This window comes from Xenopus tropicalis, chromosome 6 (genome assembly GCF_000004195.4).
Source record: "Xenopus tropicalis strain Nigerian chromosome 6, UCB_Xtro_10.0, whole genome shotgun sequence".
Taxonomy (NCBI): domain Eukaryota; kingdom Metazoa; phylum Chordata; class Amphibia; order Anura; family Pipidae; genus Xenopus; species Xenopus tropicalis.
Window position 1 is genome coordinate 54,486,969 of NC_030682.2, and position 61,105 is coordinate 54,548,073.

The window sequence follows — 61,105 nt, forward strand, 5'->3', positions numbered from 1 at the left end:
TTTTCATTCCAGTAGGCCTTTCCATCCCCAAGGATAAAGCTTGCTTTTCCACATTTTCAGCATTTAACAGATGGGATAAAGAGGGTAAACATACAAAATCAACTGTCATAAATGATAAATGACCAAGTAGCCAGAGAGAGTTGCAGAGAGGAAGTCTGCAGTGGATCCTAACAGCAAACTACATTCAGCATCCAAAGAAATAGTAAGCAGCATCCACTGAGGCAACTTGGCTAAAACACATATAAAATTATCTAGAATCTAGATTTCTTGTATGAAACTTTAACAGCATCCATATGCCTTGAGAAATATGGATGAAATGTTTAAATCTTTTGTATATATACAGATTAATGGCCCTTGTTACCTTATGGATTTGATATCTTATCAGTTTTGTATACCCCCATTTATAGTACAGCACTGTGCAATATATTGGTGCTTTATAAATACATATTAAATCTAATTCCCATCTGTTTACCCCAAAATCCCAGATGGATTAGATGCTATCTAAACAAATAGGATTGCACTCTGTGATTGCATCTCAGAGTATTAAAAAAACTACTCATCAACACATATACTTGGAGGTTTTCCAGGGTGCAAAGCTTAGTTCTATGGTTAGGGCCGCCATCAGGGGGGCACAGGGGGGGCAGTAGTCCCGGACGATATTGTTACTTTAAAGGGACCCCGGCCGTGATACAGCTTTTTTAGCTCGGGCCCCCTTTAAAGAACTACGGGCCCTGTCATTGGTGGCCAGCGGGAAACTTGATTGGTTGCGCCCGGTGCGTACGCATGGGGCGCAACAATATAAAATGTGCAGATGTAGCGGGAGCCGGGCACAGATCTAGAGGACGCAGCCGGAGGAAGTCGCTGGTGGGGAAGCTGGAGCATGCCGGAAGAAGCCGCAGGGGAGCCGAGGAAATCGCTGGGGGGGGGAGCTGAGGGGAGCCGGAGGAAGCCGCAGGGGAGCCATAGGAAGTTGCTGGGGGGGGGCTGGAGCCGGAGGATGCTGGGGGGAGCTGGAGGAAGTCCCTGGGGGGGCCTGGAGGAAGTCGATGGGGGGGAGCTGGAGCCAGAAGTCGATGGGGGGCCGGAGCCAGAGGATGCTGAGGGGAGCCGCAGGAGGACACTGGGGGGAGCTGTGCAGATGCAGGGGGGAGCCGGGGTACATTGCAAGAGGGGGGGAGCCGCAGGAAGTCACTGGGGGGAGCTGGAGGATGCTGGTGGGAGCAGGGGGGGAGTTAGATGATGCTTGGGGGGTGGGAGCTGGAGGATAGTGGGAAGGACGCTGGGAGGTGGAGGGGGGCCCGGAAAATTTTGTTGTAAGGGGCCCGGTGATTTCTGAAAAGCGCAACAAAAAAAGCGCAACAAAATCGTACTGTTGCGCCGAGTACGAACGCTTTGGATTCATTGAAACTTCGGTATCGTGACTTTCCTTGGGCAAAGTTGGAACAGCAGAGTGCCATTGAGCCCTATGGGAGACTTTCCTTGGGCCAGGTTGGAGCTGCAGAGAGCCATTGAGTCCTATGGGAGACTTTCCCTGGGCCAGGTTGGAGCTGCAGAGTGCCATTGAGCCCTATGGGAGACTTACCTTGGGCAAAGTTGGAGCTGCAGAGTGCCATTGAGCCCTATGGGAGACTTTCCTTGGGCCAGGTTGGAGCTGCAGAGAGCCATTGAGTCCTATGGGAGACTTTCCTTGGGCCAGGTTGGAGCTGCAGAGTGCCATTGAGCCCTATGGGAGACTTTCCTTGGGCCGGGTTGGAGCTGCAGAGTGCCATTGAGTCCTATGGGAGACTTTCCTTGGGTCGGGTTGGAGCTGCAGAGTGCCATTGAGCCCTATGGGAGACTTTCCTTGGGCCAGGTTGGAGCTGCAGAGTGCCATTGAGCCCTATGGGAGACTTTCCTTGGGCCAGGTTGGAGCTGCAGAGTGCCATTGATTCCTATGGGAGGCTTCCAAAATCATGCACAGAAGGATCAAAGTCAGCAAGTTTTTCCTGCATTTTACGATCGTTCAGATACAAAAAAAATTGTACTTTTCGGCCATTATACGGTCAGATACGATTTTTTCAAATACGATTTGATTGATACGATTTTTTTCTATTGTGCTTTTTAAACTTAAGAAAATCGTACTTTGATAAATCTTCCCCTAACTGAAGAAAAAAAAAAAGATATATATATATATATTCTTTTCTCGAGAAAGGTCCTTAATTGTGACCAAAACGTAAATTTTGCATATTAAAGAATATTTTGTTTTTTCACCTAGACCCGCGAGTGCTGAGTCCTCTGTTCTCTCTCTCTCTATATATCTATGTATATATAAGAGTCTGGCATTCTTTGTGATATTCTGAATAATTATTCTTCCCAACTATAGCTTTCTTTTTTTAATTCTGGAATTCTCCAAAGTGTTCTGTAACAAGTACAGCTTTAATCCAGCTCAGCCTGATTTTCACCCATTACCCTTAAGCTGTGGTATGCCCAGAAACCATGTCCTTTCAAGATAACTTCTTATGTCTCTACATTTTGTTCTGCTAAGATAAAAGCTCAATACCCACAAATAGATATAATCCTATATATATATATATATATATAACACGTATATCCTTTAAAACTTGCATGGATCTCTGTTTAGAATACTTAACTACAGTGACATCTTGTGGTATTAAACCCTCACTGCCTTTTGCAATGAAATGTAATTATGATATAAGCAGAGAACTATTATTCTGTACCTATATTCAATTGTTTTAAATCTGCATCAACTCTCTTTCTATCCAAGTAAACTAAGTAATCCAGGTAACATGGTTCCACAGAGTCACTTGGTTTTAATATTGAGAGATTTGGAGGTATGTTATATTGCTATAAAAACGCCCATTGTATGAACAGTTCTTTGTTGATTTTTTTTTTGACTGTACACCAATATTTTTTTTGCAATTACACTAATTACCAGTAATTTGAAAGTGTTATCAAACAAGGGTTCAGAAAAAAAATCACATATGGTTTTCAGAGCTTGAAACCTTATTTTGATAAAAAAAAATGTCCATGTAGAAATTTAAATTATGATTTTTTAACACAAAGGCATGTATTTTCCCAAGCCATAGGTTTACCTCATATGAGATAACTGGCAGAGTTAAGCTCCTCTGGACTTTACATTGTGAATAATAAGAGCCGTATAAAATCCAATCAAATCTCAGACTTAGCTCTGACAGGAAAGATTGTGTCTTCAAGCACCTTTTGCATAATAAGATAATCCAAGAGTAAGAAAAATGCATCAATTAGATTCTCTCCTTCTGGTTACATTACATTATCCATGTTTGTAATAGAAAAATACACAGGAGAAAATGGTTTCTAAAAAGACTAGAATGTATAAGATTATTTAAGTGCGCTGAAAGGAATAAAACATTTAACCCAACTCCTGATGTGTTTAAAAAATCAGAAAAGGTTAAAGGTTTTATTTTATTTTAGTAATTTCAAAATTATAGGATTGCAGGTAATATTTGAAAATAAAATATTATTACAGGTATGGGACCCATTATCCAGAATGCTCAGGACCTGGGGTTTTCTGGATAAGGGATCTTTCCGTAATTCAGATCTCCTACCTAAAGTTTGCGAAAAACATTATTTAAATAGTAATTAAACCCAATAGGATTGTTTTGCCTCCAATAACGATTCATTATATCTTAGTTGGGATCAAGTACAAGGTACTGTTTTATTATTACAGAGAAAAGGGAAATTGTTTTTAAAAATGTGAATTATTTGATTAAAATGGAGTCAATGGGAGATGGCCTTTCCGTAATTCGGAACTTTCTGAATAATGGGTTTCCGGATAAGGGGTCCGATACCTGTGTTGGTATTGTTATTATTGTTATCATATAATCAACATAAGTTCCCTTATGACTTTCCTGGAATAAAGTAATGACATTAATGGGCGTATTTATCAATTTTCAAATTTGTGGAATTGGAGACTTTTTTTTATATTTTTAATAAACTCACATTTTAAAAAAACTCGAATGCTTGCTTATTAATTAATATGGAAAACTTCTTTAAATAAAAAAACTTGAACACCTCGAATCTGTGAGTTTACCAACTCAAAAAAAACCTTGAAAATCTCAAATTGAAAATACAGCTTGACTTTGCCTAGGCCCTAGGACAACTGCCATTGACTTCACATAAAGTCGCAAGCTTTTAGATGCCGAGGTTTAACATTCAAGTTTTTGGGGGTTTTTCACTTAATAAATATTGGACATTCGAGTTCTTGAACTATCATTTAAATTCTTGGAGTTTTAGTGCAAAAAAACTTGAATCATGAAAAAAAATTGAATTCAAACATTTATAAATAACCCCCTAAATCATGTCTAAAATATAAAAAGCTTGTTTGTATGGAAATAAAACACCAAAAATGAAAGTATTCTATATGCATTCAAATATAATGTGACATCAGTCCGTACTGGTAAATATTATGTGTTTGCTTCAGAAAGTCAGCTATTGTTTATAAAAATCATACATAGCCATGGGGGAAGGCATTCAAGTTCAATAGGGCACAAAAAGCACATTAAGGGGCCCATTTACTTACTCACGAACGGGCCGAATGCGTCCGATTGCGTTTTTTTCGTAATGATCGGTATTTTGCGATTTTTTCGGAAAATTACCGCAACTTTTTCGTTACCAATACGATTTTTGCGGAAAAACGCGAGTTTTTCGTAGCCATTCCGAAAGTTGCGATTTTTTTGTAGCGTTAAAACTTGCGCAAAAAGTTGAGATTTTTTCGTAGTGTTAAAACTTGCGCAAAACGTCGCGCCTTTTAAGTTTTAACGCTACGAGAAAATCGCAACTTTTCGCGCAAGTTTTAACGCTACGAAAAAAACGCAACTTTCGGAATGGCTACGAAAAACTCGTGTTTTTTCGCGCAAATCGTATTGGTAACGAAAAAGTCGCGATAATTTCCGAAAAGTCGTAAAGGCGCCGAAAAAATCGCAAAAAATACGAAAAAGTCGCAAAATGTTCGTTTTCCAATCGGAATTTTTCCAATTCGGATTCGAATTCGTGGGTTAGTAAATCAGCCCCTTAGGGTACTGACAAGAGAGGAGATTTGTTGCTCGCGGCAAACACATTACACATTTGCATAACTGGTGTAAAAATGAGCCCCATGATGAGCCCATTGTGTGAGGCTTAGGTCAGAAATATTTGTTGCAATGCGGGATGAGGGCCAATAAGATATTTGAGTAAAAAAGGGTGCAAGTTAAGGTGTTTACTATTTGTACCCATTTTTACAAATGTAGTTCTCAAATCAGGCTGTAGCTTGGCTTGTTTTTTTTGCAATGTAAATAACTCAGTTTATTAGGGTACCCCATATGGGCATTTGATGAAAGTCTAAGCTGTAACCTTGATTTTTATTAGTTTAAATGTATCTTTTGCTCAAAGTCTGTAGATCTTTTACGAAGTATGGGCAAAAATAAAGGGAACCAATCATAAGTAATGAGAGATGTCCTCCATGCAGGCTTGCAAAGTAGATTTATTAAAGTAGCAAAGACAGAGGTAGCCTTACGTGTTTTGGGTTCTCGTAACACTTAGGGCTAAACTCCACAGTTGATTTTATAGGATGGTGTCATAATGCATTCTAAAAGTCAGAGGAAGCTGCATGACTTAAATTAAAATTGAACTAATTCAAAAACCTGATGTGTAAACCAAATGAAAACATTTGCCATTTGACATGATAAAAACTGATGGCGCCTGGCAGACATTTGTTTCTCACTGAAATAGTCAATACTATTCAGATGCTGGAACAAAATATGCTTTGTTACCACATTCTTTCTGATGATTCCTATAGTCCAATAAAAAGGGCAAATGTTTGGAAGTTTTGTTTTAATGTTGGGAAAGCACGTTATAGATAAAACATTGTCATTATGAAACAACACTGGAATTCCAAATCAGATAAAACTGACCTTCACAAATAATTTTTTTTACATAAAGATAAACAGGAGGTGTTGCAGTGGATGCCAACTCAGTTCACTATATAGTTGGCTTTATAAGGCATTAAGTTTAAGAGAGAAAGTCTCTAGCTTTAGTGTTGTGCATCTTACAAACTAAGGGGCTCAGAAACCTTTAAGAAGACCCTCTGGCCTACTATCCCAGCATGTAAGGGTCCCATAATAAAATATAATCAATACAAAGATTTTGATGTTTTTCTTTTTTGATAAAGCAGTCTCTACATCATGTTCCTCGCCTTATTCCTTTCTGTCCTTAGCTGTTTAAGGTATTACATATGCTATAGAATTAGAATAACTCTCTTAAAGCCTCAAGCATCTAATACTCAAAACACTTATCTAATTATATGCTACGCTTCTGAGGCTTGGATGATGCAAAAGTCTGTTCTTCCCTCCCAAAACATACATAATTATTATACACCTTTCAGTACTGTCAGGCTTTACCTGTAAATGCTGGGCTCTGACTTTATTTATTTATGGTTGCAGTTATTGGTTTAACTCTTCAATGTACTTCACGCTATTGTGGCCCAACATCTGAAACTTTGATGGTGATGGAAAGGTTTGACTTTCCAAGGGACTGGAGGAAGTGGCAGACTAGTTTATTTGCTAGCTTATTTTTTTAAAAGGTGAAATAGTTATGTCCTTGTCAATGCACTGTTTTGATTCCCCTTTGTTTTTTTAATTGGTTGGTAAGCTTACTTAGATTGTAAGCTCTACAGGGCAGGGACCTCCTTCCTACTGTGTCTCATACCACATGGCACTTATATATATATATAGATATTTATTGTATTTATTTATTATATCACTTGTCCTCCCTGTGTGTAATTTTGTATTCTGTAAGATTGTACAGCGCTGTGTACCCTTGTGGCGCTTTATAAATAAAGTTATACATACATACATACATACATACATACATAGAAGTCACTGCAGCAATACTATGTTACTATTACAGCACTCTCTGTTTACAATTCTGGTGAGGTTTCTTATTTGAAAAGCTTTATACCAAGTCTGATGTTCAAGAGGTAAGTTACATCTTATACCATTCACTCAGATGACTGTCAGGCTTAAACCATCTGCTGCTATGGTTTGTAGTTGGGAAAAAAAGCTACCGGTATATTAGGTATAGGTATAAATTTTCCTTTTTATCATGATCATCATCATCCAACTATTTTGGACTTAAAGGAGAAGGAAAGGCTACTTGGGGGCGCCAAAATGTTAGGCACCCCCAAGTGACTTTAATTGCTTTCCTTTTACCCTGGGCTGGTGCCCCTGTTAGGAGAAAACCGCACCAGCCCGGGGTACCTGCAGCGAGCGCTTCCTTCTTCCGGCAAAATCTCTGGGCCGGCGCATGCACAGTAAAGTGAAAAGCTGACTTTTTTTTTAAAGTTCCACTATTCACTCTACTGCACATGCGCAAGCACGCAAACCAGGAAGAGGAGACGCTCGCAGCTACCCCGGGCTGGTGCTGTTTTCTCCTAACAGGGGCACCAGCCCGGGGTAAAAGGAAAGCAATTAAAGTCACTTGGGGGTGCCTAACATTTTGGCGCCCCAAGTGACTTAGCCTTTCCTTCTCCTTTAAGTGTCCTAATGATCACAGGTAAAGGGGAACCAAAATTTGTTTAAGACCCCAACACAACATAGAAACCCATAATATTCCTATTACTGTAATATATTCCTTCAAAAAGTATGAATAAATACAATTTTTATATGCTGAAATTCAGTGGCAAAACAGTTCTTCCCTTTCTGCATCATTTGCAATTGATGTTACAAATAATAACTCCACCGTTTACAGACAGCATGGTCTGCAGGGGACTGTGGGATTAGCTTAGGTAACTGTTCTAAACTATAATATTATATTAAAAATCATGTAAAGGCTGCAAATTTTGTATTGATGTATATTGCAAACTTGCTTGAAATGATGTTTATTTTTCAGAAAGCTTAAGTTGTGTAGGTGGAGTTCCCCTTTAAAGGTTATTTAAAGAGTACTTTGCCAAAATGTAAAAATAGAAATACATTTGTTTAGTGTACACTGAAATTAACTAATTTACCTAACAGAGGGTTTGCATTGCTTATACTTTTAGGTTAATTCATTCTGATTGCACTTTAGTTCAGAAGATTTTAAATGGGATGAACACTACACTATAAAAATATATTGCATAAACAAGCTCATATGTAAAACCCTGCTTCATCTAAATAAACCAGTTTCATAAAAATATACTTTTTATTATTATGCGCTATTGGTAATCTTAAATAGAAAATTACCATTTTAAGAATTAAGGGCCGCCTCCTGGAACAAACAAGCCAAGGCGCACATACATGGTCAAGTGGTCTCTGAGGGAGCACACAGCCCATCAAAAAATGGTGGCTCAAGGGAAAGGATGTAAAAGGCAACATTTACTGATATATATATATATATATTATAGTTTGGTGCCAAAATGTTAGGCAGCTCCCAATGATTGTAATCACTTACCTGATACCCTCAGTGCTCCTGCATCAGCCTGGGGTATCTGCAAGGGGGTGATCCTCTTCCTTCTTGTGTCCTTGCGCCACTTGTGCACTCACAGTAGAGTGAAAAGCCAAACCTTGACAAGAAAGTGGGCTTTTTTACTGTACTGCGCATGCGTGAGGCCCTGGGATCCTGAAGAAAAAAGACAGGAGGAAGAGGGTCGGTGCACGCAGGTACCCCGAGCCAGTTTAGTTTTCTGCCGACAGGGGCACTGGCCCACAGTATCAGTTAAGTAATTACAATCACTGGGGGGTGCCTAACATTTTGGCACCCCCCCTGATTATACCTTTCCTTCTCCTTTAATTAAAGAAACTATCATTCTAAGCAACTTTCACAAGTTATTTGTGGTATTGGTCTGTCTATTCTGTAATACTTCTCATACTATTTGACCTTTATGCCAGACACTGAATCCACTGCATTGGCCTGACCTGAAGAGAGCAAAAACAAGTGTACTTAGAGGAACATTTTGATGATCTTATTCTTAAAACATAATGGTTTCCAATAAACGGATTATACAATGCCTATGAAACACTTCCAGTTTGCTCCCAAATCTCTAAACTAAATATATACAGAGAAAGTAGAATTCTCATTACATAGGTCATTAGGTCCTGGATCCTTGTGTAGTGCATAAAATGTTAACCTTGGAGAGTAGGGAAATATTTCAATCCTACCTGGTGATGTTGGAATGCAGCTCATAATATGTTAAGATATTATGGCATTTATAGTTCAGGATTATGCTGAGCAATTATATAAAAGACACATTCAGGCCCATTTTTTTTTCTTTTGTCATTCTCTTAATAAAGTACAAGTGCAAAAATAATCCATGGTGCCTGAAATTACTGTAATTGTGTGATCCTACCAGACTACTTCGACATAGCAGCGGTCTTTGTGTTGCAATGTAATGATATGATAGGAAGATGACTTTCCTTCTCCTTTAAATGTTTCCAATAATCCATACATATTTATGTCATCATTCATTTTCCTTCCCATTGTTGTAATAATTGAAACACCTGCTTTGACAGGTTAATGGATACCGTTGCTTATAAACGTAAAGACTTTTTAATGCTTGTTTAGAATTAAAAAGGTTTTTTTGTTGGTACATGATTAAAACTAGTAATTAATGTGCTTTAAAGCTATACTTTAAAGAAATTACTGCTTACATTATAATCAGAAAACATATTATTTTTGCAAGAAATTGTCTGCTGGAAAACTCCCAGAACTACACTACCAAATTTCCAAAGCACTACTGCTCCAGAAAGCTACAGGTATTTTTGCCTGTCAAATCAGTTTCTGAAAAAAAGAGCCCAGTGACTGTGTATTATGTTTTGTAAGACACCCTAATTATACAGAGACCCTCAGAAGAAAAAAAAACATATTTTTTGAAAGTACACATTTTCACAAATCCAGTATGGGTAAAGACGGATTTCTATACCAAGGTACCAATCAGAAAAGCTTTCCAAAATTTGACGGTTTTCATGACTTTCCTGAAAATCGCCTACAAATGTAGCAACTTGTTGCATTTATCTCACAGAAGTTCTATGAAATGGCATATCATCCTAAATATGAACACCAGAGGCCTACTGAACAGTTTGATGCCCAATATGCACAGATTTAACAATGTATGTGATATATATGAACTCCAAATACCCTGCTTGCGAATTATGTATCACAAGACCCTCTAACTTTACAGAGACCCCCAGAAAACTATATATTTTTGGAAAGCACACATTCTGACAAATCCAACATGGGTAAATACACATTTCTGTACGAAATTACCAAACTGCAAAGCTTGTACAGTTGTATATACAAAGGCAAATCAACCTACAATATGAATGCCAGAGGTCTGCTTAACAGTTTAATGCCTAATATGCATAGATATACAGTGGTGTGAAAAACTATTTGCCCCCTTCCTGATTTCTTATTCTTTTGCATGTTTGTCACACTTAAATGTTTCTGCTCATCAAAAACCGTTAACTATTAGTCAAAGATAACATAATTGAACAAAAAAAGCAGTTTTTAAATGAAGGTTTACGTTATTAAAGTGAACCTGTCACCCAGACATAAAAAGCTGTATAATAAAAGCCCTTTTCAAATTAAACATCAAAATCAGAATCATTTTTTTATTAACACATCCATACCTATTATAAAAGCATTTAAAAATCCCAGCTGTCAATCATATATTGCCTGCTCCACCTCTATGCCTTAGTCATAGAGGTGGGGCAGACAGTTACTTTCACTTTCAATTTAGAACTTCTTAGATGTTGCTGCACTGCTCACATTCCCCCTCCCTTCTCACCATGTAATTTTGTAACCAGTGCATGGACATGGGCATCAGGTCCCCCCATACTGGCACAGAAACAAGATTTTAGCAGAATGCATTGCCTGCTTTGATAACAGTGTCCACAAAATGGCACTGTCACGATCTCCCTGAGGAGACGCTGTGGAGTACCAGGAAGGTGGGAGCCTGAAGACTGGGTAACCCGGAGTGTAACCATAAGTCACAGAACTGGTGTCAGAGGCCATGTTGAAAGTGAAGAACTTTAATAAACTTAGTGATGTAACCGAACACACAATGAAAATACAAACTATGTAGAACGGCAGGCAGAGGCAGAATCCAAAAACAGGCAAAAGGTCAGGGCAAGCGGCAGTCAAGCGAAGTCAAGGACAGGCCAAGGTCAAAACCGGGAAATCAAGGCAGGACTAGAAAGGACTCAGGAACAAGGCAGAAGGCAGGATCAGGACACGGAACTGGAGCTTGGAACCAGCGAGAACAAGGACACAGACACAGGAACAGGGAACACGAAGGCAGGGTCACGAGAGACAATTAATGACCAAGCAAGGGGCAATGGTCAGGGAAAGGCTTATAAAGGGTGAAGATTAGGAGATGGGAAACACATGAGGTTAATGAGGTGGGCGGAGGAAAGAGAGCAGACAGAAAGTAGGAGACAAGAGAAGAAACAGACAGACCGAAATGCCTCCAGTGGCTACAGAGGCAAATACATGCCGCCAGGAACACCACAAGTGGTGTTCGAAACCTGGCTGATCCTGACAGGCACCTGCCTACTTGCTACAATTGTGAATTCCAAGGCTGAAGAAAATAAGATTCAAATAATTTATATAGTGTAAGTAAAGTTTATTTTGCTTGACAAACATAATAGAAAACAATTTGGAATTATTTCATAAGGTGACGGGTCCCCGTTAAGGAAGAAAAAAAACTCCAAATCTACATGGCCCTGTGTGAAAAAGTGATTGCCCCCCTTGTTAAAAAATAACTTAACTGTGGTTTATCACACCTGAGTTCAATTTCTGTAGTCACCCCCAGGCCTGATTACTGCCACACCTGTTTCAATCAAGAAATCACTTAAATAGGAGCTACCTGACACAGAGAAGTAGACCAAAAGCACCTCAAAAGCTTAGACATCATGCCAAGATCCAAAGAAATTCAGGAACAAATGAGAACAAAAGTAATTGAGATCTATCAGTCTGGTAAAGGTTATAAAGCCATTTCTAAAGCTGTGGGACTCCAGCGAACCACAGTGAGAGCCATTATCCACAAATGGCAAAAACATGGAACAGTGGTGAACCTTCCCAGGAGTGGCCGGCCGACCAAAATTACCCCAAGAGCGCAGAGACAACTCATCCGAGAGGCCACAAAAGACCCCAGGACAACATCTAAAGAACTGCAGGCCTCACTTGCCTCAATTAAGGTCAGTGTTCACGACTCCACCATAAGAAAGAGACTGGGCAAAAACGGCCTGCATGGCAGATTTCCAAGGCGCAAACCACTTTTAAGCAAAAAGAACATTATGGCTCATCTCAATTTTGCTAAAAAACATCTCAATGATTGCCAAGACTTTTGGGAAAATACCTTGTGGACAGACGAGACAAAAGTTGAACTTTTTGGAAGGTGCGTGTCCCGTTACATCTGGCGTAAAAGTAACACAGCATTTCAGAAAAAGAACATCATACCAACAGTAAAATATGGTGGCGGTAGTGTGATGGTCTGGGGTTGTTTTGCTGCTTCAGGACCTGGAAGGCTTGCTGTGATAGATGGAACCATGAATTCTACTGTCTACCAAAAAATCCTGAAGGAGAATGTCCGGCCATCTGTTCGTCAACTCAAGCTTTTTAATAAAATACTAGTTAACAGACTAGTCACCATAGCCCCAACTTTAATCCATGCTGATCAAGTAGGCTTTATTAGAAAGGCAAGCAGGGGATAACACCAGGGGGGTCATCACCTTAAAGCAATACTGACAAAAAAAACCCAACTCTTCATAATATGAATGTACTTAAAAAGTTACCTATAGGTTACATTGCATGTGTTAAACAGAAAGAAAATGTATATAAAGTAATGATGTTATGGTATTTGATAGCAACAAAGCTAAACAAAATATTCCCTGCGGTCCCTGTTGGAGAGGATGCCCTGATCGTGGCTTCTTATATCAGCTTTTTTGGACTTGCCTCCAAATGACCCCTTTTTGGGACAAAGTTCATAATAATAATTTTGAAGGTTACATGCCTTGATGCCTAAAGATCCACTGACTTTCCTGATAGTGTAATAGCTAGGGGAACTTTCAGCTCCTTCACAAAAATTGGTCCACCATATCTCAACCACAGCATGTATAACAATTGCTACAAAATGAAAAACAATTGAAACCCCACTCAGAGGTCCATAAAAGACTTATAAATAACAGGTCTTTCGATCTCCATCACATATATCACATATCCAAAATAAAGTTGACAGATTCCCAGCTATTTGTACCCCTTATTAGCTTTTAGCAAAACCCCCTTTTCTGATCTCTAACACTAATTGTATCTGGTTTCACACAATATTATACAAATCAATTAAAGCAATATTTACTACAATTAATGGACGTGTCAGAAGGAATATGCTGCCATCTACTGCTTAAAGCCTTTCTCATCGCATTGGTGACATTTTATTATCTAACTAGACTAATACTTGGTAGAAATGTTAAGTTTGCTCTTCCATATTCTTGCTACTTTTGTATTTATTAGTTTCTTTACTTTTTTAAATCTATTTTAGCCATTTTGGGTATGAAAAGCCCTAAACCAGTGATCCTCAATCAGTGGCTCAGGGCAAAATGTTCCTCACCAACCCCTTGAATGTTGCTCTTAGTGACCCCAAACCAGGTAGTTATTTTTGAATTCCTGACTTGGTTGAAAAAAAAAAACAAGATTTCTTACCAAACAAAAAGCCTCCTGTAAGCCGATAGTGTGCATATAGGCTACCTCATAGCCAATCTTAGGCCTTATTTGGCTCCTCCATGAACTTTTATGATGTTTGTGTTGCTCTCCAAGTCTTTTTACATTTGACTGTGGCTCAAGAGTAAAGGTCCCCATACACGGGCCGATAGAAGCTGCCGATATCGGTTCCTTGGACCGATTCGGCAGCTAATCGGCCCGTGTATGGGCAGAAACGAGCGGCCTGGCCAACCGATATCTGGCCTGAAATTGGCCAGATATCGATCGGCCAGGTTAGAAAATCCAGTCGGATCGGGGACCGCATCAACGAGCTGATGCGAACAGACTGCCCCATGGCCGCAACTGTAATCCAATCGTTTGGCCCCAGGGCCAAACGATCGGATTTTTTTTTTTTAAAGCAACTTGCTACCCGATATCGCCCACCCGTAGGTGGGGATAGCGGGTAAAGATCCGCTCGCTTGTCGATGATCTTATAGCGTATGGGGACCTTAAGAAAGGCCCTACACTATCTCATTAATCGCACCAGAAGCCTTCTCATGATCACTATGAGTTTATCTTTTTATTGTGTCTTGAATGTGTGCAATGTAAGCATTTTTTTCCTTGTAATTTTAAAACAAATTTATAAAAATCTAAGTTACAAAAAAAGAATAACTGATTCAATATTCACACTGTGAAATAAATAGTTTTTAGAAGAAACAAGAGAGAAAGTGATAAAGAAATAATGCATGTGTGTACACATAGGGGCCCAAAGTACGATTGCCTCCGAAAAAAACGTATTTTTTTAAAAAATTTTACCTTGCATATTTTCGCCAATTTTTTCACTAATCTGCACAAATTTTTCGTATTGTGCGTCAAAAATTATGCGCCGAGTACGAAAGATTCAGATTCTTTCAAGCATTGGTATCTTGACTTTCCTTTGGCCAGGTTGGAGCTGCAGAGTGCCATTGAGTCCTTTTTATGATCGTTCGGAAACGAATATTTCGTGACTTTCGGATCGCCAATAAGATATTATCGTGACTAATACGATATTTTCAGAAGCATTTTTGTGATATTTGCAATCATCAGACATTATCGTATCTAATCCGAATTTTACCCATTGCGGGACTCGAACTCATACTTTGATAAATCACCCCCTTAGAAAACGTGTGTGAATATCAGTATGTAAGTGTGCAGTTGGGTCGTAGGACCAATTTGCCGGCCCCCTTTGATCCTGCACTGGGAGCAAAAGCCACCAGTGTAGAGAGAAAGCCTTTACTGTGAAGCCTTTTCCTGCAGGAACATAGTACCTATGTGCTTGGCAGGTAAAGGGTTAATGGTCCTATAAAATTGGGAAAGAAATAGGGGCATATTTATTATGCTGTGTAAAAACGGCGAGAAAATTCGCCAGGCTTCGCCGTGTAAAAACGGCGAGAAAATTCGCCAGGCTTCGCCGTGTAAAAATGGCGTAATTGTTTTACGTGTTTTTTCTTCCACCGGAACTTATGGAAAATAACGGCGTAATATACGGCGTTCAGATGGCGATCTTTTCCATTTATTTTACACAGCTTTTTACTCAAGTTTTTTCGGCAAATTAGTTTTACACAGCATAATAAATACGCCCCATAGTGTTTTGTTATGTCTATCGATCTAGGTTTTGGTGCAAACTAGCTTCTCTTTATGTGTGGGTTCTTTCTTCCAATATTCTTTCACATCATATCATTTATCCAATAACCCCATGGTAATTATTTGAGATACATCTATAAAATGACTCAACAGTAAATAGTTAATTCAGGTTGAAAAAGACATGATGTTCCACCCCAACAAATAAGCCCCATATAAACTCTATATAGCAATACCAACTGTCGATCTTAAGATAACAATAGCCTTTGGATATTATGCTTGTTCAAGAATTTATCCAAACTCAAAAGTTATCAATAGACTCTACCATCACCCAGCAGTGTAAAATGGACCCTAGCAACCATATAGCTGCAATCACTATCTGGAAAGCTGTTAAACAAAAAGCTAAATTGAAAAAAAAAAAAAGCCACAACACTAAAAATTAAGTCCCATTGCAAATTCACTATGTACATTATGCTGAAAGTTAATTCAAAGGTTAACAATCCCTTTTAAGGAGTAGGGCCAAAAATATACTGCATTTTCAAGGTGAGACCTTCCCAGGGACAAAGACAAAAGAGACAAAACTATATTTCCTTAACTCATGTTACTGCCCTTTTTATGAAAGACAGTAATTTATTTTCTTTAGTAGCCACTTACTGCCTTCCTAGAGTTATACATATTGTTATCCACAAAAATTCCCATATGCGTCTTAAAGGAACATGGTCATTTTTTTTTTTTCAAAAGCATCTCGATAGAGCTTATTCAGCAGAAATCCATTTTTCAAAGGCACAAACAGATTTTTCTTTAATTTTGAAATTTCATATGGGACTAGCTTTATTCATTTCCCAGGGTGCCACAGCCATGTGATCTGTGTTCGGATAAACTTTAGTTTCACTTTTTGCAGAGCTGCAAGTTGGAGTGATATCACCCCCCTCCCAGCAGCCAATTAGCAGAACAATGGGAAGGTAGCAAGTTAGCAGCTGCCAGTAGATATCAGAATTTCACTCAATAGTAAGAAATCCAAGGCCAGCTTGGGACTCCTTCTGAAAGCTCAGAGATGCACTGAGATGGCTGCCTACACACCAATATTACAACTAAAAAAAAAAACACATGTTGGTTCAAGAATAAAATTTAAAATGGTAAAGTAATTCGCTATGTAAACAGCGTAATTCAGAAATTAAAAGTACACCATAAAAACCATGACAGTATCCCTTTAACTAAGGATGCCTCCAACACTACCATTTAGGGGCTCATATATCAAAGTAAGATCGCTTCTCAACACAAAAACATTTTTTTACTGTGCGTATTTTTTGCAGCTTTTTTGTTAATTTGCACAACTTTTTCATACTGTGTGACAAAAAGAGAGAAAAAAAGTTTTGGATTCATTCAAGCTTCGGTATCGTGACTTTCCTATGGCCAGGTTGGAGCTGCAAAGTGACATGGAGTCCTATAGATGACTTCCAAAAACATGCACAGGAGGATTCAAGTCAGAAAGGATCTCCAGCCGTTTACAATTGTTTGGAAACGAAAATCTTGTGACTTTCAGATCGCCAATCCGATATTACCGTGATACGATTTTTTTGTAAGCATTTTCATATTTGCGGTCATCAGAAATTATCGTATCTAATCCAAATTTTACCCGTTTTGTGATTTAAACTCGCACTTTGATGAATCAGCCCCTTAGCATTTAGAACACATGTATGGTTTTCCCAAAGTGCATAACTTTGCCAGATTGATTCCCAGGTTTCCAATTCAGTCAAATGTCACACAGAAAGTTCAAAACCATTTACAGAGACCTTTATAACTACTACTAAGCAACCATTTCCACCCTTTACCACACACACCATCTCCTAGCAGACACAGATCTTCGCATGTACAAGGTGAATTGTGGCAAAATATGCATCTGTTTTGCACTCTTGCTAAAGCTCAGAGTGTTTAACATATAGGTATTCATCCATTTTTTTTAGTGCAGTTTAAGTGATAATTAGGTTTGCCATTGCTAACAAGATAGTGCCTTTTTCAGAACTCGAATTATGCTGATATAAAGCATGTGCTAACACTATACTTAGAAATGTTTAAAACCCATTTTACTGGAGTGTGGTTCCTTGTGCTGCAATAGCACTGCATTCTGGGGAAAAAAAGGCCCTTTCACAGAATGCAAGGGAAAGCAGCATAGTAATTAATGCCACTTGATTACTGAATATTTTGTAGGAATGAACCAAATCCATGACTCCGAAGCAAGGCTTTTTAGCAGGATTCAGCCGTATCTGTGCCTCTGGCTGAGTTTGTAACAGAAAACATGTAATTTCCCCTTAATCTGTTCTCTTCAGTTTGGCCAAACCTTTTGCAAAGGATTTGGGGTTTTCCTGGCTCCTAAAATAGTGCATCTTCAATATTTTGACAATTTTTACTAAAATCAACTACAAGGACTAAATTTCAAAATGGAAGGAAGGACTGTGCAACACCAATCACAACTATATGGAACTGCCGATAAGCACAGCGTGTAAGCATTGCATGTTTAAATTCTCAGGAATCAGCCTGCCTTTTCTTGTCCTTCAAGAAACGCAGAGTGTGAATCAGCCCCTATGCCAGCATCAGCCTCCTACCTGACCTACACCCAGAACAAAGTTTCAGCCCAGGTGCAAGCAAGGTAGTAGGCAGATGCCAGTGGTATTTCCAGTTTGTTTTTGTCCAAGTGTCAACAGCCTAAGATTCGAGAATTCTAAGGCTTCATCTGCACAGATAAATTATTTTAGTAGTTCATTACACAAAGCCGAGATCTACCAAAAATGCCTGCTTTGTATTTTCAGGCCAATCTCCTCTTCTGCTATGTGTAAGTGGATGGAAGCTGCGATAGTCAATGCAGCTTTACAGAGGCAGAAGGGAACAAATCCACCTTTTAGCCTGCAAAAACCACCTGAGAGCAGTGTGCAATGCTCCCTGTGCCCTAAGCTCTTAGTAACATCAAAAAGTGAATTTTACATTCACCAATATTACAAGCCTTGCCACAGCGATTCTCTGCAATCCAGAAAATGCAGCATTGATTGATAAGACCAAACCAGTTTAGTGGAGAAAAAAAAAAAAAAAAAAAAGGCTCAAATAGGCAGCAACATATGGTTTTAATACAACAAAGACATTAAATCAAGTCAAGGGGAGGGAAGGGAGAAAAAAAAAAAACAAAAAAATGACACCAGCACTAAAACATTTCCATTGGAAATGTGGTAAAACACACTGTTCTTTTACCATCTTACAGCTATTTTTTTATGTGTTACTAGCCTAATCATTACACTTTTCCGGTAGTCATGCAAAAAAGGACCTAGTTTTGAATGCTCAGACATGTTAAAAGTCCTTCTACTGCAAATATGCATGGTTCACAAAATAGCCAAGATTGGCAAGTCGCAAGAATCTTATGTAATCCACATCTCAGAAACCATGAACCTTTAATTGTTCTTCCTTGACAATGCCAATCTGAAAGAAAACAGAAAACGTCTTAATATAGTTCTTAGGTTAAAAAAAATTAAGAGCTCTAAGCGCCATAAAAACAAGAGCTACCTCCATAAGAAACTGGCAGATATTTTTTCGTTGATCCCCCTGAAGCTGAATGACTTCTCCGTACTCAGGATGTTCAATCACAGTACCATTACAAGCAAATTTCTGCAAGAAACAATAAGTAAAAATATTTAAACCATTGAAAATCAATATTTCAGAGCTAAACAAAATTCAAACCGTCCTACTTCTGAGGCTGGTATACCCTGCCAACTCATTATGTTCCTCTCCATTCAAGAATTGGAAAAAAAAAAAATGTCAACAGTATATAAACCTTGACACCAATGTCTAATTAGATTAAATGCTGCCCTCCCCCACCCTTTATGTAAAGAGATCAGAAAGAAAAAACAAATAACCACTATTTTGGCCTTTATCTTATAAGATTTGAATGACATGTTCTAGAAAGAAACCAAGCCTACCCGCCAACACATCCTTATACTGAAGTTGCTGATTAAACACATTATCCTCCCAGATACCCCTCTAAGGGCTAATAATTCCTTCACAGGATGCAACAAAAAGCAAGGGCCTCAAGTAGGACAGCCCTGATTTAGTAAATAAAGCACCTATTACACTGAATCAGCAAGATTACCTTCTTGAAAGCTTTTACAAGCTTCTTTTTGTCGTAATCATCTGCAATTCCCTGGACAGTTGTTAATGTCTTCCTGCCGTTACGTTGCTGGATTCTTATATGGATATAATCCTCAGTCCCTGCCGGGAGTAAGTCGTCACCCTTAGTTGCATCAGCAAAGGGGTCTGTAATAAAAGTAAACGAGCGTCATTTACAAGGTTAGGTTTTTCTACATCATGTTACCACTGCTTAAGAGCTTATGCCCAATAGCTTTTTATGCCACTTTTCAGGTTTATAAAAGCAAGTAGTATAAACTGGGAGCCTAGTCGCAAAATGTGTGGCACCTTGGCTGGATTGTAGCAGTTCAGTATGGGGCTTTACTTTTCTTAGAAAAATACTTCTTTACCTCTTCTGGGCTTGTTTAGCCTGCAGCACCAGTGGGGGGATCACTTTAGGCCAGTGACCCCAAACAAAGCCATGAGCAACATGCTGCTCAGCACCCCGTTGGGGATTTGGAATTTTTACTTCAAGTAGAGCCTTCTACAGGCTAGATGTCCACTAAAATCCAGACAAACCTGTTCACTTGACCAGGCCAGGAAATAAAAGCTCTCGCAAGCAGGCCCCCTGCGAGGGACAGTATCAACACCTCCTTATGACATTACCATCCACAATGCACCCTTACCAATGATGTAACCACCAAAAAACACAAAGGTCACAACCTTGACAAGAGGTTGAAGACCAAGCGTGGATTTTTCAGAACTTCGGGCTAGGACATTTCCCAACCTAATCTATCACTAAGTGTGGCAATGAGCTGTGCAGACCTGTTATCTATAACTGGTCTAACAGAAGCATGTCAGCCTATAAATGGGCACCTTAAAGGAAACATAGCATAATTAAAAATCTCCCTAGCCTTGTAGGCATGAACTTGTCATTACAATCTGGGCTAAAGTCATCTAAACAGCTTATTGGAGCTCCCAATATATCTTATCTGGTCTTTGTCAGTGTTTTAAATGAGGGATGGGTGCGTCTTTGTCCCTGCCAGAAGCACAGTAGAAGGGGGAATGCGACTCACATCCCTCCATCCACATAAGCAAATAGAGGCTTCCGTTCCCCCATCAGGTCTGCCAAGTTGCCAACTGGCTCCTGTCCTAAAGTCCAACTGATGAGTGCCACAGGCTCCCCTGGACAGCTTGGGAAAGAAGCTGAAAATAGCAGTGAACAGATAGGTGGGACATGGTTTTTTGAAGAAATTTGTAATAAAAACCATAACTTCTCATAGCATTCCTTCTATATTTACAGATATGATGCATTTGCACATTGTTATTACCCAATATGCCCCCTTTAAGACCGTAAGAGACTAGAACTGGTACCCAGCAATATAGTACCCATTGATTCTACCTTTCCATATACTTTATAAAATAAAATTGAGAGGGAAATGTAATAAAAGGTAAACAGAAATATGTAATAAATTAGTTCCGCAATATAATTAGTATTACAGTTACTGCTTAAAAGGCAACTAAAGGTGGTAACACATGGGCAGATTTCAGATGCTGGTTCAGGTCCTTCAGACCAATTCAGCAGCTTATCTGCCTATGTATGAGCACCCACGACAGGCCTACCCAACTGATATCTGGCCTAAAATGGACCAGGCATGTTTGATTTCCACTCCAACTCATACCTGCCGTTTTGATTTGTTCATTTGGCCCTAGGGTCAAACAAGCAGCTGGCACTGTGTGTGGCCACCTTAACTCTGCTATAATGACTCAATAATGAGATTTATTAGACACTATAAAGAAGGCAATCTTAACTGGAAGATGGGGGTTTCTAAATACTCTGATAAACAGACTATTACTAGCACAAGGGATTTAATGATTATTAAGCTATTCTTTTCCTCATTAAATGTCTTAAATACATAACCCACCTACAATAGGAAGCTATATATTATTTACAAATGTTAAAACACTACCCCCTCATTTGTCCAATAACAATGTGGAAACCATAAGGCTGTTCAACCAACTCAAAATTAGGTTAACGCAGAGTTCCCAGCCTTTAACTGTAAGCCATATTCTAATGTAAAAAGGGTCAGGGAGAAAAAAAAATAAGCTATTGCTTTGAGCCCACTGGGAGCAACATCCAAGGGGTTGATGAGCAATATGTTACTGGGCCACTTGGTTGTATGCCCAGCTTAACAATATAATTACATATAACAAGTGTGTACATATATATTTTTAGTAGGATAAATAGTAGATAAGTAGGAGTGAAAACAAACTGCTAATTCTGACTATGCTAGATAATAAAAAGTCTATGTGTTACAGTATTAAGTGTCAGCTTTGTACAGCAAAACAGAGCAAAGCATTCAGGCAAATTCTCTAGCGCTCTAGAAGGCACGGGAAATGTAGTTGGAATTGCTCACGGCAGGCTCACAAGTTACACTGAATCACAATTGTATTGTATATCTTTATATTGTGCCTGCATGAATACTCACTACAAATAAGACAACGCTTACTATTCGGCCTCATCCTTACAGTAAATACCTACCCCCCCCCCCTTCAACTAAGAGCGCCGCCATTTTGTAATGGCGGAAACAAAAGATGGAGGATGCAGCACAGTCATATACAAAACACAAGCCGGGTATTAGTTGCCTACGCACGCTCATATACACAAAGCGCCCTGAATATGTACACCCCAACTAAAGCAATGTAAGGGTGCACTACCCTGGGCCCAGGACAGGCCAATACAGCCTTTGACAGCAGCTTTATCACCAGTACTCACAACAAGGGAACCGGCATTTGAGGAAAAGGCCCGATTAGGTACATACTAATACTAAAGAAGACAGAATGTCGATTTAGCACAACGGCAGAAAGGGCAGCAATCTTACCGAAAGAGTTGAGGTTCTGGATAGAGGACATGCGATATTATTACGAGCACGGTGTGCAGAGGAAAAGGCTGGCGCTGGCCCGGAGCAGAAGACAGTAAAGCTGTGGGACTCTACGGCGATGTTCGTCAGGCGCTGGTTTCTAGGCAAGGAGGCAAAGCTGCTCTATCGCGCTGTCTCACAATGGACTACAAGGCAGCTAATGTGTGCTGGTTTAGTGATAGAACAGCCCCACAAGCTTAAGCACAGCTTAGGCGTCACTTGCTCTTCCAGAGTCACCAACAAAATGGCCGAGCTACGCCTTTTAGAGGCTCCCTGAATAGCAGAGTCATGTGACGCAACTGCGCTCGGGTTATGCTGGCCAATGTAGTTCTCCCCACCCTACTTTATTGCGTGTGTGTTGCCTTGGACGAAGTGGGGAGTGGAAGCGAACTGCAATTCCCAGAGTGCAAAGCGAAGGGCGGAGTTAAGTGTTTCCCGGCGGCGTAAGATGCGGGTGTGTGTTACGTGTTGGGAAGCGCTTTTGTTTGTTAGCGGTGGGAGTTTCTGGTTTGGGCAATAAGTAAGGGGTTTTTGTTTTTAAGAGCAAGCGCCGTCTTTAAGAGATCGTATTGTTTAATCCAGTTGATTAACTTATTTTTTTATAAATAATGAAAAGCGATGTGATTTTAAACTGAGTTCTTAAAAGTTGTTGGCGCCTAATTTATACTATACTGTATCACGTTAATGACTTTGCCATCGTGGCAGTACTTTTATAGGAGTAGATCTTAATGGGGTAGTATTAGTAAGGCTAAAGACAAATGTTTTAGTAGCGGCAGTGTTGGGCTAGCTCTAGTTCTTGTCTGGCAGATAACAGTGGCGGTCCAACACTTAACCCTAGCTAGGCCACAGTACGCAAACTAGGGGGCACATTTACTAATCCATGAACGTCCGAAAAGCGTCCGAATACATTTTTTTCATAATCAGTATTTTGCGACTTTTTCGTAAATTGTCGCAACTTTTTCGTAGCGTTACGACTTAAGCAAATTGTCGCGACTTTTTCGTAGCCGTCGCACCGAGTACGAAAGTTTCGGATTCATTCAAGCTTCAGTATAGTGACTTTCCTTGGGCCAGGTTGGAGCTGCAGAGTGCCATTGAGCCCTATGGGAGACTTTCCTTGGGTCGGGTTGGAGCTGCAGAGTGCCATTGAGCCCTATGGGAGACTTTCCTTGGGCCAGGTTGGAGCTACAGAGTGCCATTGAGCCCTATGGGAGACTTTCCTTGGGCCAGGTTGGAGCTGCAGAGTGCCATTGAGCCCTATGGGAGACTTTCCTTGGGCCAGGTTGGAGCTGCAGAGTGCCATTGAGCCCTATGGGAGACTTTCCTTGGGCCGGGTTGGAGCTGCAGAGTGCCATTGAGCCCTATGGGAGACTTTCCTTGGGCCGGGTTGGAGCTGCAGAGTGCCATTGAGCCCTATGGGAGACTTTTCTTGGGCCAGGTTGGAGCTGCAGAGTACCATTGAGCCCTATGGGAGACTTTCCTTGGGCCGGGTTGGAGCTGCAGAGTGCCATTGAGCCCTATGGGAGACTTTCCTTGGGCCAGGTTGGAGCTGCAGAGTGCCATTGAGTCCTATGGAAGGCTTCCAAAATCATGCAAAGTCTGAAAGGTTTGCCCGCCGTTTACGAGCGCTCAATACGAAAAAGTCGCGACAATATACGAGCAAATCGTAACGGCTACGAAAACGTAGCGACAATTCGCGCAAGTCATAACAGCTATGAAAAAGTCATAACGGCGACGAAAAAATCGCAAAAATACGGAAAAGTCGCAAAATGTTCGTTTACAATCCAAATTTTTCCCATTCGGATTCGTGAATTAGTAAATGTGCCCCTAGGGGTTCCATACATTAAAGCACGATTGACCACAAATGAGAAAAATTTGTTTCAAATTTTTAGAACTTTTTGTATTGACCACGATAATATCACAATAAAATTGTACAACTTTTTTGTGGTTTTCGCTAAATTCCATAAAAAGGTTGTATTTTCCGAAATGGTCTTAGTCTTTGCGAAATTCATTTAAGCTTTGGTATTGTGACTTTCTTTTGGCCGGGTTGGAGCTGGAGTGTGCCATTGAGTCCTATGGAAGGCTTCCAAAAATCATGCATTGAGGTTTCAAAGCAACAAGGGTTTTCACGTCGCTTATGATTGTTCGGATACGAAAATTTTGTGACTTTCGCAACCACAATATTTTCGTATGACCAAGAAAAGAATTTTCACGTGATTTTCGTACATCAGAAATTATCGTGGTTACTTCAGATTTTTTCCAATTGTGCTTTTAATTGGCGAAAATTTGTGTTTTAATGAATGGGGCCCTACATGTAAGTGACAAGCAGTTGTGCATCACTGAACCAGGCATAGATTTATGGCAAGGCCTCAAAATCTACAGTAAAGGCCTGTAGTGCTGTGCAGAATGTATTGAAATTAGTTTGTTGACAGGCAACTATGTGGTAAATTTTTGATATTTTGCTCCCAGAGTGTGAGAATATGAGGGAAGTCTAGAAACTTTAAAAATTGATCTGTTTTATAGTATTTTATTTAGTTCTTTTGTTTTTGTAACCAACTGGAATCAGCAGGGTGAGTTATGGAGAGCTATTTAGTTACTGTCATTGCTAATGCTGCACATTGCTTTTCAGCTGCCTTATTTCATCTGGCAAAAGAGCACCCATGACTGTATCCTGTGGCTCCCATTGCTCTTTATGTAAAATGAGCTGAAGTGCAGGTGTGGGTGCTGTTCAGAGGCATCATGCTCTAAAAGTGTTTACATGGGCACTTTTGTGTGTTCCCATTAAAGCTAATTGATGCTAAGGGAGGGTGTCACAGGTGCTTTTCAGCTGGCCTAATGTGTTCTATGAATAAAAGATAAGCATATAAAGCACATATGTTCCTCAAGTACATTTTAGGCAGTCAAATAATCACTTTACCTAAGGGTAAAGAAATGGCTGATCATAGCCTGTCATTAACTTAAAGGAACAGTAACACCAAAAAATGAAAGAGCTTTAAAGTAATAAAAATATAATGCACTGTTGCCCTGCACTGGTAAAACTGGTGTGTTTGCTACAGTAACACTACTATAATTTATATAATAAGCTGCTGTGTAGCCACGGGGGCAGCCATTTAAGCTGGAAAAAAGGAGAAAAGGCACAGGTTACATAGCAGATAACAGATAAGTTCTGTAGAATACAATAGTGTTTTATGTGTTATCTGCTATGTGCCTGTGCCTTTTCTCCTTTGAATGGCTGCCCCCATGGCTACATAGCAGCTTATTTATATAAATTATAGTAGACTTTCTGAAGTAAACACACAACTTTTACCAGTGCAGGGCAGCAGTACATTATATTTTAGTTACTTTTATACACTTTCATTTTTTGGTGTTACTGTTCCTTTAAATGTATGAAGGTGAGCCCCGAGAAGCCATCTTTACAAATCATGATTGGGTGTTAGTATTGGTTGCTCAGAGAGTGCATGCATTGTTTTCTATATGTTAGTCCTGTTGACACAGATGATCGCTCTACATAGCATTTATCTACTTAACAGCTGCTCCCTCATTATTATTGCTTCTCATTGTGCACCAGGCATCTGTCTCAATTGTGTTTGACTTTTCCAGCACCCAGCTGACTGCATGGAAGTATTTGTTAAAATACATTATATTATAACCTAATCCTAAAAGGGAATTTTTTTTTTTTTTTGCCACCCCTGTTCTAGTGTGTGGTGCTGCACATCTCCAAAAAATTGTACCATATAGTGGGTGCTCACTGCAGGGGTTCCCTAAAAGATCCCAAAAAAATCAACAGTATAAAGGAGAAGCAGGGCGCATCCAAATAATATAACAAAAAACTTTATTTTACGTATCAAAAACAATATTTTGATATTTTAGATATCAGTTTTCGTCAGGGGCACAATATGTAATGATGCAGAAAAAACAATTTTGTGTGAAAACATAATTTTGTACTGCACACACCAGTTTTTTAAAAGTGTGCACAAGGTTTTAAAAAGCGCAAACAAAATACATTTTTTGCGCACACCACCAAGAAGAAATTTAACATTGTACTTTTACCGCCTAAAAAGTTCCGTCCCTCCAAACAAACTCCAGTGCACACATATACACACACTCATCCCGACCTACCTATACTCATACATATATATAAAGTATAAATACTCGTTTCATCTGGTTCCGGACCCTGCTATTACATTCTGACTATTCTGATTGCCGCCAGTCCTAATCTTTGCCTGAATTTAACTTGCTTAACCCCTCATTTTGTACCTCATTTTGAACTAATTGTGTCTGTTGAAACTCCGGTCAGACCTCAACTCTAGTAAGAGCCATTGGGCCCGATTCACTAAAGTCCAAAATAAGGAGTGCTATTTATAGCATGCGTTAAAAATCTTATCACTTCTTATTTTTCGCTCGATTCACTAAAAGGACACTTGTCATAATTAAGAAGCGATGTTCTTGGCGTTATTTATCTTGCGACGACATATTTTCAAGCAATATATTACGCAGCGCACAACATATTACGCGGCACGTTGCTTGAAAATATGTAGTCGCAAGATAAATAACGCCAAGAACATCGCTTCTTAATTATGACAAGTGTCCTTTTAGTGAATCGAGCGATAAATAAGAAGTGATAAGATTTTTAACGCATGCTATAAATAGCACTCCTTATTTCGGACTTTAGTGAATCGGGCCCATTGTGTCTTGACAGTTTTTCAGCCTGTGTATAACCACACGTAATGGATTTTGGCACCAAAACACATGCATATGCATTTTTGTGCTAAAAATCACCACTCTGTAAAGGTAAAAATGAAAGGCTTGTAAACTGTGGCTTATTAAGCCCAAGTACAACAGAGTGGCTTAAAATATGTGATTGAAGCAACTCTATATTAGACTGAAGTCTTTGTCTAACCTGTTTCTTAAACTTAAACGGGTAATCTTTACAGCTGACTTTGATTTTGTCTAAACAGAGCGGCAGAAGATCAACTCTATTGATTTACATTTAAAATTTTCATCCAAAATCAATTTCAAAAATAGGCAAGTGATTGCACCTGTTCTTTTGAATCACAAGCAAAAATGGAAGACAATCTTATTGAATCAACTCCAGTAAGTTGAAATTTTCGCTGAAGAAGTGTGATAAATTAACACCAATTTATCAAGAAGCTTTAAAGGATATCTGCATCCTAAAGTTCAAATATCTTATTAATTCTGTTGGGTTCTTGGCAAGGATGGGTTGCAAAATCAATAGATTTGTTGACGCAATCTGTGTACAATTGATAGAGTAGTTTAACATTGTAGTTTCTGTTATTGTCTTTAGACAATTGGAAGTGAAGTGTCAGTTTGTTGTGCTGATAAAGCACCCCATTCATACAAGCACTAATAGATAAATACCTGGGGTCTGAAAGTTGCAAGATCTTTAAAGGAGCTTTGCCCACATTTATTGTTCTTTGACTTTAATGAGGACAGAATGATGCTTCCTGTACATTGTATTACATACATCTGTTGTAAGTCCAATGCAGTTTTTTTTCTAATCTAAAAAATGAATTGCTACAAGATATTGCTGTAGTATCTAGTAACAATACAAAGTTCTTTCCCTGTTAAAATATCAGTACTGTTACCTATTACTAAAGAATATGTCTCAGACCCTATATCCTCTATAAGTTCCTGGTGTACAACTGAGCCAGATACTGGTTTTAATAATGCTTTACATTTGTTTCTGTGTAAATTAATTGACTTTATCCAAAGAAGACCCTTTTTTTGTCTGCCCATTTTATGTTTTTCCCACATTTTATGTAATTTGTTTTCCCCCCCCAAACTGAAACAATACAGTTGAAAAAAATTGATGGTAGCGAGTAGAAGCTCTGTTCCGGTGCATGTCCGCTGCATTCCCTTAATGAGAGAGCTTCCAAGCTCCCTCATTATGAACATGCATGTGATGGCACACACATATGCATAATGCATAAGCTGCGGGCTGAATCAGCAGAAGGAGGTAGAAATCCTATTGTTTCTACCTCCATATCTGATGATTCAGCCCTGAACGTCAGTGGAGGGTTGGAACGATCTTTCGTGCTAGCCACGTGTGTGGCCAGCTTTATACTTGTACAAGCACAAGAGAGACCTCTTCCGCACACCCTAGCACTCCAGAATACTTTTTGCCTCACCGCAATAAACTTTTTAAGGGTTTATTCCCTTTTTGCAGCTCTGAGTGCCATTTGCTGTTTCTTTCAGCTTTATACTTGTGGCATATTAATCAAGTAATACCTGGGGATAAGAAAAAAACAGTGCATTGTAGGGATAAAACATGGCGATTGTGCTGAAATTGCACTTTGCTTACTGGGCTGACAGATGTAAATGAGCCCTCTTAAGTAGATACTGGTTTTAATAATGCTTTACATTTGTTTCTGTGTAAATTAATTGACTTTTCAGATATTTCTGTAAACAAGCTACCCAATTGATCTGTTTTGGTGCTAGAATGGCACGTGCTACCACTTTTAATTGCTTGTTTTTACTGTGTTGTCACATTTGACCATTTTTATGCCAGTGGCAAAAAGTGTGCTGCTATTTAAAAATGGAGACATAATTTTTAGATGCTTTCAGTTTTGCTGTGAGTCAACAGGTGATTATGATGTACCAGAATTTCTGTTTTACAATATCTACAATAAGCTTTACTGTCATCATTTGGAAATTCTTTATCCAAATAAGACCCTTTTCTTTTACCCAACCTTTGCATTACTTCCTACCCTCTTTCCCCTATTGGCCTATATGTGACATTTCAGCAATCTTTTTGCCAATGCTACACTATAAATTTGTTTGAATATGTAACCAAGTAGTGCTGGACTTAGATGGGAAAGTGCAGCTGTTAAATGGCACTAAATGGCAAACCGGCACAGCGTCCGATAAGTCTCCGTAACTGACTTGTACTGTTCCTTCTCCCTAAATTTGTTACAATTAACCAGATTCTGTTTTTATCTATCTGATGGAGCAGCTTGTTCAAGGCAGACTGTATGGGTGACTGGTCCTGCAACCTATATACGAAAACTTGAATGCAGGCGTTTTCAGGCAACTATATCAGCTCTGTAATTGGCTGTTGGTAAAAAACATCTAACTATTAATCAATGAGTGCCCACTGTGAAGCTGTTTGGAGCACCATAAAAAAGAGACGGAAAACAAGTCAAAACAATAACTGTGGACCAAACAAGGCCCAGTATTTGCACCCTTGGGCAGTAGAAAACTACAGGCATGGACAATACTGCAGTGGAAGGAGGGAGAAGCCATTACAGAGTTCCCAGAATCCCATGCTAAGCTTACACTGTCAGAGTAAACCTTATGAGATCATCATTAAACTTGGAACTAGCCCTGCAAAAAAAATCAGATGTGTTTCATTCAAATGTTTCACTGTTGTAGTCTCTTTTCCAGAAATTTTGTTCAATAAAGAATTAAACATCTTTTACTTCCCCTTGAGTATTTCTTTCTTTTTTGGGGGAGAAAGAGAGAATGAATTGCTACCCTCTGATCTGGATGTTGTGAAAAGTCTTTATCCACTTTATTTCTTTGTCCCTGCAAGGTGTCCTCTCCTGGGGTTCCTTGCAAATTTCTGGATTTGCTATAAAAGATACAAAATGGTGGGGTAGTTACACAATTTACAAAATACATGTATATGGAAAAACATTTTCACATACTTATTTAGAAACAGATTATTGGTGACTCCCCCCCTGGGCCCCATTAACCCCCTCCCCATCCCAGTGTAGTTGGAGTATCTCTTCCCTCTATAATTACACCCCTGTTAACTGTATATACTGCAATAACCAGAGTTCATTCTACACCAATGGTCTTTATAGATCTGGGTGTTGTAAAATACAGGAATAAAAGGAATAAGTACAGCTTAAATATGGTTTTAGACACTAGCTAGCTAGCAAATAGAGATTACGCTTACAGGGTATCAAGAAGGTCAGCATGTCTGCATAAATATATTTTTTTCTTTTTTGGATAAGCACTAATGTGGCTTTCATTCCTCTGGGCTGTCACCTCCCTTCAGTAGCAATCTTGTATGTGCTACCCTCAAAGCTCTAACTGAAATGGAGCAAAGAAAACATAATATATAAAATAATACTGTTTATGCATTGCCATATTGTCAGTAAAGTCTGGTAAAAATTATTTCAACATTACAAAAAAATCTAATAGGATTTTGACAGCAATATAGATTAATGCAACTTAGTTCCTATCAGGTACACAATACTGGTTTTATTTTTTGTAAACAAAAAGGAAATATGTGAAAACTAAAATTATTTGCTCAAGGGCGATTTTTTTAAAAAACAGCTGCATCGTCTAATTGTAACTGCTAAAGTACCGTTGACTTATACCGCAGTAGCAAAATTTGCACATGGCAATTTGTATTTTGAACAGAGGTAGAGTTGCAGTGATTAGTCGCTGCGACTGGACTTTTTTTAAGAATTGCAAAAACGAATCACCCCATCTGTGTTCACCCTTAAATTTCTGTAGGAGTTTGCCTTCCTTTCCTGCAATTCATACAGTGGTGTGAAAAACTATTTGCCCCCTTCCTGATTTCTTATTCTTTTGCGTGTTTGTCACACTTAAATGTTTCTGCTCATCAAAAACCGTTAACTATTAGTCAAAGATAACATAATTGAACACAAAATGCAGTTTTTAAATGAAGGTTTACGTTTTTTTTTGGGAAAATACCTTGTGGACAGACGAGACAAAAGTTGAACTTTTTGGAAGGTGCGTGTCCTGTTACATCTGGAGTAAAAGTAACACAGCATTTCAGAAAAAGAACATCATACCAACAGTAAAATGTGGTGGTAGTGTGATGGTCTGGGGTTGTTTTGCTGCTTCAGGACCTGGAAGGCTTGCTGTGATAGATGGAACCATGAATTCTACTGTCTACCAAAAAATCCTGAAGGAGAATGTCCGGCCATCTGTTCGTCAACTCAAGCTGAAGCGATCTTGGGTGCTGCAGCAGGACAATGACCCAAAACACACCAGCAAATCCACCTCTGAATGGCTGAAGAAAAACAAAATGAAGACTTTGGAGTGGCCTAGTCAAAGTCCTGACCTGAATCCTATTGAGATGTTGTGGCATGACCTTAAAAAGGCGGTTCATGCTAGAAAACCCTCAAATAAAGCTGAATTACAACAATTCTGCAAAGATGAGTGGGCCAAAATTCCTCCAGAGCGCTGTAAAAGACTCGTTGCAAGTTATCGCAAACGCTTGATTGCAGTTATTGCTGCTAAGGGTGGCCCAACCAGTTATTAGGTTCAGGGGGCAATTACTTTTTCACACAGAGCCATGTAGGTTTGGATTTTTTTTCTCCCTAAATAATAAAAACCCTCATTTAAAAACTGCATTTTGTGTTTACTTGTGTTATCTTTGACTAATAGTTAAATGTGTTTGATAATCAGAAACATTTTGTGTGACAAACATGCAAAAGAATAAGAAATCAGGAAGGGTAGTTTTTCACACCACTGTATGTTTTATATAAGGGTTTCTGGATAAGGAACCTTATGCCTGTACAAGCATATACATGGATAAGCAACCTCATACTATACTTATACAAGCAAATTAGTTTTCAGTTTTTTTAAAAAATACCCCACAGGCACATAATATTGTTCTTACCTTTTTTATTCTTCAGACAGATTTTCCTGTCAGATTTGTTTCTACCTTGTTACCATATACTTGCATTGTTCTACCTACATATCAAATTGCTGATTATGTGTTGTGAATAGTTTTACATTATGATACACAGAGGCCTTTTTATAAAAACCTCAAATTTGTGAATTGAAATAAACCCTAAAAACATTTAAAAAACTACAATGTAAAAATACTTTCTTGAATTAAATGATGAAAAAAGTCTTTGAATGCATCAAATTCGTATTCTCATCGTTTTCAGTGGGTCGGGAAACTCCGGAAAATTTGAAAAACTCGAAAATATTGCTTACATTTTTTTCTAGGACAACTCTGATTGACGTCTATGTAACTCACAAGCTTTTAAATGTTTACGTTTTACATTCAAGTATTTTGTGCTTAACAAATATTCATATAAATATTGAATTGATTAAATGATATACCTAGCCAGAGGGTGCCCAGACAAATTTCATAAACTATGGCAAACTTGGATTGAAACTGAAGGAGATCTATTACTAAGACTTCAAAATGCTTAATTAATGACCTCAGTAAGGCAAATAAGATGAGAACCTCTTCCCTATTTCCTTTTTTCTACTACTTTATATACTTCTCTATTTTCTTGAAAATGATAAATGAAAGCAGTTTAAAATAATCAGGCAAGCATGGATTCTTGTTTTGGTGAAAAAACTTGTTTGGTAATTGTAACCTATGTACAATATACACATATCTTTATCGTACTATAGTGCTAAACCACATGAACCAACAACACTTGAGCAGCTGCATTGCCATTCAGTTGTAGCAGCTGCTCCTGCTTCCATTTAGCCTCTGTATGTGGCTACAATACTGTCACAGTTTGGTGGGCTGTCCTTATCAACACTTCTAAAGAGACATTTGACGCTTGACTCAAAATTTTAGAAAAAGGAATACATAACAGCTGAAGGCAGACCCAAGCATTTTATAATTGCCACAACATGGCTCAAGAATCCACAATGATGCATAAACTTGGGGTCAAATAAAAATTTAATATTGAGTCCCGCATTTTTCAAATGTTCTTAATATTACCTAGAAAATATATCACCCAGTGACAGAGAACAGAGAACAGAAACATTGGAATACAGACCATATCAAAGGTTGTTTGCCTCTTCTACTTATGGGGGAGGGAGTATTTACAAACTACTGTGACATTTATTTTTTAATATTCTCAGCCGCGGGCGACTAATCTCCCCGTGTGCCAGAGCCCTAAGGCTTATGGCCCACAGGAGATTGCAATAATGTAAATTGCCGGTGGGAAGGCATATGCATCACTTCACAAGGAATGTTTGGGCTACTTAGCAATGTGCATGCCTTACCACTGGCAATTCACATTTTTGCCAGTGGGAGGGCATTTCAGGGAGATAAGTTGCCTGTGGTAGCAAAGTAATTTACTAACAAAAACAACACCATAAAAATCATGACATATGTAATGTGGCTGTTAATGTATTTTGCCTGATCCCTGGCAAACCCCCTTTAATCTGAAGGGATTCTGACACCAGTGGCCTAAACGCTAGAGTATAATTCATCAGCTCAAGCATTTTTTAAATGAAATGCATAAACCTCCTTGATTATACTGGTGTCAGTGGCAAGTTTAATCGGCTGATAGATTTATCAAGCCAGAGTTCTCTTAGCCTGCACTTAAGGAAGTAACGAGAAGCCACAGAGTCTTTACACTGGAGCAGGGTCTGAAAAGTGGATTTCAATACGAGATTCTGCTGCAGGAGAACTATTAACTGATGCGTTTTAAAAATATGTTTTTCTTTAATAAAATACCATTGAGAGTAGGTGCCTCCTGGATAAGTATGGGCATATCACTTTGTAGGCAGTAATTACCCTTTAATCACATCACCTACACCAGGAAGTTGTAACAATCAACACTTTATTTCTTTCTTCACAAAAGTTCACACCAATAGAGCACTTCAACCACAGGCACAGAGAGCTACTCCCACTCACTCCTTGGTGAAGCTGCCCATTCTCACTAACCTGGGCTTCCTCATATGCCTACAGTGTGCTAAAACACAAGCTAGGCCCTCTCTAGCTAGTTTGCCTACCTCTTTCTGTTTCAGTCCCTTCTGTCGGTCAGATGACTTCCTGCATGTGCCTATTTCTTGCTCTGCCACTCCCCTCCTTTTATACCCTTTTTTAACGCCTCCCTCTGGGACTCTCCCTCTCACTAACTCCCTCTAGTTCCTTCTAGAAGCCCCTATATTGTAATTACAACTAGAACCTTTTTACATGATCCATCTTGTGGCCACAGCTAGAAATTACCCTAAAATTAAACTAACACCCTTTTCCACCCCCTTACTACTTCAATTAAGGAATTAAATTAAATGAAAGTGAGTGTAGAATTAGCTGGACCAGGGATGACAGTGATATAGGTAGCCAGTTTAACTATATTGTAAAATTTGCTCTACCCCCCACACACTGGCATAGCATACATCATGGTATCTCCCATGGCCAAGGGCAGTTCTGCCCTTGATGGTAAAACAATCTCTTTTTTTATTTAAAAGGGGGTATTTTTAGGAGCTTTATGGATAAACTATATCAGCAAGAATCTCTTGTTTCTGTTTGTTTGAATTTTGTAGTCACAGCCCCACTGCAACCCCACCTAATAAATAAAAATAGTGTTGTGCACAACTGTCCTTTTGCTTCATTCACCCTAAACCTTTGGCAGTCAGAATTTCCTTCCCAGTCACAAGGGAAACTCTTTAATTATTTGGTATTCTTAGTTTTTGCCACAAGATGGTGTGAATGAGCTTACCAACCATGCTACATTCTAATTTCAAAGGATTTATCTCTTTCTTTCTGTGTTGATTGTAGTATACAAAATAACATGCTAAAAAATGCAACTCTAGCATTCCTGTTGTGTCAGGCAATTTCTAAGACAATCCTGCATTTACCACTATTTTCAAGCTAAGAGAATTTCCCTGCCCTCCACACGCTTGCTTTTCTGAATAGTAATGCAGCAGTTCAACATTTTATTTTCTCTGTCAATAAGTGATTCAGAGACACATTGTCACGAAAAATGTGTAAATTCAACCTTTGAGTTTTTTTTTTTTTACCAAACAGACACTTAGGGGCTGATTTACTAACCCACGAATCCGACCCGAATTGGAAAAGTTCCGACTTGAAAACGAACATTTTGCGACTTTTTCGTATGTTTTTCGGATTCTGTACGAATTTTTCGTTACCAATACGATTTTTGCGTAAAAACGCGAGTTTTTCGTATCCATTACGAAAGTTGCGTAAAAAGTTGCGCATTTTTCGTAGCGTTAAAACTTACGCGAAAAATGCGCAACTTTTCGCGTAAGTTTTAACGCTACGCAAAATGCGCAACTTTTTACGCAACTTTCGTAATGGATAGGAAAACTCGCGTTTTTACGCAAAAATCGTATTGGTAACGAAAAATTCGTACAGAATCCGAAAAAATCGCAAAACATACGAAAAAATCGCAAAGTACCGATCATTACGAAAAAAACGCAATCGGACTCCATTCGACCCGTTCGTGGGTAAGTAAATCAGCCCCTAACAGTGGCTTGCAAAAGTATTCGGCCCCATTGAACTTTTCCACATTTTGCCACATTAAAGCCACAAACATGAATCAATTTTATTGGAATTCCACGTGAAAGACCAATACAAAGTGGTGTACACGTGAGAAGTGGAACAAAAATCATCCATGATTCCAAACATTTTTTACAAATAAATAACTGCAAAGTGGGGTGTGCGTAATTATTCAGCCCCCTGAGTCAATACTTTGTAGAACCACCTTTCGCTGCAATTACAGCTGCCAGTCTTTTAGGGTATGTCTCTACCAGCTTTGCACATCTAGAGACTGAAATCCTTGCCCATTCTTCTTTGCAAAACAGCTCTAGCTCAGTCAGATTAGATGGACAGCGTTTGTGAACAGCAGTTTTCAGATCTTGCCACAGATTCTCGATTGGATTTAGATCTAGACTTTGACTGGGCCATTCTAATTCATGGATATGTTTTGTTTTAAGAGGTTTTCTTCCAAGATTGCCCTGTATTTGGCTCCATCCATCTTCCCATCAACTCTGACCAGCTTCCCTGTCCCTGCTGAAGAGAAACACCCCCAGAGCATGATGCTGCCACCACCATATTTGACAGTGGGGATGGTGTGTTCAGAGTGATGTGCAGTGTTAGTTTTCCGCCACACATACATACAAACGAGACTTCTTATGGTTTTCTGTTAACAATGGCTTTCTTCTTGCCACTCTTCCATAAAGGCCAACTTTGTGCAGTGCACGACTAATAGTTGTCCTATGGACAGATTCCCCCACCTGAGCTGTAGATCTCTGCAGCTCATCCAGAGTCACCATGGGCCTCTTGGCTGCATTTCTGATCAGCGCTCTCCTTGTTCGGCCTGTGAGTTTAGGGGGACGGCCTTGTCTTGGTAGGTTTACAGTTGTGCCATACTCCTTCCATTTCTGAATGATCGCTTGAACAGTGCTCCGTGGGATGTTCAAGGCTTTGGAAATCTTTTTGTAGCCTAAGCCTACTTTAAATTTCTCAATAACTTTATCCCTGACCTGTCTGGTGTGTTCTTTGGACTTCATGGTGTTGTTGCTCCCAATATTCTCTTAGACAACCTCTGAGGCTGTCACAGAGCAGCTGTATTTGTACTGACATTAGATTACACACAGGTGCACTCTATTTAGTCATTAGCACTCATCGGGCAATGTCTATGGGCAACTGACTGCACTCAGACCAAAGGGGGCTGAATAATTACGCACAACCCACTTTGCAGTTATTTATTTGTTAAATATGTTTGGAATCATGTATGATTTTCGTTCCACTTCTCACGTGTACACCACTTTGGTCTTTCACGTGGAATTCCAATAAAATTGATTCATGTTTGTGACTGTAATGTGACAAAATGTGGAAAAGTTCAATGGGGCCGAATACTTTTGCAAGCCACTGTATATGTCCCTGTATTGGTGAATCCAGTGCAATTTACAATTCAGAGACACATTGTCATAAGAAATGTGTAAATTCAACTTGCACATTTTTTACCAGATACTTATATGTGCCTGTATTGGTAAATCATGTACACACCCACCAACTATTTTAGGTAAAAAATCATAAAGGATCGTTTGCAAATTCACTGCAGTGTGCAAAGTGCAATTCAGATCGGCAATATTTTTTTATCCACAGTGCAGCAATTTATTCCCAGAATCCCAGCATAATTGTGGGTGCGTGGGGTGCCCATTGCAAATCCGTCAAAACTATTGAGCAAAATTTTCGCTGGTAATGGATTCGCCTACGTCCTTTTTTGCAGCCCACTATTGTTGTGGTTATAAATGAGCCCTAAATCACAGAGGCAGATTTATAAAAATGTGAGATTTTAGCTCACCACAGAAAAATTCACCGACTTTTTACTCATTCCTATGTTCAGTAGTCCTTAACGGCAGACAGAAAATTGCACTAGTGGGTTGTTTAATTGAGCAAAAATTTTAAATTAAAAAAAAAAGTAATAAATAAAAAAAACACTTTTGAAGAACATGCCTGCATTCCTTGATCAGATGAACGCTGGATTTTTTGTATAAAAAAAGTATGTTTTGGGCTAAATAAATACAGAAAATTGTTTTGGCCCATTAAAAATACATAATAATGAAGAGCACAACCTAACATACATTTGTGGAAGTGTTGGGTGCAGAATAAATATAGTGTTCTAGGTGGCACTAATGTGGCAAATCTATTGGCAGTAAAATGCCAAAATGACTTTACTTCTCCATTAAATTTGCTTCTTTGAGAATGATAAAAAGCAAAATAAAAAAAGAATAAAATGGGAAAAATATATACCTTTTGCTTATTGCAGTTTTTTTATAAAGAGGAAAAAAGGGACTGTAAGATTAAAAAAATTTTAAAAAATAATTTACCATTTGATATATACTGTATATGCTTGTAAAAATCCCATATGAATAAATAGAAAGTGGGTGAATCTTTCTGTTGCAAGCTCAATTTTTATAAAACTGACCTTTAGAGGCAGATTTACTAACTCCAACTTTTCTTATTTTTTTCTTTTTAAAAATTCAAATGAATTAATTTCCACAAATGTCTGACATTTACTAAAAAGTCTGAAGTGCAAAAATCGTCAAAAATCTGAAAACCTTGGAAGTTTCGAAGCAAAGAAGGATCCTCTATGGAAGGGAAATCTGCCATTGACTTCTACATTATCTCAACAAGTTTTAGCTGGCCAATAGTCAGATTCAGATTTTTAACCTTTTTGTCCCACAGTTTTCCCACAGTTTGTTTTCTTCAGCGACTTAATGCTAAAAAACCTGAATAAGAAAAAAAAAAATCCGACCTTTAGTAAATGGCTCCCTTAATGTATAGCTATGATAAATTTAAATTTATTTTGACTATGTATAATGTCAGTTAGCATTATAACAAATAAACTCTTTGCTGCAATGAAGGCTGCTGTGCAGATACTGTAAGGCAGAGCTGTCAAGCTGGTAGTCTCAGAGAAATCCTCCCCCCTGTCTCCTCATACGTATAAATTCCTCACAAATGCTTGTGCGGTGAGCATTCCGTGACGTCACACACACTGTGCACATGTAGCATGACGTCACATAACACATGCCCACACCGTATCAGTGGCGTGCTGTAACAGTACCCCAGCAGATAGTCCCCCGGGGTTGACAGCCCAGTGTAGGGCCCAGTTTGAATGACAAATAACATACATTTTCATAAGAGAAGAACACAGCAGTAAACAATTTACATAAATCAAGCTCACCAAACAAGAATACAGACATATAGTTATACATGTGGGCATGAGATTTAATGTATAAAAGTATTACAAAGGCATGATGTTGCCTCTTTAAGGACCCTGATGTGATGTCATCATGAGTATGCAATCAGTTTTTAGTAGACTCTATAGAACACATATTAAAAACTATGGAAACCTTTTCTCAAATGGACTCCTTCACAACCCCTTATTTTTCTAAAGTAGGCAACTCAAAATTAATACAGTGGGTCGCCCAGTGAAAATTCTACTAGCACTGCAGTAGTAATCTGGATGTTATATAACATATTGAGATTATAGTGCAATGTTTGATTGTCATTATTACACTGTAATCACTGGCAGAATTTAATAGGGACAATATTGGTAGATGCTCAGTTCCCATGGTGGCCTAAAGCTGCCCAATCACTTCCTTTGTACTATGTTCTATATAACTTGTAGGAGAAGGTTAAAAAGTGATTAGATTTTTTTCAGGGATAGGGTAGAGTTTTCATGGGTGCCAGATCCCATTGCCTTTCAATATACAGTATGTCAATTTTAGAGTGCCAGGCAGTACAACAATTATTAAATATGAAGCAAGGTGCAAAGTAAAAAAGGATAGGTAGAAAGCAAGTTGCAACTTGCCCTGCTTGTTTGTGTATTGTTTTGAGATAGGATTACGAAATCTCCAGGTGTCTATTAACCTTAGTGATTGTAAGGTTTTTGTGGGGAGTCTTAGCTTGGGGGGTGAGAGTATAGTATGACCTTTGGAGGTGTCTTTTTGAGGGTCTAGAGGGAGGTTTAGATCCCCTCCTATAATTAGCAGTCCTTTAATAAATTCAGCTATTTTATTTGCTAGTTTATTCAGAAAAAGGGGTTGATTAGTATTAAGCAGATATATACATCCTATGGTACAGGGTGTGTGATAAAGAAGCCCTTTAATGAATAAATATCTTCTGTTTGGGTCACACAGGGTGCTTTTCAATTTAAAATCTAGGTTTTTACATAATGCTACCCCTTTCATTTTTGTTCTGGGTTGTTACTATAATACCATTGGGAATAGGTTCCTATCTTATGCATTGGTTGTGGGTTGCCTTTAAAGTGGGTTTCTTGCAGTAAAATTATGTCCCCTTTATCTTTTCTCATTATGATTACTATTTGGTTTCTCTTTTCAGGGACATTAACATTCAGGGAGATCACTTTTAGTTTGCTACCCATCGTTAGTTATTGGTAAGTATAGGTGTTTTTTTACTTTTACATTTTACTCACAACAGCTTATATGAAATGTCATATGTTATAGACCAGAGTTAAGAAAGCAATATACATAGTCAAAGTAATCATTTGTAAAACATTCAACTTTGAACTTATTACCTAACAAAAACCAAATCATCATTAAGAAGTATTACATTTATTATCATGTTTTCTAATAGGCTCATTGCTCTCAGGCAAATTTTTCCAGACAAATTGTTTGTCTTGCCCATGAGTGTGGGGGGGGGGGTGTGTGTTGTACCAAATTTCCGTGTTAGCTCCGAAAATTTTAGACATCAGGTTAGTTTTGCTTGTGAGGATATTTTCTATTTATATCAAATGATGTGGGGTGGTTCTGTCTCATCCATTTTCCTTAGCTCGTTCTTGGGGTGTGGGTTTTTCAGGTGTTAGTTTCACCTTTCTCCGTTTTGTCTTAAGTGTTGAGATCTCGGCCCACGTCTCTTTGTATTGCAGTGGGGTAGGTTTGGGTAGTTTGACAAATTTAACCCATTCCGTAAGGTCTATTTTTTCCGCCTTGCAGGCCTGTAGAAATAGTTGGATGTCGTCTGGCGTTGTTTGTGTATGGGATTTCCCTTCTGTTTTGGCTTGTATAGAAAATGGGAGTCCCCAGCGGAACTGTATTCTTTTATCCTTAAGCATATCTGTTAGTGGTTTTAGTAATCTCCTTTGTTGAAGAGTACACCAAGATAGGTCCTGCAAAATGGCAATCTCTGTATTTTCATGTTTTTGTTAGTATTTCTTCCTTTTTTACAAAGCTTAATAGACAGCAAATAAGATCTCTCGGTTGCTCTATGTACCCTTTCAATTTGTATTTCACTTGTATGTGGTTGGCCTAATATCTCTTTAAACACAGTTTGTACCGTCTGTTTCAGGATCGGCTGGTCAATGGACTCTGGAAGGCCCCTTATTCTGAGGTTGCATTGTCTGCCTCGATTATCAAGGTCTTCGATTCTACGGGTAAGTAGTTGTATTGCTCTACTTTCCGTTTCCGTTACCATCAGTAATGAGCCAGTTGTTTCCACTGACTCCAACCTGTTTTCAATGTCTGGCCTAATATCTCTTTAAACACAGTTTGTACCGTCTGTTTCAGGATCGGCTGGTCAATGGACTCTGGAAGGCCCCTTATACTGAGGTTGCCTCGTCTGCCTCGATTATCAAGGTCTTTAATTCTACGGGTAAGTAGTTGTATTGCTCTACTTTCCGTTTCCGTTACCATCAGTAATGAGCCAGTTGTTTCCACTGACTCCGACCTGTTTTCAATGTCTGGCCTAATATCTCTTTAAACACAGTTTGTACCGTCTGTTTCAGGATCGGCTGGTCAATGGACTCTGGAAGGTCCCTTATTCTGAGGTTGCATCGTCTGCCTCGATTATCAAGGTCTTCGATTCTACGGGTAAGTAGTTGTATTGCTCTACTTTCCGTTTCCGTTACCATCAGTAATGAGCCAGTTGTTTCCACTGACTCCGACCTGTTTTCAATGTCTGGCCTAATATCTCTTTAAACACAGTTTGTACCGTCTGTTTCAGGATCGGCTGGTCAATGGACTCTGGAAGGCCCCTTATTCTGAGGTTGCATCGTCTGCCTTGATTATCAAGGTCTTCGATTCTACGGGTTAGTAGTTGTATTGCTCTACTTTCTGTTTCCGTTACCATCAGTAATGAGCCAGTTGTTTCCACTGACTCCGACCTGTTTTCAATGTCTGGCCAATATTAGGCCAACCACGGCGGCGCGATTTCGCGCAAATCGCCGAAAAAGACTCGCGAGTCTTTTTCGGCAATTTCCTGAAATCGCGCCGCCGTGTCTGCCATCCCGCCGGCGACTTACATGTTCGCCGGTGGGATGGCAGGGGTAGGCAACTCGGGGAGATTAGTCGCCCGCGAACAGGGAGTTTGCGTTGCATTAATCTGCGTGGATAAGTCTAGGAAGTCTTTCTTTGTAGATAATGATTTAAGATAAGTAAGAGTACCTTGTTCCATGTTTACAGAGTCGCACTCGGATTCCGCATCTCTTCCTTCGGGCCTACCCGTCTCAGAGCCAGCCTTGTGCGCATCACTGTCCTGCTCCGCTGTCATCAGAAATTTCTTTAAAAACTTTTGCGATTCAGTAAGTTTGTTCCCCTTGGTTTCCTCTCTCTGGGGCTCTCTATTTTTGCCCTGCTTCCCCATTTTTGAAGGAGTTATCCTCACTTGTGCATTGAGCTATATTGCAGCTTCTAAGCTAAGCGTCCATCTTGGTAGACAGTTGGCCACGTCCCCTCTTGTCCTGCTTGTTGTACTAAGAGGTGAATTTTATTGAACTCCTAGAATGTACAAAGAATTTTGATTCCTTGTATATAGGTTATTGACTGTGTTTGGAAACACTGCATTTAACCAGACAAAGTTGACTCCTACACCTCTCCCAAAAATGTTAATCTTTTGAAATTTACAAAAGGCAGAATGCCCAGGCCAATGCCACTTACGCAAGTTCTTCCTGCAATTAGCGCAAAATTGATACAAGGGCCCAAGCCATTGGTAAATAGGCCATAGTGCTTCTAAATATATGCCGTTTCATTTATACCACATTTAAACCATTTTTTAGCAATATTTTATGCTCCTTTATAATTATACCTCACAGAGTAGCAATAGCAAGACTAGCCCTAGATATTACAGCATTTAAACTGAAGTTATATAGTTACAATATACAATTCCAAATCAAAGCTGCATATGTATATAAAGCATACACTACAATAAAGTCTAGTATTTATAAATCTAAGAAAACATACATACGAAAGTCCATGCAATATAGAATGAAATTTGCTTATACTGTATATTGCATAATTCTCTCAATCTGTCTTATATTTCTTTTTCTAGTTAATTGTGTGGGAATCCCATGGACCATCTTATTTACGTTTAAACACAAATTGTATTTTATTTGGAGTGCAATAATGCTTGCATTTTCCTTATTAATGGCATGTTATAGATTAGGATGAGCGCAAAAGAATGGTGACGTGGGCAATAACTCAAAGGCTTGTTTCTGCACACATGCAATAAACATCAATCTAACACTGGTTAATGTGAGTAGTAATCCCCAGTAAGAAGTGGTAAGATAATGGTCATGTTTTCGCTAAGCAACATATGCAAGCTTTGAGAAGAACTAATGGTAACAAAAAAATGTTCTGCTTTAAAATTTCATGAACTTCACCTTATCTGCTTAGTGCAGAATTTTTAAGTGCATTGTCATTGAGTTTTTGGTAAAATTTTTTTAGTCCAGTTGCTAAATATTTGAGTAAACAGGATTTCCCAATCATTTTTCTTGAAAAAGATAACTGCACGTTTACATATATAGGTTATGTTTGTTAAATATTTTATTTGGTAAATGGTATTCCCTGCAGACTTAGTCAACTTGGAGACTTAGTTGCTTGTTGAATGTGGGAACTTCTATTCATCCACAAATTGTGTTGGCTGGAATAATGAACTGAAGCGTTGATCAGAATTAAGCCAGGGGGCTGCATGGGCCTCTATACAAACCCTATTGTTGGTTGGCTGAAGGTCTGACAAATAGAATAGCATCGCACCTCATTTTTGACAGGGCAATGAGTTTCCTGTAGTTACAAAAAAATACAAAAATACTTTTGGTTTGGTTTACAATTGCAACTTGCAAGTTTAATGCTTATGTATTTTGCTTAATGGGGTCTTAAGCAGACAAGAATGAGTAAAAACAGCTATATTCAGAATATTTATATATGTGACCACCTGCACCACTCCACTTTTTTTAGGGAATTTGGTGTGCCACATACACAGGGGTCCCCAACCTTTTTTTTTTTTTTGTAACTTACAAATTTTTATTGCGAAGTTTCCATAATAAAGAACAATACAGGTATATGCATTCAGTAGCAAGATACAGTCATTTGTACTTGTAGAGGTGTCTATGAAGATTCTCATTCATCCAGGTCATGATATACAGTATCTAGTAGAATTAAGTCTAAAACAACTGGACTTTTCTGAGTTTTTCTTGAAAACGTTTCACAGACATCCAATCACAATGGTTCCATTGAACTTGTTCAGTTAGGTGTTAGCTGAAACTGACAGGTGTAAGAAGGTATGATCCAATCACAATGGTACCAAGATTCTCATTGATGAAGGTGTTAATCCTTCAAAGTACATGACTGGAAGTGTGAACTGTTGTGAAACTGCCAAATCAAAGACCAACAGAAAGACCAGACCTACAAACAGAAGGGAGGAACACAGCAGGCAAAACAACATAGTCATCCCATATGTTGCTGGAACATCGGAAAAACTTAGGCGAATTTTCAACAAACATCGCATTCCTGTGTTTTTCAAACCCAGCAACACCCTGAGACAAAAGCTGGTGCACCCGAAAGACCCAACACCCAAGCACATGAAAAGTAATGTGGTCTATGCTGTCCAGTGTAGTGAAGAGTGCTCAGACTTATACATTGGGGAGACAAAACAACCTCTCTGTAAGAGAATGGCCCAACATAGGCGGGCAAACTCCTCAGGACAAGACTCAGCGGTCTCACAACAGTTCACACTTCCAGTCATGTACTTTGAAGGATTAACACCTTCATCAATGAGAATCTTGGTACCATTGTGATTGGATCATACCTTCTTACACCTGTCAGTTTCAGCTAACACCTAACTGAACAAGTTCAATGGAACCATTGTGATTGGATGTCTGTGACTCTACTACCATCAAGAGTTTAAATACCGGGGAATTCCCTACCAGTCATTTGAACTGAAGAAGCCACTCGGATGAGTGGTGAAACGTCTTCAAGAAAAACTCCAGTCCAGTTGTTTTAGACTTAATTCTACTAGATACTTGTAGAGGTATATACAGTTAGTGCAAATAAGTCCAGTTTTTTGTTTGACCAACACACACACACACACACACACATATATAGCTGTATTTGCATTACCCTTGCTACAGGGATTTAAGGATTTTGCTCTGGGTATGGGGGTTTTAATCTGTCTTTGCTTTGGGAGTTCAGAGAGTGGGTTAGAGGTTTCCATTGCTTGTGCTTGTAGTTTCTGTGTGGGTTACTTCTGCAGAGTCTGTAGTATTTGTTTAAAAAATGAGTTTCCCAAGGGGACCATATTTTAAGGAATAGATTTTCTTTGTTTGTTATGTGGGCTGTCATCTGTTAAAAGCGTTTATTGCTTTCCACTTTAGCAATGACTTTTGTTATTGTGGGGATCATTTGAGATTTCCATTTGGATGTGATTGGTAAACAAACATTTGTGGTTATGTGATTGACCAGTTTCTGGAAAGAGTGTTTTAATTGTGGTATAGGTAGTCCCAATAGTAGATGTGGTGGTTTAATATCATTTGAGAGTGCTAGGCCTGTTTTTATAATCTCACAAACCTCTTTCCATATTGTTGTCAATTTAGGCAGGTCCAAGGGTATGTGATAGGGTTCCAATTCCTAGGCAGCCTCTCCAACATAGTGGGGATGCTTGCGGGATAAATTTTGCTATCCTATTAGCCTCTTGGAGTCTGCAAAAGACTTGAGACTGGGGCGGAGGTTCACCTTCCAGCAGGACAACGACCCTAAACATAAAGCCAGGGCAACAATGGAATGGTTTAAAACAAAACATATCCATGTGTTAGAATGGCCCAGTCAAAGTCCAGATCTAAATCCAATCGAGAATCTGTGGCAAGATCTGAAAACTGCTGTTCACAAACGCTGTCCATCTAATCTGACTGAGCTGGAGCTGTTTTGCAAAGAAGAATGGGCAAGGATTTCAATCTGTAGATGTGCAAAGCTGGTAGAGACATACCCTAAAAGACTGGCAGCTGCAATTGCAGCAAAAGGGGGTTCTACAAAGTATTGACTCAGGGGGCTGAATAATTACGCACACCCCACTTTGCAGTTATTTATTTGTAAAAAATGTTTGGAATCATGTATGATTTTTGTTCCACTTCTCACGTGTACACCACTTTGTATTGGTCTTTCACGTGGAATTCCAATAAAACTGATTCATGTTTGTGGCTGTAATGTGACAAAATGTGGAAAAGTTCAAGGGGGCCGAATACTTTTGCAAGCCACTATATAAATACCTAGTTCAGGCGATCAAAAGCCTTTTCGGCATCTAGGCTGAGGGCTATTGCGGGTATTTACTTGCTGTGTATTACATCTAATATATCAGTTACTCTCCGGGTATTATCCCCTGCTTGGCATCCTTTAATGAACCCTACTTGGTCTAGATTTATTAAATGTGCAAGTAATCTTGCTAATCTGTTAGCTAATATTTTTTTAAAATGTTTAAGTCGCAGTTCAGTAATGTTACTGGTCTGTAATTAGAGCACAAAGTTACATCTTTTCCTTCTTTTGGGAGTATTGTTATATATGAAGAGAGCATAGTCTCAGAGATTTCCTCCTTACCTCCTAGGAATTCATTAAATAGGTCAGCCAAGATAGGGCTAAAGTATTCTTTATAAATTTTGTAGTATGAGTTGGGAAACCCATCTGGCCCTGGTGATTTCTGTAGGGGGTAATGCTTGTATGGTTTGGAGTACTTCTTCTGTTGTTATTGCCATGTTAAGGTATCCTAATTCATCTTTTGATAGTGTTAGTTGCAATCTTTAGGCATCTCCTTGATTTTGACCATTCTTTGGTAAATTATATAGAGAGTCATAGTAATCATAGAATGTTTTGCCAATATTTCTGGGATTGTGGGTCAAGGTGCCCGTTTCTGATTGGATGGCCAGAATTTGGGATTGTGTATTCTGTTGTTTTAGCTGTTTTGCCAGTAAGGTGTGGGCTTTATTTCCGGTAATATTTGTGTTAAGAGCCAATTGTTTTAGGTTAGCACATGTTGCCTGGATTTCTTGTAAAATGGTCGGGGTTGGGTGGGTGCTATAAGTCTTTTAAGTCTTTTCTAGGTTGTAGAGATGAGTTTCTAGCTTATGTAGTTCTGTCTTCCTAATAGAGTGTTTAGCTGTAGTTGTTGCTATAAGTTGGCCTCTGATAGTAGCAATATGGGCTTCCCAGGTTAATGCTTTAGACTGTATGGATCCTTTGTTTATAGTAAAGAATTCCTTTATGTAATTAAGGGTTGTAGTCTGTATCTCTTTATTATGTAAACTTGTTTCATTGAGCAGCCAGTGCAGTTTTTTAATAAGTTTCTAAAGCGATAGAAAGTGTGGGAGCATGGTCTGACCATGTAATAGGCTGAATAGAGGTTGTAATATTATATTTTAAACATTCCGGGGAGGTCAAGCCTAGTTGAGCTTTTATGTGAAGGGGAATAATAAGTATATCTCCTTTCTTTTGGCTGGTTGATCCTCTATATATCTAGGAGGGCATGTGCCTTCAATAGTGCCTGAAAGTGGGTCCCCAATGTTTTTTTACCAGTCAGCACGCTTAAATATAAAAAAAAAGTTGGGGAGCAAACCAAGCATTAAAAAGTTCCTATGGGGTGACCTATAATCCTAAGGCAGTAATCACAAACAGCAAATCAGAGAGGCAGACTACTAAAACTCCAATACATGGAAATTCATGCACATCTGTATCTGCAGGCTGGTACAGTTAATATATACATAAGGGAAAACAAGTTTAACATTAAAATATCTCAAATTAGTAGTTTGAATAAATTATTTTATTAAGTACTCAGCTATCTTGTTTACCTTTCTGTTTGTCATTTATCCTGTGTATTTTCCTATCATTTATTTTTTATTGCATTTGTCAACACAAGATCAATTTCATTTATTCTAGTCACACAGTGCTGGTGTATTGACTGAAAGAACATTATTTTCTCTGTCATGTTTAACGTTTTTTTGATCAGCTGATTATTTCTCAGCAAGGCTCAGTATCATGAAAACAACAAAAAGCTATGGTGGGGGAAACGGTTGCTTTAATCCCTTATCCAAATCCAGCATTTAGCACATTCATAGTTGATTACAGTAAAAACTGTTTTGTGTGGTTAAAAAACATATTAAAACAAAACAGTACCTTAGGGTACAGCTTCCTCATCTATTTCAAACTGAATGCCCCGGGGAGGTCCATAATGTCATACCTTTCTCTCCTTTGGTGGGGTGACTTGTATAACTTTAATGTGTCTTGATTTGTATTTAGTTCTACTTTTTCCAGAACTAAAACAAGCTTTTCTGAAACATTTATAGTGGTACAGATACTAGATACAGTAATTTACAAATAACTCCCATAATTTCAAATTGCACTGTGCTGAAAACAAAGCACAGCCAATTTTGTTCTAGTAAACAGAACAAAATATGTAATAACTACCGTAATCAGTTTTTAATATACCTTATTATCATTATACCTTTTTTGATTTATTTTGCAACATTATAGATAAGCTTTTAACAGCTCTATGCTTTAATTTAAGGCTAATTTAAAATTCTACGGCTAAATTAAAGTGGCCCAATGGCCCATATGAATTTATGCATAGGGATCTATTAATAAAGTGTTGGAAAAAAAAAAACATTTTTTTTCACATTAATTGAAGCTGCTCCATGTTTGGTTCTTGCAAGTTGGATAATTAGTGCACATAATGGAATTCTGATTACAAAACAGTCTCAACAAATTGAGGAGGTTGTATACTGGTAATCTAATTATCTACATCACAAGAACCAAACATGGAATGGCTGCAATGTGCCCTGTTAAACCCAAAAAGTAACAGCAACATCAATTGTTTTATAACTGAAACAATAGTCAAGATGTATGTTCAAGCCAAGCCCTGAAAATACAATAGTGCTTAAATAAATAAATAAATGAATAATGCTTTTATTTGTAAAATATTCAATGTCTGATTGCAAGATAGAATCAACCACTTGTCTTGTGCTGCTTGATTTCCTAACACTGCCCCCAGCCTGAGCCAAAGGCACCTGTTATCCAGAAAGTTCAGAATTACGTAAAGGCCATCTCCTATAGACTGCATTATAAGCAAATAATTAAAATTTTTTAAAAGGATTTCCTTTTTCTCTTTAATTATAAAACAGTACCTTGTACTTGATCCAAACTAAGATATAATTAATTCTTATGGGAGGCAAAACAAGCCTCTACTGGGTTTATTTAACGTTTAAATGAATTTTAGCAGACTTAGGTTATGGAGATCCAAATTACGGAAAGATCCCTTATCTGGTAAACTCCAGGTCCCGAGCATTCTGGATAATAGGTCTCATACAGTACCTGTAATAGAAAAAAAAAACAAGTTGTCCTATTGCTCTATAAGGTTTTATCTAAAGCTGGTGTTGAGCCATGTTACATTTTATTACTATTGCTGATATAGGATAGAGTTAATTATCTTAGTTAGACATATTTTTGTAATAAAAACTGCTGTTACCCCTTGAGCAAACAAATACAACTGATTACAACCAGTTTATAATTAAATTAAAGTCATATCTTATGACTTATGGCAATATTGGTTATGTAATATACCAATATTTATTTCCCCAGTTTTCAGTTTACTTTGCTTTTGTGAATTTTCCTATGGTTAGTAAATGGGGCCCTAGTGACTCAGAATGATGATTGTTAAAGGAATACAATAAATGCTGGTGAAGGTGCAATCAAATAGGTAACACTTTCCACCTGTGGTGGGAATGCCCGGGTATATATACTGTAGGTTCTGGACAGAGGTAGTTAATGGAATCTTGGTGGACATTACAGAGGGCATGTATCAAATTAGTGCTGCACTAGCTTTACTGGGGATTATGGATGATGGGGGAGGGAATAAATGGGCTACAGTGGTTCATCAGATAACTTTTGCAGCCCGCGCCAGCAGCAAAACTGGAAACGGTCCCGACTTCCAGATTTAAACCAATTGATAGAAGAGATCCACTCAAATGATGATTATGAGTGGATGGCGGCTAGATTAAATAATGTGGAATACAAATTTATTCACCGATGGGTTTCTTGGAAAGAATGGTGTAGGAGGGTGAAAAGTCTGGGTGAAGTGGTAAGACTGAATTATGGAAAAGAGGAATATCAATAGGCGGCTACCCCATAACCTGTATATGTTCTATATGTGATATAACTTTACATCTGTTCAATATATGTTATACAATTCTAGTATATTGGATGGGATTTATGTTTTTGTATACTGCATATGTATGTTATATATGGTGCTTTAAAACTGTTTCTACTTTTTTTTTTCTTTTTGCTGAAAACTGAATAAATAAATATTAAAAAAAAAAAAAAAAAAAGAATGATGATTGTTATAAGCAGAGGACACAAAGCTGTTGTAAGCACTAGATAGTTAGATATTTGTTGGTTACCTGGTGATCTCATTTGTAACATTTTTTATTCCTGAGGAAGGACTGTTAGCCTAAAACATTGTGTACACATTTTACCTCACTAATTTCAGAGCATCCGTGTCTTAAAGGAGCACTATTTACCAGTGTGTTTAAAAGCTGGGAAAAAAACACAGCACAACTATTTTTACAACAACAGCTTATATTTGTTTATTTAAGTTTCCAGGTTTCTGGCATTATAGAAATTAAATTAACATGCAGTGGGATTTTCTGACCATAAGCTTTTTTACTACCATACTGTTTTTCTATCGCTGTATAATTTTGTCTGTGCTCTTTTCTGCTTATGATATTGCTTCCCTGCAAAGCCTGGCAAACAACCAGAAACACTTACTAAGGCTCATTATTATTTACCTCTGAATAAGAAAATACTGTATAGCCCCTTCTGCAACACTCTTGCGAATGGCCAGGGGTTTGGCCATAGTGATTGCAGAGTAGTAGAATATCCTAAATTTTGCAGTGCCACAAAAAACACATTGAGAACCTAAACATTTTGCAAGAGATCTAACTAGTAAAAACAGAAATCTACACATAGGTAAGAAGGATGTCAAAAGGTTAACTCCTGTTCTGAATAACACCTTGGCTTTTAAATGAGTTTCCATGTCAACACCAGTATGTTACTCTAAGGACTGTGGCTTATGAGACATTCAGACTGTCATGCCTGGTGTACTGCAGGTCTTAGAGCAATACTGGATCTGCTATTCTAAGTGAAAAAAAACACATACAGAACTAAACACTAAACTTGAACACTACAGCCAAATGTATAATGTGTGCTTCAACAGCAGCATTGATTAGAAAGGCCATATTTTTAAATAAGTTCTATACAACAAATGTCAGAATCTAAAGGCTTAGGATCAGTGAGAGAGGTGCAGTTTGAACATTTTGGAACATTTCAGTAAGTGACATCTGTTTCATGTGTTTTGGCCTTTCACGTAAGAGTTGTTCTTTAATTTTATAGACTGACGTTATTTGTTGCTCTGTGATAAAGCTCTTCTGTTCCATGCCACAAATTAGTTCTTCAGAAAGTTTTATCATTCTTTTAATAGAAATGTTTGGTTTCACAATGACATCCTGCTCATCATTGTCACTTTCTTCATCTGAATTGTCATTAAGAACCATGTTGCATATTCCACAGCAACTGGGTTTCTGGACAAGACAGGCTCTTTGCATAGTTAATCAACTCTGTGACAAGTTGGATTTCATTTGAATCTGAAAAACCCAGAAACTCTTCCTCTGAGTCATCATCATCATCATCATCAAAGAAAAATGAGGCAGGCCACAAGTGATGCCATCCATGAATTAATGTTTCTTTATCAACTTTATCCTATTCTCTAGCAGCACTCCAAATTGCATCTTTTATGTTAAAGGAGACATTTTATATAAAGTTCATATTCAGTTATAATATTTATCCTCCCTCAAAATGTGAAATGATGCAGAAAGAAAGTTGTTTTGAAAGCATTTTACCTCCTAAAACTGCCATTATATGAGAGCTGCATACATAAGCTCTCCAGTCTGAAGCCAGAGCCAAATGAGACATGGGAGTGTCGCTTCAGTCTCCCACAGGAACTGGTCACAGCACTGACTGACAGGCTTTACTCAGCAGCAGCAGGGAAAACCCCTCCCTCCTTCTGTGTCTCTGCTTGTGCTGCTGCCGGGGGGAGGAGCCAGTAGAGCAGGAATGGACTGTCTGTGACATTGCTAAGCCCTGCCCACTCTATGAATATTCACTTCACTTTAAGTAGGTGAGGTTGTGTCATTGAAGTCTATGAGGGCCGGCGGCCCAGAGCCATATACTGAAGAGTCTAAACCGGAAGCTGGCATAAGGTCTGGGTAGAGCACAGTTTTCAAGCAGTTATGGACATATTTGAACCCAAAGGTATTAAAATAAAAGCACCTTCTATTTTACAGTATTTTACATGGTTTAGTGCAGTGCTGCCCAACTTCTGTTGTACCGAGGGCCGGAATTTTTCCAACCTACGTGGTGGAGGGCCGATAATGGAAGCCAGTTTTGACCACTCCCCTTTTTGAAACCGCACCCACTTGAAACCACACCCATGTTATCACATGACCATACCCATATTAATGGTTGTAGTACAGCAAAAACCTGCCATACTCTGCCTGCCCTACCCTGCCTGTGTGCCATACTCTGCCTGCCCTACCCTGCCTTTGTGTGTGCCATACTCTGCCTTCCCTACCCTGCCTGTGTGTGCCATACTCTGCCTGCCCTACCCTGCCTGCGTGCCATACTTTCACTGTGTGTGCCATTCTTGGCTGGTTTGTGCCATACTTGGCCTGTGTGTGCCATACTCTGCCTGCCCTACCCTGCCTGTGTGTGCCATACTCTGCCTTCCCTACCCTGCCTGTGTGTGCCATACTCTGCCTTCCCTACCCTGCCTGTGTGTGCCATACTCTGCCTTCCCTACCCTGCCTGCGTGCCATACTTTCACTGTGTGTGCCATTCTTGGCTGGTTTGTGCCAAACTTGGCCTGTGTGTGCTATACTCTGCCTGCCCTACTCTGCCTGTGTGTGCCATACTCTGCCTTCCCTACCCTGCCTGTGTGTGCCATACTCTGCTTGCCATATGCTGCCTGTGTGTATGGCACACACAGGCAGCCTACAGTGACACAATGCTGGCACTGCTCCAACAGTCTGCACAATAACTATATATTTAAAAACTTTTTAATTGCAGTACCACCTCAGTATATGTTCTTTTTGTAGTATGCAGGGATTATTTGTGGGTTTCTACTGCTCCTGAGGTGTGAACAGGGGAACAATGGGGGTGATTACAGCCTGAGCCTGAGGTGTGAACACTGCAGGGGGTGAACAATGCAGAGATTAAAAGGTGTGAACAGTACAGGGGATTACATATTTAAACAATACAGCCTGAATCTGAGGTGAGAACCATACAGGGGGGGGCAGTTAATCACAATACTGATACCATTTAAAGCTTACACAAGAGTAAGCCATCAAAGCAGCCAGACAGGTGGGGGGCCACACAGAGGGGGGTCGCGGGCTGTATGTGGCCCGCGGGCCGCCAGTTGGACAGCACTGGTTTAGTGCATTGTGAAAATTTATGGTATAGATCCCCTTTAAAGTTACGCTGGAATTCTTTTACACCAATACCTTTATTACATTTACTTAGCATTTTATGTAGGAAATCATTCTTGTAATGTGACTTGAATGAGCACAGAATTCCTTGGCCAAGAGGCTGAATTAAGGATGTACAGTTAGGAGGCAAGTAGGCAACAAAAACATTATCTTTGATAAGAAGCTCTGCATCTGGGTGTGCGCATCTAAGTCCTGCTCATGTACAGTGTGCTCTAGCCTCAGGAACAAAATGATTCTCAAACTAGTCCTTGAAAATATCTCTTGTAATCCATGCTCGCTTATTAGCAGTATATGTGGCAGGAAAAACTTTAATACCAATAAGCAGCTTTGTTTTGTGTGTTCCTGCTGCATACAAGCAAGCACAGTTAACCTTTCTTTATTGTCTTTAAACCCACTTGGTGCAGGCTCTTGAGCTGTAACAACTGTTTTCCAAAAAAAACGAGGTTTCATCTGCATTGTATACCTGCTCTGCTGACAGATGCTCATTTTGAACTAATTTGTTAGTTAATGCCACATATGCTTCAGCAGCATCATAATCAGGTGATGATTCCGTTTCTTAAATTTTCCATACCATCCTGATGACTACACCTAAGGTGTTGGAATGTTTAACTGGTCATGAAATTCTCTTGCCTGGGTCATAAGAAGAGTACGAGAAATTAGGAACCTTTCACTGCGATGCTGTCAAATTTATTCCATTAATACTTTGTCCACAGAGGTGTTCTTTGCATGGTGCAGTGTTTTTCTACCTGCCATTAATTTGAGGGCATCACTATCACCATAGAACTTAAGCAATTTTTGTTTTTGTTTCTTAAGTTCATAGAGAGTAGACGAACCAATACCAAATTTGTCACACAGGGACTTTGCTGAGGCACCACTGTCTAGCTGCTTTAATACAGCTACTTTGCCTTTTATACTAAGGGAGACACGCTTCCGCTTCCTGTTTACCATTTCTAGAGAACTTTTTGACATATTGTATTGGGAAGGAGAAGGAAAATTCTGGAAAACTTTGTTTAGTATAGAGAGTAGTGGATGTCAAATTTAACATGTAGATGTCAGAGACAGATGTTAGTTTCTTAAATAAGTCCTGCAGCATCAAGTTTTGATTGGCAACTGTTGGTCTGTATAGTAAGGCAGAAACTCGTGTTGGTTTACTGTGCAACTGATGTACAGACATGTATAAAAAAAATCTATTAACTCCTTCAGCTACATTTCATTTACAGCTTCCCTTACTTCAACCAATTTCTCCAGCACATGTAACATAAGAATAATTAACAGTCATGGATGGTACTACTGTCATTTCTGCACCAATATAAATAGGTATGTTTAATAACAGAGAAAAATATTTGTCAGGCTGAGGAGTTGGGATCAATGTGAGGCAACAATTAAACATGGTAAGTGGGGGTGTTTTCAGTTTTCAGTGCATAACCAGGGTCATTTACACCTACATGCCTTCATCCCTGCAAGCCCTTAGCTTGATTAAAAAGGTACCGGTTTTCAGCTATGTTGTGTAAGGGCCGTAACAGACGGGAAGATCAATCTGCCTTGTCACAGGCAACTAATCTCCCCGAAATGTCATCCCACCGGCTAGACTGCAAATCGCTGGTGGGATGGCATACGCGCCCAACCGAAGTTGCCTTGAGAGGAAACTTCAGCGATTTTGGCGCCGCATATGCCTCCCAGTGGAATGGCATTTCGGGGAGATTAGTAGCCCGCGACAAGGGAGATTTGTATGATTTAACTCTTGAGCTATTTCGTGGAGTATTGTAAAGGCTGTAGTTCAGCCTCATATGTTACTCCAGGTTGAGCACACCACCATGGGTACCAGTGCAGATACTTGTTTTTACATAAAATGCTATATTTGTAAGTGTTTCTAATGAAAACACTGGAATAGTCATCCCTAGTAAACATAGTACTTCTTATTCATCAAAGGGACACAGTGCAAAAAGCTGATTTGTAACTGCCTAAGGCCGTACAGGATTTCTTGCATTTGATGCTCCAAAGCACTATGCATTCCTGCCCCACAGTGTATATAGGTGCATAAACTTCAATGCGTGGTGTCAGAATGGGTGTATTACTAGGATTACCACTGTGCGTGCTTTTAACACATGACCCCTAGTATATCTTGTAATAGCAGTCAATGGTGCTCATTATGAAATGGCAAGGGATTTGCCTAATCAATGACTTAAAAGATGATGTTGACGCAGGATCCACCTCCAAGACTCCTACTGGTTCTTTATAAGTGGGTCTGGTTATTAGTAAGTTAAAGACCCACTTGGTTATTAATGCTGCAGAGCTGTCAGTTCTACCTGACAAAGTGTACAGAGACGTGCTCTGGAGGCAGCTCTATTTTTTGTCATTGATAAGTGTATTTTTCCCCTATCTCTAATTATATTTAGGATATTTTGTGGATACACTTACGCATCTCCTGACGTCCCTTTCATTCACTCATCAGCCAGATCAATTAACTATATAAGAATTATTCCTCCTAAACACAAGATATAGTGGAATACATTGGTTCTTGTTGCAGCCTACTGAAAAGAAAAATCAAAGGCAAAAGGTGAGTTTGGTAGCAATAACAATTTTCTATTAACTGTTTAATTTGAAAATGGTCATTTTGTTTCATTATCATGCTTATATTTTTCTGTAAAAAAACATAATTTCTTAGCACAGCTTTTTGTTCATTTTTGACCAACATGTTATGCATTTGTTAAGATAGTGTGTCTTAACATACTTAAAAGCTGGATTACTACATTTGTTTTTAACTATGATCATTTATACAGCACAGTAGAATCACATGCAATTCAATATACTGTAATACACATGCATAGTTTTATTTTATAACTTATTTTTAAAAAGTTATATTAAAAACTGTGCATAAGAAATAAACTGTTTAAAAAATTAGCTGATTTTATGAAATATAATTCATTTGTGATTACATCCAATAAGTAGCCTTTGCATTGACTGTTACTTGACAGAAACTGTGACTCTGTGCACACAAAAAGTCCAAGTATAATCAATAAAGGAACACAGAAAGCAGTAAAGAGGACTCTTTACACTCCAAATTACACTAAGCCTTTATCTATTACTTCCATTTAAAATGGGATAAGAGGAGCTTTTTCTTTATAGGTGTATATGAGATGGCTTTCCAGTTCATTAAGAACTAATGAGATGAAAATTCAACTGCTACTGCACCTTTTAAACTATATTTAATGGTAACATGTGGCTATTATCTGCTACCGATTCTCTTGAAGATCTTATTGATTTGATGTTTTAGCTGCTCAGACATATTTTTTCCATTTAAAAATCAGAAAAATAATAAAAGTCTTTTAATGGCACATTATACATTTCTTTTTTAATGAGAATGTGACGCTAACACATATACTAGAAAAAATATTTCATTTTTTATTACATATTTTTTTAAAAGACAATTTTTTATGAGCTTGATGTTGTCAATTTTGTGAATCTAAATGAAGGGGCAAAGTGTTAAACTCATTTCACTGGCACTCATAGCTACATATTGCTTGCTGGCTGGCCCAGAATAGGATCAGAGAGTTAAATTAACTCGATTTCTTGGGTTTAATCAGTTTATATGGTTTAATATAGTACATGGCAGTCTCTTTTATATAACAAGTATGTTCATATAAACGTCCACCATCTAAATTAACCTCTATTAATCCAACAAAGAACATCTATCCAGAATATCCTGAAAAATAATTTCAGCTACACAACACTTGGAAAATTTGTCCCAAGAAAATAATTCTTTACTAAGTTTCCAGAAATGTCTGTTGTTAAACATAATTCTGTACGGCATACCCTACATTTTTGCTTCTTTTTAAAATGTATAAAAAAGTTCCGAATTACGGGAAGGTCATCTCCCATAGACTCCGTTATAAGCAAATAATCCTAATTTTTAAACACGATTTCCAATTTCTCTGTAATTATAAACCAGTAGCATTTGATCCCAACTATGATAAAATTCTAATTGGAGGCAAACAATCCTTTTAGGGTTAATTAATGTTTAAATTACTTTTTAGTAGACTTAAGGTATGGATCTCCAAATTACAGAAGGATCCCTTATCTAGAAAACCCAAGGTCCCAAGCATTCTGCATAACTCTTGCAAAACCTATAGTACTTTACAGATACAAATGTGAATATTTTAATATATTATTTACTATTAATTTAATTATTATTAATTTATTTAAATTATATGTTAGTATTTAGAACTCTTAATATATTTGTTTCTAGGAACCAATATGTTGAATTTTGATCCATGGCCAAGTTCCCCTCAATGCTTGTCGAAACCTAAGCTCTGCACTGCCTATATACTGCTCCTACTTGTGTCATTCACCGTCATATCTGCCCAAAGCAGGTCTTTTAATCATCAGATTGACAACAGAAGTAAGTATTTATTTTCGGATATACTTTGATTACTTACTTACTTAATTACTATTTAATGAAATGTTGTTCATTATTTGTTATGTGCACAGCATAAAAAGGCAATATCTTCCCTGGATAGTTCCCATGATGCAGATGGAACCCCTCAAATACTGTGTCCTGTTTGCCTTTATTTCTAATATTAGGAACACAGTGCCTAATAGCAACAATTACCCAATTATATTTAACTCCACTGCATTGGTTATTTTCAGCAGGCCATTTTATGTGTACATGAACTTTTAGATGTCCTTTAAAATATCTGAGAAGGTTGACATCTTCCATGTGTGGACAGGACAGGCTGTCACAGACAACACAATATTGATACCTACCAACCCTTGCATTTTAGTAATTTAACAGTGTTAACAATGCTTGTACAGATGGCGAACTGGCTATGCCAAATTATTTCTTTGGTTCCCAGGCAGTTACATTTTCTAAGCTGGATTCCTAGGGATCCATTTGAGTAAATGGCTCTTTTTGGATAACCCCTTAAAAATAGTTCAAGTTACCTTCAACCATATGAACCATACTAGCCTATAGGAATACATTTGAGAATATCTACCTGAAATATCTTGAGGTCATTTGGAGATATTTGTATTTTAAAACTGAAGGGTAGCACTTTAGATATCCAGTACAACACTTCCCAATAGGCATTTAACAAAAATGATTTGAGGGATATATAGTAGTTATATACTAGAGCAGTGCTGTCCAACTTCTGTTGTACCGAGGGCCGGAATTTTTCCGACCTACGTGGTGGAGGGCCGATAATGGAAGCCAGTTTTGACCAATCCCCTTTTTGAAACCGCACCCACTTGAAACCACACCCATGCTATCACATGACCATACCCATATTAATGGTTGTAGTACAGCAAAAACCTGCCATACTCTGCCTGCCCTACCCTGCCTGTGTGTGCCATACTCTGCCTTCCCTACCCTGCCTGTGTGTGCCATACTCTGCCTTCCCTACCCTGCCTGTGTGCCATACTTGGCTGGTTTGTGCCATACTTGGCCTGTGTGTGCCATACTCTGCCTGCCCTACCCTGCCTGCATGTGCCATACTTTCATTGTGTTTGCCATTCTTGGCTGGTTTGTGCCATACTTGGCCTGTGTGTGCCATACTCTGATTTCCCTACCCTGCCTGTGTGTGCCATACTCTGCTTGCCCTATGATGCCTGTGTGTATGGCACACACAGGCAGCCTACAGTGACACAATGCTGGCACTGCTGCACAATAACTATATATTAAAAAACTTTTTAATTGCAGTACCACCTCAGTATATGTTCTTTTTGTAGTGTGCAGGGATTATTTGTGGGTTTCTACTGCTCCTGAGGTGTGAACAGGGGAACAATGGGGGTGATTACAGCCTGAGCCTGAGGTGTGAACACTGCAGGGGGTGAACAATGCAGAGATTAAAAGGTGTGAACAACACAGGGAATTACATATTTAAACAATACAGCCTGATTACAGCCTGAATCTGAGGTGAGAACCATGCAGGGGGGGCAGTTAATCTCAGTACTGATACCATTTAAAGCTTACACAAGAGTAAGCCATCAAAGCAGCCAGACAGGTGGGGGGCCACACAGAGGGGGGTCGCGGGCCGCCAGTTGGACAGCACTGTACTAGAGAGTCAGCACATGGGTGGGAGTTGGCCATTCTCTGGCACACCCCCTTCCTTTCTTGTCATTTATGACGCACAAGGAAGAGAGTCCCCCTTTAGGTTTGTTAGAGAAACTGAGGTTGGGTTTTTGAACGTTGGACTCATAAATCTTTGGAAGATTAGCATATGCCTAGATTTGTAATGAGATTCAAAGTCTGTTAAATCCAAACTTAAGTTTGTCTGAATTGCAAAACTTAATATTTTGGGCATCCTTTACGGTAACAAGACTGGAAACTTAATATTTTGTCCAGAGTTACAAAGAGATATATTTGGCTTGCAGTCTGAAAGATATTTTTAATTGTTGTGTCTACAGGTCCTGAGATTGATCCCTACTGGTATGTGGGTCGAGGAGTTCGACCAATAGGTCGGTTTGGAAAACGCCAGCTAAAATTTAAGAAGACATTTCAGCCTCGATTAAGATTTCTCTTAGAGCAGACCCTGGAGATCATGAAGAAACATGGAGTACTTAATATAGAGAAAATACATTCTTGGTGACTTGTTTACCTTTACTGTTAAAGGGACAAATATATATTTATAAAGTGTTAATATATATTTTAAAGTGAGACTTCCTGTATTGCTGACAGCCCAGTATTTTTGTTTGCTTTAAACTGCACACCTAACATGGACGTTTGCTTCTGATCTGATCTTTTAAGTATTGTTTATTTTAGGACATTTTCTCATTCATGTTCTAAAGCACATACACACACATTGCAGCACTTGTCTTGTCTAAGAAATGTAAGGTATGCTGACTGATTCATTGAGAGGTGCAATAAAGAAATTAGCTACTGTATTGAAACACTAAAATATATCTTTGGTTCTGGGTTTGCACCCAAAACGGGGTTCCAGTACTGTTAAGGTTGGGTCTCCATGATTCTTCTTCTTAAATTAGAACTAAAGCTTAACTAAAGAACTAGGGTAGAAATGCTGCGTTTTGAGGTTTTGTACCAGCCCAAGGCAACATAGCCCTTTAGCAAGGAAGTTCTGTGCCTCCAAAGATGCCCCATCTCTCTTTCTGCTGATTCCCTGCACATGCTCTGTGCTGCTGTCAGTTACTGAGCTTAGGGACCCACTCAAAATATACTATATATATAGAATATAAATATCACAATATAAGGCTGATTAGTAAACAACTTGGATTATTAGTATATGGCAGCTTTGGAGCTTGGATAATTAACCTGGATAATTACTACAGTAGAGATGCTGAACCTTTAGGCTGGTGCAATAACTTCAATGTGTAAAATATGGCATTTCTACCCAGATTCATTTTTAGGGTTTAATTCTCATTTAATGTAAACTTTCTAGAATTGAAAATAGTAATTTAAGGTGCATAGCAGATTGTAGGCGCCTAACAGAAATGATAAGCCATCCTAGTTGTATTCAAGTACTTTTTTCACTTTCTTTTTTCTGTATTTGTTTTCTATTCACTGTTAAAATAAGCTGTCAAATATATTCTTTCTCTCCCTGCCCTTGTTAGCAGCTTAATGGTTCATTTTGCATTTCATGTGTGGCCACATTACACATAATCCACTAGACAAATTGGTCACTGGGGTATTAGGTGCACTGTTTTAACTATTCATCCTGGTGTTTTATGTATACCAGTTAGTCAAAAATCTATATTATTTCTCTGCTTCAACAACAGTTTTTTTTG

At 38.7% G+C, this 61,105-nt stretch overlaps 2 protein-coding genes and 1 long non-coding RNA gene across 3 annotated transcripts; 1 reads left to right on the forward strand and 2 right to left on the reverse strand.

The window, feature by feature from the left end:
* Positions 1-18,397: 18,397 nt before the first annotated feature.
* eif1b (eukaryotic translation initiation factor 1B) lies at positions 18,398-22,550 on the reverse strand. Its single transcript, NM_203684.1, has 4 exons — positions 22,290-22,550; positions 19,433-19,596; positions 18,850-18,951; positions 18,398-18,765 (listed from the first exon to the last, which is right to left on the reverse strand). The coding sequence occupies exons 1-4, from the start codon at positions 22,318-22,320 to the stop codon at positions 18,721-18,723; spliced, it is 342 nt and encodes a 113-aa protein (NP_989015.1). The 5' UTR covers positions 22,321-22,550; the 3' UTR covers positions 18,398-18,720.
* Positions 22,551-26,966: 4,416 nt separating this feature from the next.
* On the reverse strand, positions 26,967-34,084 carry LOC116411496. The gene is made up of 3 exons (XR_004223142.1): positions 34,041-34,084; positions 30,247-30,383; positions 26,967-29,916 (listed from the first exon to the last, which is right to left on the reverse strand). It is a non-coding gene; the product is annotated as an uncharacterized LOC116411496 (long non-coding RNA).
* A 21,589-nt stretch (positions 34,085-55,673) lies between these two features.
* Positions 55,674-60,394, forward strand: prlh (prolactin releasing hormone). The gene is made up of 3 exons (XM_002938310.4): positions 55,674-55,925; positions 57,615-57,767; positions 59,771-60,394. The coding sequence occupies exons 2-3, from the start codon at positions 57,623-57,625 to the stop codon at positions 59,950-59,952; spliced, it is 327 nt and encodes a 108-aa protein (XP_002938356.1). The 5' UTR covers positions 55,674-55,925; positions 57,615-57,622; the 3' UTR covers positions 59,953-60,394.
* The last annotated feature ends 711 nt before the right edge of the window (positions 60,395-61,105 follow it).

Excerpts from the sequence above, each read along its gene's own strand:
- eif1b (NM_203684.1), bottom strand. The coding sequence starts at position 22,320 with ATGTCCTCTATCCAGAACCTCAACTCTTTCG. Across the intron at positions 19,597-22,289 it reads CCAGAACCTCAACTCTTTCG|ACCCCTTTGCTGATGCAACT; the intron begins GTAAGATTGCTG and ends CTTTTATTACAG. Across the intron at positions 18,766-18,849 it reads TCTGCCAGTTTCTTATGGAG|ATTGGCATTGTCAAGGAAGA; the intron begins GTAGCTCTTGTT and ends GTTTTCTTTCAG.
- prlh (XM_002938310.4), top strand. The coding sequence starts at position 57,623 with ATGTTGAATTTTGATCCATGGCCAAGTTCCCCTCAATGCTTGTCGAAA. Across the intron at positions 57,768-59,770 it reads TCATCAGATTGACAACAGAA|GTCCTGAGATTGATCCCTAC; the intron begins GTAAGTATTTAT and ends TTGTGTCTACAG.